Source organism: Malus domestica, chromosome 13 (genome assembly GCF_042453785.1).
Source record: "Malus domestica chromosome 13, GDT2T_hap1".
Lineage (NCBI taxonomy): Eukaryota > Viridiplantae > Streptophyta > Magnoliopsida > Rosales > Rosaceae > Malus > Malus domestica.
This window is the reverse complement of record NC_091673.1, coordinates 22,700,345-22,752,606: the sequence shown is the minus strand read 5'-3', so window position 1 is coordinate 22,752,606 and position 52,262 is coordinate 22,700,345. Positions and strand designations below refer to the sequence as shown.

The 52,262-nt window shown below is 38.2% G+C and overlaps 5 protein-coding genes across 11 annotated transcripts; 1 reads left to right on the top strand and 4 right to left on the bottom strand.

Moving 5' to 3' along the window:
- Positions 1-722: 722 nt before the first annotated feature.
- Positions 723-5,469, bottom strand: LOC103453705 (U-box domain-containing protein 35-like). 3 transcript variants are annotated; one of them, XM_070810845.1, is made up of 8 exons: positions 5,317-5,469; positions 4,477-4,753; positions 4,169-4,257; positions 3,807-3,931; positions 3,546-3,719; positions 2,999-3,281; positions 2,805-2,906; positions 723-1,154 (listed from the first exon to the last, which is right to left on the bottom strand). In XM_070810845.1, the coding sequence occupies exons 2-8, from the start codon at positions 4,676-4,678 to the stop codon at positions 807-809; spliced, it is 1,323 nt and encodes a 440-aa protein (XP_070666946.1). In that variant the 5' UTR covers positions 4,679-4,753; positions 5,317-5,469; the 3' UTR covers positions 723-806. The 3 variants fall into 3 exon arrangements, with proteins under 3 accessions (XP_070666946.1, XP_028946752.2, XP_070666947.1); XM_029090919.2 differs by having other exon boundaries at positions 4,477-4,750; XM_070810846.1 differs by lacking the exon at positions 723-1,154 and adding an exon at positions 2,459-2,657 and having other exon boundaries at positions 4,477-4,750.
- Positions 5,470-6,606: 1,137 nt separating this feature from the next.
- LOC103453646 (pollen receptor-like kinase 2) lies at positions 6,607-10,293 on the bottom strand. The gene is made up of 3 exons (XM_008393201.3): positions 9,449-10,293; positions 8,257-8,880; positions 6,607-7,424 (listed from the first exon to the last, which is right to left on the bottom strand). The coding sequence occupies exons 1-3, from the start codon at positions 10,149-10,151 to the stop codon at positions 6,784-6,786; spliced, it is 1,968 nt and encodes a 655-aa protein (XP_008391423.3). The 5' UTR covers positions 10,152-10,293; the 3' UTR covers positions 6,607-6,783.
- Positions 10,294-19,816: 9,523 nt separating this feature from the next.
- LOC139190689 (protein ANTAGONIST OF LIKE HETEROCHROMATIN PROTEIN 1-like) lies at positions 19,817-25,665 on the bottom strand. 5 transcript variants are annotated; one of them, XM_070811107.1, is made up of 7 exons: positions 25,318-25,649; positions 24,871-24,976; positions 24,241-24,306; positions 22,240-22,288; positions 21,247-21,758; positions 20,927-21,152; positions 20,224-20,832 (listed from the first exon to the last, which is right to left on the bottom strand). In XM_070811107.1, the coding sequence occupies exons 5-7, from the start codon at positions 21,754-21,756 to the stop codon at positions 20,375-20,377; spliced, it is 1,194 nt and encodes a 397-aa protein (XP_070667208.1). In that variant the 5' UTR covers positions 21,757-21,758; positions 22,240-22,288; positions 24,241-24,306; positions 24,871-24,976; positions 25,318-25,649; the 3' UTR covers positions 20,224-20,374. The 5 variants fall into 5 exon arrangements, 4 of the variants coding, with proteins under 4 accessions (XP_070667209.1, XP_070667212.1, XP_070667208.1 ...); XM_070811109.1 differs by lacking the exon at positions 25,318-25,649 and having other exon boundaries at positions 24,871-25,151; XM_070811108.1 differs by lacking the exons at positions 20,224-20,832; positions 20,927-21,152; positions 21,247-21,758; positions 25,318-25,649 and adding an exon at positions 19,817-20,139 and having other exon boundaries at positions 24,871-25,152.
- Positions 25,666-28,634: 2,969 nt separating this feature from the next.
- LOC103453647 (uncharacterized) lies at positions 28,635-33,967 on the bottom strand. Its single transcript, XM_008393202.4, has 8 exons — positions 33,677-33,967; positions 33,314-33,580; positions 32,710-32,855; positions 32,097-32,188; positions 31,551-31,891; positions 30,644-30,707; positions 29,297-29,359; positions 28,635-29,064 (listed from the first exon to the last, which is right to left on the bottom strand). Exons 1-8 carry the CDS (start codon positions 33,742-33,744, stop codon positions 28,873-28,875), a joined length of 1,233 nt encoding a protein of 410 aa, XP_008391424.3. The 5' UTR covers positions 33,745-33,967; the 3' UTR covers positions 28,635-28,872.
- Positions 33,968-44,958: 10,991 nt separating this feature from the next.
- On the top strand, positions 44,959-45,564 carry LOC103430887 (F-box protein At3g07870-like). The gene has a single exon (XM_008369030.3). It carries the CDS (start codon positions 44,959-44,961, stop codon positions 45,562-45,564), a length of 606 nt encoding a protein of 201 aa, XP_008367252.3.
- Positions 45,565-52,262: the final 6,698 nt, after the last annotated feature.

The window sequence follows — 52,262 nt, the reverse complement described above, 5'->3', positions numbered from 1 at the left end:
TCTAGCCCATGCACAAAGAAAGATCCATGCACATGTTAGAGAATTCTAGCAAAGTTCAAGTTGGTGGAAGAGTCTAGAAGAATGGTGAGGATTCCACCAACATACAAGATCAGTGTAGATAATTCTAGCATAGGAAGGTAGTGGAATTGTCTAGATATATCTAGCATGATGTTTCCATACTTCTCCAAGGTTCCATCCATGCCTATAAAAGGAGAAGGCATCCACACCATTTGCAACAACCAAGAGAGCCAAGTAGTGAGAAGTGAGAAGAAGCAACAAAGCTTCTAAGAGTGTTTGAGTGTTTCCTCTTGTACTAAGTTTGTGAGTGAATAAAAATCTTGTGTAATACATTGAGTGTTCTTTCTTTCTCTTGCCTATCAATTCCGCTGCATTACATTCTTCTTTGTGAGATAAACAATTCCAAAGCAGTGAAGTTTTTTTAAACCCCAACATCCTATCCCATGTTGCAATTGATTTATGGCAGCAGCAGGTCAGGGAGTTCAAGGAGGCTATGGTTGTGGAGATGGGGGAGAGGCAAAAGGGAGGTCCGGATCTCACCTCTGAGCTTCAGCGGTTGGGATGGATTCTAAAAAAAGAACGTAATGAATGGTTATATGATCTTTCGTGTGCTTTAATTACTTTGTTATTGGTTGTCATTTGACCCAATCTCTACTAGAATCCCAACTTAATTCTAAGATGCTATACAACTAGTACCTATCTAGTTTCCTTGAACATGAATATATTGAGAAAAACAAATCAGTTGAAATGCCATAGAAAGGCCACTTAAATCTGTGGAAACGAATTCACTAAAACAGTGAACAGTAAAAAGAAAATAACAATAAAACAACTAAGATATGAACTAAGCTTTGGTATTTGAAAACTAATTGGGACTGGCCTAAAGCATCCAAAACTCGTTTCTTCTCTTCATTGTCAGCCTCCCTTAAAGCTTTGAATATTTGATCGGCACTGATTGTTGTTTGCACTTCTTTCTCAGCAAACCTATGAGCTGCTTCGTGACGATGATCAGCTGCCAAAATTGCTGCTTTAGAATGTGCTTTTTCCTTCTCCATAGCTGCCCTAGTTGCTTCTAAGGCATGTCGTGCCTCTTCTAGTTTTTTCCCTTCTGTCAATTTCCACTCTTGTAGCTCAATTGTCTGTATTGGATATGAGAAAGATGAGAAGACTACACTCAGGATAGTTATTGAGACACTAAATTCAAATAATAAAATAGATGAATGTATACCGCATTACGATATAATATACTCTAAGTTTTCGACAAAAAAAAAAAAAAAAAAAAACTCAAAGTTTAGTTGATAACTGTACTCCAAGGATGCATGGATCAAATAACAAAATAGATATAAATCTTAATGCCATATACTTTTTCTCTCTCGTCGTATTGTTTGACTGTGAATATGAAATTATTGATCAGGTTGAGTGTTACCTATACATTATAGGAATGTGTAGTCTAAATATTTTACGGTACCAGGGCCAGTTTGGGATTGTTGTGTTTAAAAAAAAAAAAAAAAATTGCTTCTGATATGTTTTAAGAATAATCAGATGTAAAATAAAGCTGATGAGAGTTTGGTTAACTGAATTTTTAAAGTGTTGTGAGTATAAAAAGCAGCTCAAAAGTGTTTGTTAAAATTTAATAAAAGTGATATAATTGTATACAATAACAAATGGACATAGTAGTAGGAGGGGGGTTAACGACAGTAGTGGTGGTAATGGTGGTGGTGGTGGTGGTGGTGGTTGCGGGGAGGTGTGGTGGTGATGCTAATAGGGGGATGTGTTGGTTAGGGTGGAGAGGTAACAATGGTGGTAGGGCGGTGGTAGCACCAATAGTGACATTTGTGGTTGCGGTGGTAGTGGTGGTAGTTGTGGTTGTGGTTATGGTGGTAGTGGCGGTGGCGATAGCGGCAATGATGGTGGTAGTAGAAGTGGTAGTGGTGGTGGTTGTGGTTGTGGTTGTGGTGGTGGCGATGGCGGCAATGATGGTGGTAGTAGCGGTGGCGGTGGCGGCAATGATGGTGGTACGTAGTGGCAGTTATGGTTGTGGTGGCGGTTGATGTAATGATGGTGGTGGGGGCAATGGCGGCACCGATGGTGGTAACAATGGTGGCAGTGCTGGTGGCGGTGGAGGTAATGGCAGTGGTGACAACGGTGCAGGTAATGGTGACAATGGTGGAGGTTGTGGTTATGGCGGTGGTGGTGGCAAAAATGGTGGTTATAATGGCGGTGATGGTATAAGGTTAGTATTTATAGTGGTAGAACGTAGTGTTTCTTTTTTTCTCTAAAAGATAGAATGTGTGTGGAAAGCTAAATAATGTTACTTAAAAAAAATTAATGAAGGTATACAACAATTGAAAATATTTATTAAAGACCCAACTCTGCTTTTTGTTAAAGCAACTTGTAAAAGTAACCTACATGCTATTTTTACAAGTTGTTGTCTAGAGCCTGTTGCTTTTAAAATAAGCAGGGTATTTTTCTTTTATCAAACACTTTTTACTGCTTAACTTTAAAGTGAAGCAATTTTTAGTGAAAAAAAAAAAAGCAATACCAAACGGGGCCTCAGTCTAGCAAGAATGTTTAAACAAGTTACTATGATCACATTGCTAACCAAATCTGGAGCTCCGGCATATATATGCAAGTGGTCCTACCTTTATGAGAGAGATGGAAGAGCAAACAGATCAGTGAAATACATGCATGAAACCAAAAAACTTTAGATGGTAAGAGAAAATGCTATTAGCCAAAAATGCTAGCTCTAAGTAGCTAGGAAGATTTATGAGGGTTCAAATTAAGCTAACCTTCTGTTTTTCTGCCACTGCTTCTTTGCAGGCTGCGTGGTACATGTCCATTGTATGCTTCAGCTCCACTCTAAGCCTTTTCATCTCCTCTTCCATGTCATCCTGCAAGTACCAAAGATTTCGAATCAAAATGAACTTTCTTTCATGTTTAGTTGGTAATTAAGTTTTACTCGTATCCTTTTCAAACAACTTACCAATACTTTCTGCGACAAGAGTGGTGTTCCTCCACAACGTTGTACGGTTGATGACGGTTCATGTGGAGTGTAAAAATCAAAACTGTCAAAATCTTCGTCCAGTTTTGCAATACTCTCCATGTTTGATGATGATTCTAAAGGAAATCGGGTCAGTCCAGCTGGACCAAAACTTTGATAGAAGGATAAAATGCTGTCAGTACTAGGTCTTTCTGAGCTTTGAAACGAAACATCATTCTCAGCCACTGAGACCTCATCAGATGCTCTGTAGATCGGACCTCTACCTCTAGACAAGCATCAACCAAATCAGTTAATTAACAAATGAGTCAAATAAGTAACATATTCATATGCCAGTTCAAGTGCAGACATCAGCTCCAACATTCAAGCGTTCACTCAAAATCCACAATGCAGACGTCCACATTTCAAATAATTGTATGTTATTAGACTGAATCTGGACAATAGATTAGGTTGTTTGTTTCTTAATGTAATGTTTGGTAGAAATTGAGAGTTTGGCTAAATGATCCAATTTATTGAATATATAAATGCTTACATGTGATCGGACTGGTGATCCGCTGCCCTCTCCTCAACATGAATATTTGGAAGTGGACGAGATGCTTCACTCATTTCGCTCACCCTTCCTTGTTTGATGGTGTATACTGAGCAGAAACGCGGTGCCAACTTCAGGACTCTGCCTGGAATAGATTCAGATGCCTTGAATAGACGCCTACTTGAACAACATGTTTTGAAAATCGTATGAGTTTGGACAAATAAAAAACGCACATACACGCACAATCTTACATGTGTTGCATACCTAGTTAACCCACCAGTCCTGGATGTAGCACCAACAACAATACTCTCAATGCCATGGCGGAAAATGTACTCAGCTAATGCCTCAGCTACATCTTGATCCTCCAGTAGAACAGCCTCGCATTGTACCTGATAATATTAATTCCACAAATCAAGTACATCTACTTACAATTTGTCATAACTAAAAATATTTAGTCATCAGCAACTAGCTTCTTAATTGTAAAGTGTATATATATAGGTATATATGTTGATCATCAGATTAAAAAATGAATAAGGGGTAAGGTTTATGTCCCCAAACTAGGTGTAATCATTTATAACCGCAAAGGTTTCTTAAAAAGAAAAAGTTAAGAGTTGAATGAACCGTACTCGTTTGCGCGTACAGTAGCAACGAAATGGAAGTAAGAAATCTGTATTTGGAGCATCGTGAGCTTGCCCTTCATTTGATGGGTTGTTCGCTATAATCGCCATCAAAAATCAAACAAAATGTGTTAATTACTCACGCAAGAGTACCGCTACTTGTGTCATCTCAACACGCAGAAAACTTCTGTGTGTTTACATAGATGAGTCCTGCCTCTATTAGAAATATGATAATTAACACAATATTGATTGATGAACAAAACTAATTATCGGGCAATATATGGCATGTATATATGAAAGATACAGAGAGGAGGTACCTGTTGCATGAAGTGTATTATTGGAATTGGATGGGTGAATAACATGGACAAGCTTGATAGGAGCTTGGCTGGTAGATCGAGAGACGAGATGATCGATTGCCCATTTCAAAGCATTTTGGCTGGAGACGCCGTCGTCGATTGCTACTGCTATTATCCCCGCGCCTTGATTATTATTTCCATTATCAACATTGTTATACCACATTATTCTCTTTCGCCCTTCTTCTTTCTCAACTCTCAGATTGAACAACCTCTTGCTCAGACATGAATATGGCAACTTCTTGCTCAAACATGAATATGGGAACATAAGTAAATTTCGAGAAAAAAATAAAAAAAATTTAAAGATAACAAAGTAATGCAAAGCTTTATGTCTCCTTCCTTCTGTACTCTTAAACTTACCAAATGCTTAAGGGCCATAGAACTTAAATATTCAAAACCACTTAAAGTTAATTAAAACAAACATTAACTCGGTTATCAGAGCTAATTAACCCCCATATCTACAGCATCATTTTAGAAAGTTGTCGCTGGATTAGATATAGAGACGATTGATGCTGATGCATGCCAAAACGCGCACATCGGTTAGAATTTCTAATATTAACCAAGTCTCCCAACAAAGTTTTGAAATTCCGCATGTACGTACCATTAAATTAGAGATGACTCTATTACAATGAAGAAGTTGAAGAACGATATATAAGAAAAAAAAGGCAGTTAAGAAGTTTCAGTTTTTGGTCTTGTATTGATCTCTGAGAGGATTTCGCTTAACATATATACAAGAGATAAATATACTACAGGTAACAAAAGATAAATGATCGATGAAGCCTAGGCCCTAGACTTGGTTCTTACCCTTGGTTGTCGGGCGTATCGTTACAATATGAACATCTGCAGTTAGAATACGACAACTGTAATTGTTCAATCACTGTTAAAAGGAAATTCATTTTTATGTCAGGTAGTGGCGAGAGAGATGCAACTGGGTGCATACTCATGTATTTGTGTATCTTCTCACGAATCTCGCGTCACATCAGAAAAGAGACACACATATATATGGAAGGACGTACATGCACTTAATTGTTTTAGCTAGCCCTTGGTGACACTTGTAGGTTGTGGCCATGCTGCACAGTCCGAGTTTCTCCTATTTCTTAGGATCGATCATAGGACTTTTTTGGAAGTAAATTTTTCTCTATAATTAGTAAGAGAAAGAAAGAAAAAAAACCTCTTAAGTTTTTGAGTTAATATTGACAGAATTCATTTATTTATAGTTACTAAACTATTGGGAAATTCATCCTTTTTTTTAATTTTTTCTATTTGGTGCAGGTGGGAAGAGGGATGTTAGTGATCTTTTTTTGTCTGACTGGTTCTTTAATAATTTTTTTCCTCCTCCGATGATTTTGAAAAGACAAATATTGCCAAGTGATATATATTGAGTACGTAGGTGCAAGGTCGGTCCAGAGGATAGCTGAAGTAGGCATTTGTTTGCGGTCCCCACTTCAGAAGGATCCTTAATTTTTTTTAAAGAAAATGTGTGTGTGTGTATTTACAATTCAAATTGAATAAAAATATATAAAAAAAATGTAATCATAGGCAATTGAAAAAAAAAAGGGTTGAAAAATTAGATTATGCAAACTTAATTAACACATTTGTACACTTAATACTACGATCTAGTGGTATTCTCATCCTCCTCCCCTTTAGTGTAGATAATATCGTCGTGTAACATTTAAGTGATGTTAAATTTGTATACCTTTCTTCTTTTAATATTAATTTTTAATGATATGTGATATAGTAAGACTTTTTCATGTATTTAGCGGATTTTTATATATATATATATCAATGTACGATGGGTTGAGGGACAGAGAACTCTAGGATCTCACTTCAAAGGCTCGCTTAGTACAAAGAGTCGAGGGACAGAGAACTCTAGGGTCTTACTTCAAAGCCGCGCCCTGCGTAGGTGGAGAGCATATATATACATTGCTTTGAACCTGCAATTAATTTGAAACATGTGCAAATCCTATTCCATTTAGAAGTGGCGCGATCAAATGAACTTTTATAAACTCTTTGGCTATGATATTGTAATTAAGGATTATTAGATGAATAAATGGTTATACTCAGAATGAATTATGTTATGGAATATTGAAGTACTTTGTTTAAACCTAGCTTGCTTATAAAGCCAAATCTTATAGAAAAACAGTTCATTGTTGTATCTCATCCTGATGAGGGAATTGGGAAGGATGTGACAGATACAAATTTAGAGTTTTCTTGTCATCTCTGAATCAATGAACCATTGATCATGTCATGCAGAAAGAGAGAATCGTTTCATCAGCCAACGATCTTCATCATGTCGCCTTCGCTAGCACACGTAGAGAAAAAATCTGAATCTCCAGGGTTGTCCCTCTCCAACTCTTCAATCCTCTCCACAACCTCTTTCAGATCTAGTCTCTTCTCCACTTCACCTTCACAACATTCCAACCCAATCTTCAAGAGCTTCAGCATCTCTCCCTCACTACTCTTGCCTGCCCCCATTCCTGTATCAAACACCTGACTAAACCACTCCACCCGAGGCACCGAGTTCACCCAACTTGCCAAATCCTCCTCGCTTCCCTTACCTTGCTGCAAAAAGTTGGTGGGCAACTTCCCCGTTAAGATCTCTAAGATCAACACTCCGAAGCTCCACACGTCGGTCTTCTTTGTCACGCGCTTGCTTTGCATGTACTCTGGGGACTTGTAGGCCACCATGAGGGTGTGAGCATGTTCTTGGTTTACCACAGGGATTAGGCCGTAGTCGGTGATAAGGGGCTCGTAGGACTCGTTGAGAAGAACGTTTGAGGATTTGAGGTGGCCATGGGGTGCTACTAGGCTGGGAAGCTCAGTGTAGAGATAGCGTAAGCCATGGGCTACTCCTTTGACAATCTTCAAACGGGTCGGCCAGTCAAGGCTTGGATGGTCTAGGGTTTGGTTTCCTGATCATGAAAGTGCAGATAACACCAACTAATTAATTTGCCATTCATTGAAGTCTCTTCCTCAATCTAAAGGGGATACCGGGGAAGAGAAAAGGCTTGAAATACGTACAACTAAAACACGAAGTAAAATTGTCTATAATGACATTAAAGATTAATTTTGCATACTCATATGTACAAGCAATGCTACATGGACAACATTGTAAACCACATCTCTGATAAAGGTATTACCCGCCTATCTCTATTAGAGATGTGGTATACAAATAGTTTTTGTCACTTAAAGGTAGGATCTCGTCAATTAGTAGAACTAGATAATATTGTCATTCATGTTTAGGTAAAATGCAAATACACACACACACACACATATATATATATATATGTGTGTGTGTGTGTGTATAGATAGGCCCTTTAAATAAAGGGATCTCCATTTTTGGTAAAAATGGAGATTAGTTATGCAGCTCACACCACATTGAATTTCAATAATCCAAACAGTCTATTTTTCAAGTTGCACTTTATATATAGATCATCCTTACAAAATATTAGCCAAGTCAAAAATATTTGATGTATCTAATTGAGTTCAACAAAATTGACAAACACTAGGTTCTAAGAATCATTGAAATTTCATCATGACAATCTAATGAGTTAAGGGTTTCGAATTGAATTGAATTTTTGCAAGAATGATCTATGATTGAAGACTTAAAAAATAGACAGTCCGGATAGTTAAAGTTCGATGTATAATTGACCCACAACTAATCCTCATTTTTATCAAAAAATGAAAATCCCTTTGGATAAAGGCTTTGTATACATGTATATGTTTAAAGGAAAAGGAACTTACCATGAAGATGAGCAGCCAAGCTGCCGTTTAGAACATGGTCAGAAATCAAGAGCTTCTCTTCCTTCTTATAATAATAAGCAACAAGTGGAAGCAAATTAGGATGTCCCAATCTCCCAATCCTTCTCATGTGCTCTATGAACTCCTCTCTTCCTACATTATTCATCTGCTTATACCTCTTCACAACCATCACTGGTCCGGTCAACAAAGCAGCCTTGTAAGATGACCCAAAGCAACCGCTGCCTAACACCTCCGCCGAGGCTCTCAGCAAGTCTTGCATATCAAACCTCTCCCTGTCGTCTCTCACAAATGAAAGCTTTAAGCTCTGTTCACCCTTCTTTCCATTCCCTCCTTTAATCGAGTTTTCAGGTGAGCCTGGAGCACTTGCTTGGTGCTCAGGTTCTTTTTGAACTGCTCTGTTTTGGACAGTTGCTGTTGATGGTGGTGGAGCCTCTACCGATGATTCAGATGTTTTTTTGCGGCGTCCAAGGAGGAAGACCAGTAAAGCAATTATGGCGATGATTGCTACTATGACAGCGATCACAATCAGCACGATTATCCAGGTTGCGGGCTTCTTCGAGGGGGTACTGCATGCTTTTAATGGCCCTCCACATAGGTCTTCATTCCCTGCATGTCCAGGTGGAAAACTTTTAATTGCCTAAATCTTTTAAGAACAATACTTTTATTTCTCTAACTGTACTCTGTGCTTTTGATTTGCTTGAAACAAGACACTTATCACCTAATAAATTAACTTACATGTTTGAACCTATTTAAGCTGGGAGGAAATTTTTCTGTGGAGATTCTTGAGGATTATGCCTGACGCTTCTTTATTCCACGCATTCATAACTTAACCTACGTACGCATTACAAAAATTCGACTCTCGCTTTTTTCCTCCTTTGAAGAAGAAAGAACAGTACCATCTTCTTTTTATTTAGTTCTTGAATTTAAAAGAATTGCTTGAAAGATTTGTTTATAAAAATAAATGGCTGACTGAATATGTAAGACTTTAAGCTTTAATCGATTTTCGGTCTTCTCTATGGTTTCTCAACTATGCTTGTCAAAGTTCTCACAAGAAAAATCCTAATTGGAAGGTATATATTGTAATATATTAATAACAACTCAAATTCAGATTCTTAAACATGATTATTCTTCCCGGGATAATGAGAGAGAGAGAGAGAGAGAAGTTGAGGCTCACCTGCAAAGGAGCTTGCATCCAATTTTCTTAGGCTTTTCGGGATCTCACCCTCCAGTTTGTTGTTGGAGACGTTAAATATTGTCAACCTGGGCTGCCTAAAATTTGGTATCTTGCCTTCGAATTTGTTCTCTTCAATACTCAGCTCCAGCAGCTTATCCAACCCTGCCAACGACTTCGGAATCTCTCCCGTAAACTGATTATTCGCCATGTGGAGCTTCTTCAACGATGACATTCCTGCGAACCAATCTGAAGGAATCGTGCCAGAGAATTTATTACCCGTCAGGTAGACAGTTTTTAATCCGATAATTTTCCTCAAATCAGGCAATGGACCCTCAAAACTGTTATTCATAAAGCCTATGGTTCTTAAGTCAGGCAGGTCTTGGAGCAAGCCCACATTGATTTCACCCTTGAGCCCCATATTCTCAAGCTGCAAAGCCCAAACTCTCCCCCTTCGATCACAATGAATACCCATCCAGTTCGGCTTTTGGGCGGTGCAGGGACTGGTCAATGGTGTCCAAGTGGTTAATCCGTCGGTGTTTTGTAAGGAATCCTTAAGCTTGAGGAGAGTTTCGGATTCAGAAGCCCCCGCAGGAGAGGCAACACAAACATATAACAAAACGAAGAAGAAAGCAAGAGCACGAGGCGACATTAACGATGATGATTCGCACTGCTTCTTCATCATCATCATCATCATCTTCATCATCCTGTTACGTTGCTCCAAATAGTGGTGTAGGTACGTAGCATAAGAGGGTTGTACGTACACGCACAAGGGCAGCGTGTGCGCCCTTTTAGAGGGGGCTGCGCTACAAAATTGAGTCAGGGTGCGGGTGGAGAAGGATTCGAAGGTTGATAGTGGTTAGTTTTGATGGCATTGAGGAAAGGGAAGAGTGAGTGATGAGAGAGAAAGAGAGAGGGAGAGAGAAGGAGAGAGGCTAAGAATAGAAGTTGGAAAGGCTGTTTACAAAGGTCAAATGAGGAGGGATGGATCATTCGGAAATAGAGTTGTCCAAAAGTTGACAAAGTCATTCGGAAATGTGTGTATTTCTGCATGAGAATTATCCGGTCCACCTACGAATATTTTGATGCATGAGATTGATTTTTCTATAAACCCTAGCTCTTTCACCCTATTTTTATTTGTTGGCTTGGTTTTTCATTACTAAAATGGGAGGGACAGCCATGTACGCCTCATTCTAGTGTCCAATGTATCTGGCCTTTCTACCTATGAATTATTAACTTGATCCCAGCTTCTTATCAAAAGGCTTAGGTTTAGGGTTAGATTTCCTCCGATAACCAAAAAAATGCTTTGCACTTAGTTATAAGCCGATCAACCAATCAAGTACGAAGAAGTGTTAATTTTGGATTGAAAGGATACAATAGCAATAATCAAGGTACGATAAAGGCTGATTGATGTTGGTTGAGAAGGGAGTAAATTGGATTCGAAATTCTGATTCCGACTGATTGTGTTCGATAATTTCCAACTTTGTAAGACGCAAATCAAATCCAACCCCTGAAATTTTGCAGTTGGAAAATTCAAAAATATTTAGAATATTTTTCATAGATAGTAACGACATTTCATGGCATATGTGAGCTCTCGTCCACATCAATCAAAAGCAAAACTCTACTAATCATAAATAAATCATTTTTTATTGTATGTTATCATACGTTTCTTACATATTCTAGTATGGATTTTTTATTTTAACTTTTCAAATTGTTAGGAATATTCAAAATATGTTGTTAAAAAAATTCGGAAGTTTTAAAAAGTCCGAAGTTTTTCAAAATTGGAATGTGCGTTGAAAGGTCCGAAAATTGCTGGATTAAAGTTGAAACACAGTCCTTAATCAGAAAATTTTGGATTGGTATTAAAATCCCCTTAATCCCAATCTAATCTGTCTTGTGCCAATGATAATACAATGCCGTGTGGAGGGAAAGTTGAACATGAGATTAGGGTTGTAAATTGGCTCGAAACAGTTTGAGCTTGCATCATGTTTGGCTCGTAGAAGCTCAGCTCGTAAAACAATCAAGCCAATCCTAGTTCGGTTCGATTAAAAAACAAGTCAGGATTGAGCGTTGGTATGTTCGGCTCATAGAGCTCTTGAGCAGCTCATAAATTTTAACAAAACAGCTCAAGGTACGCTTAAACTTGGCTCGGTAGCTCAAGCTTGACAATTAATTCTAATTAAATTTGTTGTAAGAATAATAATAGTTTTTTTTCTTTTTCTACTTTTGTATAAACATATCTAGAGGCCCATAACCAACTAATTTAATAAAGAAAAACTAGAATTGATAGGGAGGGAGGTGCGGCACATAGAGAAAGAAGAAAGAGATGTGTAATTATGAGGTGTGTTTTATTCCACCCCATTGTGCGTTTATTTGTAGTAGTAGGGAAGATTAAATCCTTACCCTAATAGGATTACAACTCTAATAGGATAATATCTAGTCTAAGAGATATGGTATAATCTCATAAGGATATCCTAGATATGATAGGATTTACACAATCACATTCCTAATCCAACAGGACTGCAACACTCCCCCTTAAGTGTGTAAATACTCAAATAAATAGCGCATTAGGTCTTCGGTGATGAAGTACAATTGATGAAGTCATCGGCACAATGAGTGAATGCGAGTCTCAGATCAACGGAAGAATGCATAAAAAGGTAAAACTCAAAAAACCTCGCTATGGTAAAACCTAAGGTGGGAGAAAAACCCATAGACTAAAGAGAAAAGTGAGAAGTTGCATTAAGTCAAAACTATACGTCTTTTGGACGAAAGGAAAAAAGCTTATAAAGGTATGATCAGCCCAGGATTGGTGCCTCGTCAAAACCTAGTTAGGTAGCAAAAACCTAGTGGAAAAAATGCTCCTAATCGTAGGGAAAAATAGGGCATTAAGATCAAGTGAGTATACTTTTGGATACTGCCCCTGAGTTTGACAAAACTTCCAAAAGAGAACTACAAGCATTTCATATGAATAGTTAGGCATACCAATTCCTCGGACAAGCTTCTGGAAGGTTGACTTCGACAGTGACGTCGTGTAAAAGTCGGCAAGGTTGTCTGGGATCGGCTTGCATGACTTCAATCTCCTGATGCTTTACTGATGTGATGTAGACGCAATATGTCTTGGTTTGACTTCATTGATGTATCGTGGCTTAGTCGGGTGGATACATGCCACATAGTCTTCATGGATCATCGTGGGGACTCAGTGATGGATGAAAACAGTAAGTACTTCGAATATGCTCAACAAGAACTCCTAACCATGTCTCACTTGTGGCGTAGTGAAGTGAGGTGAGTCTTGAAACAGTTTGAAGATTTCGCAACTAAGGTCATATTGTGGACCTCCAAGATATTGCGATATCCTTAACGGTGAAGACATAACCATTTGGGGATTTTGCCTTGTGCAGGTTTGATAAGTAACCAACATCAGCATAACAACAAGGCAAGCATCATTCCGAGGATCAGAGGGGTTGGATTCGCTCAAGATGCGTTAGGATTTGCCCAAATTCGTAGTACCTTCAGGGTACGTCTTTAATACCAATTCAGTGGTTGTGTGTAGGCACGATGCTGCATCTTTACCAATAGATGAATAGTGAAGGAGATGTCATGTCTAATACAATGAGCTAAGTACAACAAAGTGCAAAGTTGAACTCAGATATGGAAATTCGGATTCTATAACCTCTTCAAGGGTCTCATTTGCATATAACGTATGAACGATCATAGGTATACTCAAAGATAACACATTCGGGATGTAGTTCGACTAGTAGACCAAGGTACCGTCAAAACAACGCTTGAACTTCAAGTCAAGGCATAAATGAGTTTTCGTAAGATCCTTCATCTCAAATTCTGTCTTCAGTTGCAAGGCAGTTTTCTCAAGCTCTTCTAGAGTCTTAGTGAGATTCGTGTCAACGACAGAAACTGTAACTCTAGCAATTCGGAATAAGACTTCATAGTTTAACACGCAAGGGCATTCATTCAATCCCTGACTGATCAAATAATCACTTAGACGGGTATACCACATTCGTCATATTGTTTCAATCTGTAAGTGAACGCCTCAAATAAGTTAAGAAAGTGTTCTGTGGTTTAGAACTATTTGAGTCAATCCATGTAATTCTTCGAGAATTTACATGTAAATCTCCGTATCTTTATCCCCATGGAGAAACACTAACCACATTTCATAATGCTGCATTCAATCACATGACGTTTGAGAGAAACTTTGGTCGTAAGGCGTGCATCATATCGCATTATTTCATTCATCTCAATACGCTTTCTTTCCCACTTGTAACACAACAGGGTTACCTTGGGCAGTGTAAGAACGATGGGTCTAAAACACACTTTGGTAAGGAATTTGACCTGGATTGTAATTTCGGTTGTCCAATCAGTTCTATGTTGTCACTAATCAACGGAACATGATTCAATATCGTCGCTTTTCATTTATGTTGGTAGCTACCATATAAGTGAAAACATCATCGATGATAATCTCATTTCAATTTCATTAACTCATCTAAACCAGTATATAGGACCAAGAACTTCAAGTCTCAAGAGTAATTCGGATTAATCTCATGAGATGGAAATGATTTGACACAACGATTGAGTATGGATTCATTGTTGTGCCGTGTCTTCCTCTTCTAGTGAAGTGAATCCTATGAACCGAGTGATTTGTCGTGCTTCAAGCCAAGACAGATTGATTAGTTTTCCGTCGGTGTACTGAACCGTCTAACAGGGGCATCCAAACCTTCCAATAGGAGCGATACACCCTCCAGAGATGTTGACTCGACATTCATTAAGTACATATATCCTTACAGATTAGAGGAATGCATCTTGAGCAACATTCTGAAAGCTAGAATTCATCGCACTTACTTATCACACTTGTGTGGTACGAGGATCGAGATGAGACATAGTGGGCAACATCCATGCAAATTCGTGTCGTTCTACATGAATGTTTACGTTCTTATCTCCCCTTAACGACAGGAAGACTATCTCATTAAAGTGACAACCCGTAAATGAGCGGTAAAAAGATCGTATGCAAGGGCTCTAAGAGAGTTAGTGTGAAGGAGAATCATAATTGACAAAGATTCACATCCTTCTTTGAGGACCCATATTAGTACGTTGCGGCGGTGCAACTTGGCACATGGAATGCACACCTCGCGTAAATACGAAGCGTTAGGTTCGTACCCAGTAAGTAACCAACTGTAACGTCGAATAGGTCAGGTGGAAATAGGCCTCAAGGCGGACCAACATAACTACGTACAAGATTGCATATCCTTGGGCAGAAACCAAAAACTTGGTACATTCACCAAAATTCGGGCAATCATATAAATTACGCTTTATGATCACTAGGTGAGGCTATTTGGGGTGAACATGAGAATTCAATGTCCAATTATAAACCCAATATACATGCAATACTTTATCGAAAACCATCAATAAAACTCTCCGGCATTATCCAGTCTCCTGAACTTTAAGGGATAAGTAGGATAGTGAACCCTTAATCGGCCAATGGGTTTAGCAGCAATGTGTATGGATAAACATGTGACCAATTTGTCGATTCATCAACCAAAACCATAAGTATTTATATAATCTGCATTTTGGTTGGATTAGTCCACATATATTCCCTTTAATCCACTATGAAAAAAGGTGATTTCGTATCTTTGCGAGGGATGATTTAAATAGTCAATTTTCCCAATGAGCAGGCTTGGAAAAGTGTGCTTGTAGGCATAAGATTCTTACTTCGGGTAGGGAGATGCGTTGTAGCATCATGTTCAACCTAAGTGTCCCTATGGTCATGCAAAAGCAAGTAAACTACTCAATCGCCAGGCTCCAAGCCGACCACATATGGTGTGTTTCCAGTTAGAAGACAACCCGTTGGCACCAAATCAAAGCTTTAGGCTCATTTTTAGAGGTGGTGCAATGATATTTCACTCTATTTTCTTCAGTGGTTTCATTGATGATCATTGTTCTCTCGAATATCCTTAAAACCCCAAAATGGTGAGAATATAAGGTCTCTTAAATGGTAATTCAGTATCATTCATACAACGAGGAGCGTGCCAATGCTCTTAATTAGGTTGGATAGACCTGAAGTCGTTGCTAGAGATGTGATTTAGGTGTAAAGTTAGTGTGCATAGTATCGCATTCATCTAGACAACTAACTTTCCCACATTCCTACCTAATCACGTGTTTAATTGAATTTGGTCACATGTATACAAGAAACATGATTCAATTAACTCATATTCGAGGATAATATCAATAAGATTATCCGTAACTAAAACATACACCAAATGTGAATCCAAGAACATAGAAAAATGTACACAAAGTAAATGGTTTACTAAGGGGATTCAGCCAACAAGGATATCCATGTCAAAATTCTGCTCTTCCAATGGTGTTTAGTGGAGCAAAATCAATCTCACATATTGACTATGAGAATGGTACTCCTCAACAACATTGGTGGAGGCACGAACAGGTGCATAACCAATGATCTATTCCATCGAGACGGAAGTAGATTCTGCAGGGTTAAGGTTCAGGAACAATATCCCTTATTCTTGAAGTTTTAGGTCTTAAGTGCCAAAGATCATGCTTCGGGCATGATGCCACACCTTGGCAGGCCCTGATTCTACCATATGTTGTAAAAACAAACTCGAAATTAGATTGTGAGAGAGAGACTCCAAATTGGGTTCGGTAGGCTCCAGCCGAAGCTGGAGGGGTCTATTCGGTAGGTCTCTACTGAAGCAAAGTAGTACAGTTCGGTGCACCTATGCCGAAGTAGGGCACCACTATTCAGTAAGCTTTGACCGAACTGGGTTAAGCCATTTGGTAGACTCCAGCCGAACTGGGTCTATACCGTTTGGTAATCTCCAGTCGAAACTAGGTATATACCTTTCTATCATGTTTGTGGTAGTAATCAGATCCAAGAATTTGGTAAACTTTTGTTTCTACATTGCTGCTTCATAAGCAAGTTAGAAACATGGAATGACGAGAAAAGTATTCTCCAATCAAAATTCGATCGGATTTATAAACTTCAAAATCATACTCATTCATGGATGTAATCATGGTGTGCTTTAGGCAATGTCTCTCATGATTAGACGGTCAATAGGAGTGAGCCAAAGAGCCATGGAATCCTCGTTCGGGAGGTATTTCCATTTGTATTGCTTGATGCATAAGTCTTCGAATGAAGATCATGACAAAGGCTTATTCAGCTCTTCCATGCCATTGTTGGCTTCAATGGTTTCTTAGCTTCTTTGATAGTTAATTGGGGATTCACGTCTTGTACCCCACATAAAGTGGTTTCTATTAGAAACATCCAAATTAGGAAAATCGAACTTGAGACGGTTCGACAATCCACTGAATTGGAAGGAATAAGATTGTGATTGGTGCTATGTGAATGAATCATCCATAAGCATTAAAGTTAGAACATTCGAGTTCTAAGACATGGTTTTCAAGAAAAACGTCGGGTTTTCATGGGTGTATTGTTTTATGAAAACTTCGGGTTTCAAAGGCACTAAATTTGAAACTACAGGTTCAATTTAGTTTATGAACGATTAGTTCATAAAAGAGATGTTCCTACAAGAATATAGAATGCAATATGCTGATTTAAGTGTAGTGAATTTGAGTTTCTTCGAGAACTCAAGTGTGAGAGCTTCGTTACTACGAAAGTATGTCAACAGTTCAAAGTATAAAAATAAATTATTGAATCGTTAATGTCCAAAAGTGGGCTTCAGGCCAATAATTTTGTATTCATTATCAGATTAATGGATTGCATGTCACTTTTAATTAATTCAATAGATCAGGACCAAACGGGGTCGATTGTAGAAGCAAAAATAATTATAACATTCGCGTTAAAATTATTTAAAATGCTAAATAATAGCATTGGATTCAAAAAACCATAGCCCAATGGTATTTGGGCTAGGTGTCGTAAGTAGGGCAAAGCCCTAAAGGCTTTTGGGCCTCAGGTTTGGTTGCTAAGCAGCCCACATGTGGCTGCAGGGCATGGGCCAAGGGACTGGGTAGCCCAACAACAAGCTGCTGACGTTTTTGGGCCAAATGGCGCACGAGATCAAGCCAAGTCGAAGCTGGCTCGTGGGTCAGCACATGCAAGGCCCAACTGAAGCTAGGGTCGGGTCTTTGGACCGTGGGACAAGCCCAACCTGCAAGGCTGGCTACGGTACATGCGGGCCGAGGAGGTGGTAAGCCCAACAAGCCAAAGGCTTGTGAGTTATGAGCTTGGGTTGGACCAGGGCTTCAGGCCCATAGGTTATGCAACTCAGGCCAAAGCCTGGTTGGTTTCCAATAAGGGCAGCGAGCCCAAAGGGTTGTGTGGGTTGTCAAGGTGTCAATACAACACCGTTTCCCCACACAGCTAGGCTTCAGGCCAGTGCAGTGGTCTGGCATGGTGTCATGGTGGTGCGGTGGTACCGCAAAAAATCCCAATTTTGTTTCTTTTCTTTTCTTTTTTTCTTTTTGGACAAATTTTAGGGTTTGGCAAAACCCAAAATGTGCTTCTAATTTATTTCGATGTTTTGACTCACAAATTCCACATAGCAAAATTGCATAGTGCATGAAACGTATGTGTGTGTGTGTGTGTGTGTGTGTGTGTGTGTGTGTGTGTGTGTGTGTGTGTGTATATATATATATCGGAAGGTAAATATAAATGTAGGGGGTTCATGCATCATGGGGAATGTTTTCATGCTTCATGGTTGTTTCAAATATCTTCCTTTATTTTAAGTGTACCTGATTGGTAGAAAACAACAAAAGCCTTTGAATTTGTAGAAAATCCTTCTCTGAAAGCTGGAATTGCATCTCCAATGCGTTGATCACGTTCAACAAAGAAAAAATAAATTGTATCAATAGCATGTAGATCAATTCAATAAAATAATAAATTAATCATAAAAATAATGATTAAAATGTAATATTCCCTTGATTGAAGATCAAACTCTCTTTAGCGTTGCGTCAAGAGCGTGCTGATAACGTGTTGTAGGCATAATTTACTGAACAATTATGGAGGCCAGAGAGAGAGGGATGTGCGGCACATAGAGAGAGAAGAGAGAGATGTGTAATTCTAAGGTATATTCTATTTCACCATATTGTGCCTTTATTTATAGTAGTACCTTAATAGGATTACAACTCTAAGGGTGCGTTTGTTGCGCCGGACTGTCTCGGACTGGACTAGCTGCCGGGACTAAGCTGGACTGGCTTAGACTGGACTAAGCTGGACTAACTTAGTGAAGCGTTTGGTGCAGTCTCGGACTAAGAAGCAGGATAAGAAAAACAGTACTGTTCACCAGATTTGTGTTTGCTTAGACTAGGACTACAAATTTTTGCCATTGTGTAATAGAGTAATGCTACAAATCTCATGATATGGGTTAATTGGAGCATATTTTTGCCATGTATATTATGAATCTTAAAAAAAATTGACAATTGTTTTGTTTCTATTACCTGCTAATAGAATTGGGTTTAATTTGCAAATGTAGCTTGATTTAAACTCTATCACCCAACAGAAGAAAAATAATAGTGCCCAATACATGCAACTTCAACAAATACAAGTACATAAGATCTCCATAATTTAGAAAATCCTAGTTAACATTAGTTAACATTAGCCAAAATAGATCTCCATAATTTACAAAATGGCTAGTTAACATAAGCCAAAATACTAGTGCAAAGCTAAGTTATAAGTCATAACATAAGATTGTATGATTAATAAAATACATCCATGTTAACGTTATTAAAATACATCCATGTTAACATTAGCTAAAATCCTCATCCGCTTGCGTTGTCGCTTAAAAGCCTTTGGACGAACACTTTCTTGAGTTCCGGTTTGATTGCCCTGAACACTCCCACATTTTTTTGTTTATCCAAAATAAGAGACAATGCATCAATTTGATCCATAGGAGAGAGACCCATTGCTTCAAGTTCATTAGCTATGTCAGTATGATCTGCAGTACCTTGAACTAAAGCTTCAATTACCATTTGCATCCTCTTCCCACTTTCAACATAAAAATCTTTCAGTCCACTGATAATTGCCTCGGTTCCATCATTTGAACTTCCCACAGCTCTTTTCCTCTTTCTTTGGCTATTTTCAGATGGGGTGCTTTGTTGGCTTTGTTGGTTCATTGAAGAAACAAAATTTTCACCTCCAATATCACTTTCACCAACATGATCATGACTTTGTTCCTCCATCATTTGAGCAGGGTTTCGGCTACATTACCCGTAGCCCGATCTTTTCCAAATATATATGCAAATCTATCAAACAGTGGAAAAGGTTTGCTTCTCCATCCATCGGCTTCTTTATTTCTCTAAGATTATATCAACATAGCAAAACTAAAATTTAGCATGCGTAACAAATATAGCAGCAAGAATATAACTAATGCATAAATAAAATAGGATATGAACCTGCACATAAGTTTGCCATGCGTCATCACTGTCAACTTCAACGCACTTTTTGACATCATTCCATGCAAATCCACTTGTGTTTATCATGTCAACGACCATACTATATGTTTTTTTCCATTTCTTCAACTTGGATTCAATATGTGGATTTGCCTTTATATTTGAATGAGGACATAAAACATTGACAGCTTTTGCTATTTCAACCAAAGTACCTTGTTTGAAAGCACCGGTGTCACACCGTTGCTTCCGAGCAACAAAATCCTCAAGAACTCCTAGTAATACTTCTTCCTCAAATGCTTCCCATTTACGCCTTCTTCCTTTTGGCTCTTGAGTAGCATTCAAAAAATTTTCGTTATCCATACCTAAACAAAAAATATTTTAATGAAGGAAAATACCATACAAATAATCAATTTGCATAATATCCAATCAACTTGCATAATATCCAATCAACTTGCATAACATCCAATTAATTTGCATACCATCCAATCATTGTGCTAATATCTAACAAATGCATGATAAAAAAGGAATACTAAAATAAAATGTTATCATTAACACATATAGCTAGTTCGGTTGCTGGTTCCTAATTGCTCTCCACTCATTATACATTTCCTGAGCCATATCATTCCTCATTGCAGTCCACTGGTCCGATGTTTGAACACTACCAACATATTCACCTTCTTCTGTATTTTGTCCATCTTCTATTATTGGCAAATTCTCCATTGGATCTACAGACATCTCTTGCCTAATAAGATTGTGTAGTAGGCAACAAGCGGTAATTATTCGACCTTGTGTCCTTATCGGATAGAAAGATGGACTCCTTAGTATCGACCACCTTCCTTTTAGCAGGCCAAAACAGCGTTCAATTACATTCCTTGCCTTAGAATGCTTCATGTTAAAATATTCTTCCTTATTAGAAGGTGTTCGTCCCTCCCATTCAGATAAATGATAAGGTATTCCTCTATAGGGTGCAAGGAATCCTTCACCATTTGTATAACCACCATCTACAAGGTAATAACAACCTAATGAAAAAAAAAATAGACCTTATTAGTGTTTTGTAGTTGACAAACAGAACTAAACCTAACTTACAAAGTTGAGACTAAGTAATAGTCTTACCCGCTGGTACCTTAAAACTATTAGGCCTACTAATTGCATCATGTAGCACTCTAGAGTCTGATGCGGAACCCTCCCACCCCGGAAACACATATATGAACTGCATATCTCCTGAACACACACCTAACACATTAGTTGCGACTCGACCCTTTCTTGTTCGGTATCTTGGTTTGTCAATTTCAGGTACATGCACATCAATGTGTGTTCCATCCAATGCTCCCAAGCAATTCTTAAAAATAAAAAATAAAAAAGTTTTTGTTAATTTATACAAAGGGAATGAAGAGTTAAAGCTTAGGGAAAATGAAAAAAAATTCTCATCATACCTTAAAACATCGCCACCTAGGATCTGTAGAATCAATAGGCACAGGCTGGGGGACTTTTAGTAGGATACCTTGTAATCGCAAAATTCCTTGCAATACGCTATTGAAATACCTACTTATAGTCTCTCCCGACCTATAAAATCTACCGCCAACACTACGATTCTTAGTATGATGTGCTAATATTTGTAAAGTCATACACACCTGTTCCTCTACAGACACCAAACCATCAGTTTTTACCCTCCCATCTTGACGAAGTAAGTCGCATAATATGCCAAAAGTCCTTCTATCCATTCTCAATTCGTTGACACATTCAGTATCAGTATTCCCTATTATACCATTCAGATAACACAAACTAATCTCTCGTCTAATAAGTGAACGGTTAGTCAATGTGGGTCGTTCAACATGTCTCTGTTTGCCACGTAGCATCATCACCACAAGAATCGTACAAATATAAATTGTCTCCAAATAAGACATCTCTAACAATAAGATCAATAAAAGCTTCCTTCGATCCATATCTATCCAAACAAAACAAAAAACAAAAAACAAATTAACTAGATCATTAACCCGAGGCAACAAATATACAGGTGGCGTTGAAAAAAAAAAAGTTTTCATTAACCCGAGGCAACAAATATACAGGTGGCGTTGAAAAAAAAAAAGTTTTCATTAACCCGAGGCAACAAATATACAGGTGGCGTTGAAAAAAAAAAGTTTTCATTAACCCGAGGCAACAAATATACAGGTGGCGTTGAAAAAAAAAAAGTTTTCATTAACCCGAGGCAACAAATATACAGGTGGCGTTGAAAAAAAAAAAGTTTTCATTAACCCGAGGCAACAAATATACAGGTGGCGTTGAAAAAAAAAAGTTTTCATTAACCCGAGGCATCATATTCAAAATGTTCTACTCTTATACATCTATAAACATGTGTCTAAGAACACTAGTATGAGGATTGCTATCATTGCTAGGCATTGCATGTGAAAAGGGAAATTAAAGGACACCTGTAATGCAGTAGCCTTAGCCTTAGCCTTCCGTTTATGCTCCTCTTCTCTGCAACCAACAACCACAAAAAATTGCAATTCAGCATCAACCCCACACAATACAAAACATTCACATTGTAATATCATGGTTATAAACCAAGTACACACACACACTGCATACATACATACACACACTGCATACATACATACACACACTGCATACAGTGCATACACACACTACATACACTACACACACACACTGCATACACTACATACACTACACACACACCCTGCAAGTACACACACACTGCATACACCCTGCATACATACACACTGCAAACACACTACACACACACACTGCATACATACACACTGCAAACACTACACATATACACACACTACATACACTACACACACACACTGCATACATACACACTGCATACACCCTGTACACACACACTGCAAACACACTACACACACACACTGCATACATACACACTGCAAACATACACTACACACACACCCTGCAAGTACACACACACTGCATACACCCTGCACACACACACTGCAAACACACTACACACACACACTGCATACATACACACTGCAAACACTACACATATACACACACTACATACACTACACACACTACATACACTACACACACACACTGCATACATACACACTGCATACACCCTGCACACACACACTGCAAACACACTACACACACACACTGCATCCATACACACTGCAAACATACACTGCAAACACACTACACACACACACTGCATACATACACACTGCAAACATACACTACACACACACCCTGCAAGTACACACACACTGCATACACCCTGCACACACACACTGCAAACACACTACACACACACACTGCATACATACACACTGCAAACACTACACATATACACACACTACATACACTACACACACACACTGCATACATACACACTGCAAACACTACACATATACACACACTACATACACTACACACACACACTGCATACATACACACTGCATACACCCTGCACACACACACTGCAAATACACTACACACACACACTGCATACATACACACTGCAAACATACACTGCAAACACACTACACACACACACTGCATACATACACACTGCAAACATACACTACACACACACCCTACAAGTACACACACACTGCATACACCATGCACACACACACTGCAAACACACTACACACACACACTGCATACATACACACTGCAAACACTACACATATACACACACTACATACACTACACACACTACATACACTACACACACACACTGCATACATACACACTGCATACACCCTGCACACACACACTGCAAACACACTACACACACACACTGCATACATACACACTGCAAACATACACTGCAAACACACTACACACACACACTGCATACATACACACTGCAAACATACACTACACACACACCCTGCAAGTACACACACACTGCATACACCCTGCACACACACACTGCAAACACACTACACACACACACTGCATACATACACACTGCAAACACTACACATATACACACACTACATACACTACACACACTACATACACTACACACACACACTGCATACATACACACTGCATACACCCTGCACACACACACTGCAAACACACTACACACACACTGCATACATACACACTGCAAACACAGTACATACATACACACACTACATACACTACACACACACACTACATACACTACACACACACACTGCATACATACACACTGGCAGTGTAACAACTTCTCAGGACCATGACAAAATAAAATGATATAACTACACTACACACACACACTGCATACATACACACTGCATACATACACTCTAGTCAATTTGTTTATGCATAACGCATAGCAAAATGATATAACTACACTTCATCACAAAAAATCAGATAAGCTTCGAACTGCATCAGCAAGCAGATTGATTGAAAACTAAAATCAAATTCATTGAAGGCCCGTGAATTACCTGTTCAAAGAGTCCTTTCGGCAAAAATGTAATGAAGTTGTACTTTGTAGTCGATATAGAATTCCCCTGGAACAATTGAACGCATAATAATTAAAACCGAATACAAACAAAATGAAGTAAGATTTAAAGTGGCAGATAACAGAACATAGATTACATATCCTACACGTTTATACTAATAAACTTGTTGATGGCACATGGTGGAGGTAAAACAAAATCCTGAAAACATCCACTGTGCTAGAAACATATTCTAGATTCTGAGAAGGCCATATCCTAATATTCTGTTCTACGATCCAGATGAAAGAAAGGCAGGGCACTCAAGAACTAAAGAGAAATTATTCATTATTTAAGTTGGGTTAGTTCTAAACATTGAAAGGCAGCCAATATTTGAAGAACCTAATAACTTGTACCAATTTATATATACAAAACCGGGGTATATATAAAAATCACTCACAGAATCCAAAGAGTAGTAACATAATTCAATGTAATTCCTCTTGCAAAGACACCAACTTTTCGCAACAATGAGATTAAAAACCAAATCAACCAACTATCAAAATCCAATGAGTGGTAAACAAGCTATACATTATGCAAAATAGGCAATCAAACGGCAAAAAAACAGCCACAAAATCCAACCTTTTTGCACAGCTTGAGACGTTTCCGCCGCAATGCCTCTCCTTGCTTCTGCTCAGCTTCCCTTCTCCTCTTCTTCTTCCTCTTGTGAAACCCAGACACGAAATTGCTTCACAAAATCCAAACAAGCAAAGCATCAAAACCCGAAAAATCAAAAAACCCAATTCAGAAAACGCGAAAAGAAACAAAATTTCAGGGCTTAGATTTCATCACTGAGCAAATTTTGTGATGGCGGTTTTTACTACCTGAGGATTTGAAAGAAAAGTTGAAATATGAAAACCCCAAATTCTAATCTTAATTTGACCTAAAAATCAAAACCCTAATTTGTTCAAGTGCAGAGGTCTATCATTGAAAATTTCTCAAACCCAAAACAACAAAATCAAATGAAGCTCAGTAATACCACGATCTGCAAAACAAATTGACGAAATAAAGCGAAGATGCGAAGTTTACCAGACAAGTCGGAGCAGATGAGGGCGAGCAGATGCAGATGAGGGAAGGCGCAGAGATCAGAATGAGGAAGATGACTATGAGGGAGCAGGGCAAGGACGACGATGAGGGAAGACGCAGCGATGAGGACGAGCGACGTAGGTTCTTGGATGAGTGACTCTCTCGCGGCTTTCTCTCAGGGCTTACGAGTCCTCCCCGAAACTGGGGTTCCTCGTTAAGAACGCGTAAGGAGGTGAATAATCCGAGCGAGTCCGACCTAAGGTCATTAAAACTAATCCTGCTACAAACCAAACAAGGGACTATAGTCTAGTCCAGTCCAGTCCTCCCTAGTCCTGTCAAACAAACGGCCCCTAATAGGATAATATCTAGTCTAAGAGATACGGTAGAATCCCATGAGGATAACCCAAATATGATAGGACTTACACAATCACATTCCTAATCCAATAGAACTGCAACATGATCTAGTTTCTTCTTTTATGTGACTAAGTGGGAATAAGGCTTCAAGTTGCCGCTCAATGAACCCTAATTATCGAATTGTTAATTGTTCCCACTGCTATAGTATCTACTTCAAAACTTTTTAGAAGTAAGGTATTGTTATAAATTTAACACTTTTTTTAGTAGAGCGATTAGAGCTAGTGGGTTAAATAGTTAGATGTTAGGAAGAATGGGAATAGGTGGGAAAAAGGTGGAGATCGAACTCATACCAAAGGTGGCGAAAAGGTAGGGATCGAACTCGTACCAATGAGCATAGGTATAATTAGTATAGTAATGTATACTAATTTACTAAATACTACATTAGTCGACTAAACACTATATATGTGAATATTTAAAAAATTAGGAAATACCCATAAATAGGACAGTATCTTAATCTTAGTAAAGAAATAGGACATTTCAAATATGCACACGCCATGCACAAAAATCGAACAGAAATAGGATTTTCCTACACCTTGAAATGACTTAATTGCCCTTCTATATAAATGGGTTATTTGCTCCCATTTTCTTATTTCTCTCTCTCTCCCTCCCTCTCTCTCTTCTCTCACTTTCTCCCCCACGCACTCTCTCTCCCATTCTCACTGTGCACACACGGTGCACTGTCATCCCAACCAACAATGTCCAAATGAAAGTCACCACCAATATCAACTCATCCTCACGAGTCCAAAACACCTAGCCTTGTCACGAATCTCATCCCCGATCGTTGGGATCGAAACTCAAGCAGGCCGTGAGTTTTCCGGCCATTTTTTGGCAACACAGCAGACAACCGAGGCTCGAGACCACCACCACTGGACTCACATCGAGGGTGGGAACAAAGCCCAGTCATTAAATGTTGGTGTTTTGTTTGATGAATTTTTCAGGATTTGTTTGTTGTATGTACAGGACATGCACATGATATGCTCATAGATCTGAGCCAACCCAAAAACCTAGATGAATTAATACTTAGAAGTTAAATTAGGGTTTGTGTTTCATGTTGGGGCCAATGGGTTGTGGAATAAATTTCAAGTTTTGACATGCTACAAAACTAGGATGGAACAATTTATGGTTCAAGTGTCCAATTACAGAAATTTGTGAATTTTTTTTCATAATGTGCATGTGGTGTGCATATGGTGTGCATGGCTACATCTTAATATGAGAAGCGGGAATGTTCACTAGTTATGATGCACGTATGTTGTGCCCCAGAATTTAGGGAGAATGACCACAACCTAGTTGGCCTCGGTGGAAAAAAATTAAGAAAAAGCTTAGATGATGTTAAGGATCATGCGTGTCCATGAAATAACGACAACGAGTATCATGTTTTCCACGTGCATGGTTAACCGGTAATTGATATACGTAAAAGACTTTTCAAACTACCACTGTAACCTTATATACGTAAAAATTATGTTTTAATTGTATTCATTATACCAAAAGGTTGCCGTTAAAGTTTCTTGTTAATGAGAAAAATAGCTCATTGCTCGATCTCCAGTTTTGTGCATATGATGTGCATGTGGTGTGCATATAGTGTACCTGGTGGTGACATCGCAGGTGATGACATCATTTTTCTGATTTCAAAAAGAGAGAGCTCTGGGTGTTTGGAGTTAGAATATTACTATGAAATTAGCCATGCACACCACATGCACATTACAGAAAAAATTTCACAAATTTCTGCAATTTGACCCTTGAACCAGAAATTGTTCCATCCCAGTTTTTGTAGCAATTCAAAACTTGAAATTTATTCCACAACCCATAGGCCCCAACATGAAACACAAACCCTAATTTAACTTCTAAGTATTAATTCATCTGGATTTTTGGGTTGGCTCAAATCTGTGAGCATACCATGTGCATGTCGTGTACATACAATGGGCAAATCCTGAAAAATTCATCCAACAAAACACCAACATTTAATGACTGGGCTTTGTTCCCACACTCGATACGAATCTAATGGTGGTGGTCTTGAGCCTCAGTTGTTTGCCATGTTGCCGAAAAATGGTTGGAAAACTCGCGGCCTGCTTGAATTTTGATCCCAACGATCGGGGATGAGATTCGTGACAAGGCTAGGTGTTTTGGACTCGTGAGGACAAGATGAAATTGGTGGTGACTTCGATTTGGACAGTGTTGGTCGAGATGACAGTGCACCGTGTGTGCAGTGCGTGAGGAAGAAAGTGAGAGAAGGGAGAGAGAGAGAGAGAGAGAAATCAGAAAATGGGAGCAAATAATCCATTTATATGTGGGTATTTTAGTAATTTCGGTTTTGTCCTATTTTTGTCCCAAGATTAAGAAATTGTCCCATTTTGGGGTATTTCTCTAAAAAAATTGATATGTTAGCCAACGCTTAAGCCTAAAACCTATCATGAGAGTGCAAAGTTTTGTACATAATTGAACCAATTTACTATACTCGAAACAACTTGAGCTCAATATCTAGCTCGAATTTTTTAAGTGAGCTCGAGCTCAACTCGTGTAAAAACTAAGCCAAACCTATCTCGAGCTTGGAAAAAATTATACGAACCAAACTTGTGCACAATGATATTCAGTTCAGTTCAACTCATTCAAAGTCCTACATGTGAGAATAAAATTAGCATGAGATGTCATAGAGATGATGTACACGTGCCATGGAAGTCCTCCGCTTTCAACTTGTTGAAAACGACATGAGAGTTTAGACACGTGGAATTTGTTATAAAGATTTATAACTTTCAACTTGAGTATAATGCAAGAACCCCCAACACATGTTACGAGTACAAGGGCAAACTTAACAATAACCCATTATATCATGTCTCTCGCCAAACGCAACTTTGTTTCAGTTCAGAGTTCAGACAATATCACAACAATAAATCTGGGATAACCCACAAAAGTCACAGCCAAATTTGACATTTCTGTATAAAATTCTGCATCAAGGGTTTACATGTGACAATTGAAGCATTAGTACAAAGTGAGCGTATTTGATCCGAAGTTTGAAGTCCTCTGAATAATTTGCATTTCCATCGAATATATATTCATCAAAAGCCATGGAGCTCTTTCTTAACCTATTTGCTTCTCATATTCAATTTTACGAGATCGGTAAGTTGCATCTGCATGAACTTCATAGTGAATTCACTCCTTCGAGATAAGGCAATCTTGAGGATTAAATTCTTCATAACCCACATCAACAAGACATAAACCATCAGGGGGTGCCGGTGGAGCAGTGGCGCGTCTGCATGTAGCATCCATCAGCTTTAGCAATGCATCCTCATCTGCACCTGCAGCTGCTTCCCTTATTGCAGTTGCCACAAGAACCCGAACCATCTGCAGAAATAGGTACCAAATTTTTTTATTTGTTAATTTTGGCAACGAAGTACTCATAGAAGTTAGCATCAATACAATATCAAAGAGATCACTAGAGCACCAGCAGAATTAGCAAAATATGGCAATGATATCAAGTTGACTTTAAAGGAAGCCCAAGGACATCACTGTTGCTAATATTGCAAGACACTAGTTCAAAATAATAAATACAAAAACATTGTGCATCAAGTATTACCCTCCGTAAGAATCGATTAGCAACCAGTTCAATACACATCACCCTGCTTCCTCTTTCATGCTCCTACACAACCGCAGTGCTATTAGTAATTAATTATCAGAATGCACATTAATAAGTAAAAGTGTGTAAGTATGCTTTTCTCTGGATCACTACATTCGCAATACAATATGTAATACTCAAGTCTGGAACTAATAGAATCACTCAAAGTAATCATATTTCTACAAATTAAACATCAAATCCAATGCAGGGCACGCCCAGCATTTTGAGCTCACCTAAACAAGAGTTTGAAACAACTTCACATCCTTTAATGTTTAATTAGGTACCAATTTAAAAGGAAAAGAAAAGTGACCGCGTACATTCTGATTAATCAATCACGTTCTAATAGTTCATCATACACAAGTGCACGTATTCAGATCAATCCTGCAATCTAACTGTATATTATAAATAGACACTTGGGAATACAAGCATTCATGCCTCAGCGTAGAAGAAATGTTTGATTTAAGGCAACAAGTGGTTGGGATGCATTCAAAGCCAGCCCACATGCTTAAGCTAGGTAGAAAGTTTTGAGGGCTAGAAAGTACCAGATGTATCAATCGATACTGAAAATTTTCCGAAACTTTTCTTTTCTAATATGTAATGCAACACCTACAACCCCACCATTTACTTCCAGAGGCATGGCCCTCATAAGTGAAATTTCTTCAATCATTAAACAAATATTCTGATTTCCAGTTTGTCACACGAACCTGGAATTTTCCAGAACTTCGGAAGGTTTTGACTTGAAAATGATGATTCTTATTTGGTTCGCAGTACCATGTTTTTTTCCTTTTTCTTTCTGTCTAATCCTAGTTTCCTATATGTTTTGTCCATCCAAATTCCCATCTATATTATTGAGAGAGAGAGAGGCAATTCAGGTCAAAAAAATTGGCATCCGTTATTCCTATGAGTGAACGTGACTTTGGAAAGATATCATTAAGTCATCTCATAGTCCCATGTTTGTTTGCTAACATACGCGCACACATATATATGTGGGTGCAGAAACTAAACAAATGATTTTCATCCTACAGCACAGATGAGAGCTTAAGTGATTTAAATTGAAGAAAAAAAAAAGGTCGTACCCAGTGCACAAGGCTCCCGCTTTACGCAGGGTCTGGGAGAGGTGAATGTCGGCTAGCCTTACCCCCATTTTATGGAGAGGCTGCTCCCAAGTCTCGAACCCGAGACCTACCGCTCATGGGCGAAGGCACTTGCCATCGCACCAAGTGCGACCTCTAAACATGGTAATTTGGAGAAGAAAATATAAAATGAAGAAAAAGTTTCAAAAGACTAGTAATAGCAGTAAACACATACTAAACATGGTAATTTGGATTCTTTAGCTCGAGCATGGAAGACAAAACACTCTGTTGGAGGACCCCTGAAAAAACAAACAAATACCATTAGTACATGGAAGCGCAACTTCCCTCTGCTAAGGTAAGTCAGTGTTAAAGGCATATTTCTTTGAGAGAATATATTAAGGGGATATTCAGCTAGCGAAGATATCTTCGTATGTATCAAACTACAGTTGAGTCAAAAGAACCTAGACAGAAAGTCAGTGACAACAGCATTTGAAGCTCTTCCATCACTACATTTCTGCATAAGATCAGTCATTCCAATGCACCTATATATCAGGTTGGGAAGTTGGATTTGGATGATTATAGAAGATATATCTACTCATGAGAATTATTATATGCATATGGTAATCTGCAGTGCAACCCAAGAAAAAAATATTTAGCGTTCTCTAGGTACATAAAGAAAGGAAAAAAGGATATTACCCGTCATTTAAAAGTAAATGTCGCTTTCTTTGCATTACGAATAAAATATTATGTTGGAGAAAGAACACATGTGCAATATGCAGTCAATGAATTGAAAATATATGCACTCAATGAAGCAAATGAACTTAGGTTGTGCACTGGACATGTGGCATGAAAATGAAAAAAGGGAACGAACAACGTATTTTTGAATAACTACAGCTTACTGGTGCATGACGAGTGCATGACGAGATGGGAGATTGACAATTAATATGGCTTGACCTTGAAGAAGTGAATGAAGTGGTTACAAAATAAAATAAACTACGTGAACTGATAGAACAAGACCAAGATGATGCAAATTGGAATTACGAAGCAACAGTCAAAGCTATAATCTGAAAAAAAAAAAAAAAAAAGGAAGATAAGCATCCAAGTATTAATGGCAAATAAAGCCTCAGTTCTTAATTTCTTACACATTTCTGGATGGTTTGGTATCACGTGCAAACATCTTATATGATAATAACTTTCCTTCTAGTTTCTGTAAAAGTTGGTTCACCCTGCTTACGCTGAATTTCCAAGGTTTCTTCTCGATTCCAATGTCTTCATTATCATTGATAATTAAATTTCCAGCATTTGTCTCACTGCATTGATAACACCCATTTTCATTCTCATGATGATTTTGTGTACTCTTAAAGTTTTGAGCATTCTCTCCACTCTGATTACTTTGCTCCATGTCCTCTTCATCATTAAATGGAAATATATATACATAGCGTCTCCATTTGGCAGTAAAATTTGGATGGAAGGTCCGTGATACCTACACTAAGATTGACTAACTCTCAGAGTATTGAAATTAAAAGAAAACATAAACATGGGCAGCATGCACAGATGAAGACCCAAACCAGCTATGATAACAAAGATCAACTTCAAGATGCAAAAATAATTGAAGTAACCAAAATATGATTAGTGAATTTAAATTTCAGCGTAGCAAGATAAACAGACAAATTTGAACAAAACATCACCTCCGTAACCGATACAACCCTGAGTTTTCCTGGTACTGCACTATTAATGGCATTTGTAATATCTTGAGATTTAACATCCTTATTCCAAGTATCTAAAAAGACAAATGAGTAATGTCAGTGAAATAGCAAACTCACAGATGTATGGGTTGGTAGAATAGAAAAAGCATTATACATGATCACTTGAAACACTGGAGAAGACTATCCTGTATTAGAAACAGTGAAAAGTGCAATGCATGGCTTCAGGGAAAGTGGAAGAAAATTATGAGCATGTATTATTGCAAACAATGTAAAACATAAATGAGTTATTTAATTGATGTGGACTCGTTTTCGAAAGATGCAAAACAATGGAAGCTCCTATTTAGAAAAGAATATTCCAGGAAAAAAAGCATAAAGGGCAGTGCAATAGTTAACCTTATACATTCCTGGGTCATATCAGAATCAGGAAAGTACCAACTCTGTTTAAGCAAGGGAGCAGGTGGTTCGTTCTCATGCTTTTCTATATCATTTTGGCAAGTAATTTTTTTTTCATACAACCGCTATTAAAGGGTCTAAGTAGACATTCTTTTAAAAAGTAAACTAAACCAAATTAGAAACAAATGAGGATGTCACATACAAAAAGAACAAACTTGATGAAGGGCAGTCACTCCTTTGTCAGTGCGCCCAGCAACAACAGCAGCCGCTTCTAATGGTAAACCTTTATCTCTCAGCTGCTTGGCTTTCCTCTCATCAACAAATTTCCCCAGAGATTTTTCCACCAAACTGTCAAGTGGCAACACAATAGAAACCATCTTAAACATTTCATTACAGATCAAAACCAAAGTGCACTTCTAAAATATATGAAACAAGATCACAGATCATCAAAGCTATGAAAAGCAGACATCTTAAATGCGTCAATGAAGAACAAAACCACAGTTTACTCAACTTGGGCATTTCTTAAATATACAAAACATCACAGATTATCAAAGCTGCCAATAGACAATACCTTGGGAGATTGGAAAAAATGATCAGAACCCAGTTGCTGAACTGATCAAATCAAATATATTAGGTATCATACTAAAAAACCGACCATTTTAGCAATTTGGTTTTTACAAAATGATCACTTCGGTCAATTTCCCAAACATCTTAAACACTTGAACAACCAACAAATTCACATTTAACACAACTTGGGCATTTCCAAAACACATAAAAACACCACCACATATCATCAAAGCTACCACCTTTGAACAGTATTGAGTCCCGGCTGCCTCTGCCACCCATCAAACGAACCGCCATGGTACGAAACAACAATCTTGAATGTCAGTCGAGCCCACCTCCCACCCTTATCTTGAGACAGCGGAACACTCTCCAACCTATTGCATAAATTACTCCTAGTCAAACAAGCATTGCCCAACAAGGCGGACAGGGGCTTCCGGCCCGTGACCACGTCGGAGTAAAAATCGATGACCTGTTGCCATGGCCGGGCGGCCATGAACTGGAAGCTTTCTCTGCAAAAACCCAGTATTTAACAAACAAATTATTGAAATTTGAGGACACAAGTGAAGAGAAAGAAGAAGGGAGGACAAATGGATGGAGGTGATTACTTGGTAGTCCAGCGTGCAAATGCGCAGGGATCGGTGTGGTTGTAGTGAACCAAAACCTTCTTCTCCATTTGAATTTTTTGCGGTTTTGTCTCTCTGCTTCAGTATCTGCTAGCGACTGCGAGAGAGGCAATTCTCAATTTCTGCCCGATAAAATATGTTTCCGTCCCACTATACCCCTGGGGAGTCCTACTTTGCTTTAGACCTCCATTAATAAGGAAGACTGAATGACAACAACTAAAAACCGAAACCTTCTTTTCGACCGGGTTAAAAGCTCCCACAAAGTTTTTATCGATCGTCATGTATATCTTCCTATTTGTACGCTTCATTCTATTTAATGAATATCATACAGCCTAATCGGATAAATGGTCTCTGTGGTCATAAGGTATTCGGATGATAGCCCCTGTGGTCTAAATTTGTTAGGATTTATGCCCTTCTGTTAATAATGCTGACGTGGCTGCCACATATATGCCATGTGGCTGCCAAATGTCTGCCACGTGGCAAAAATAATAATTTTTAATTTTTTTAAAAAAAAACCTGAATTTTTACAAAAAAAAAAAAAAAAACCCAGATCTGCAAGAAGAAGAAGAAGAAGAAGGAAAAGGGAGAGGGAGGGAGGGAGGGAGGAGGGTCGCGCGGGGAGAGGGCTCCGGCGAGGGGGGGAGCTGGTCTCCGGCGGGAGGAAGAAGAAGAAGAAAAAGAAGAAGAAGAAGAAGAAGAAGGAAGAGGGAGAGGGAGGAGTCGCGCGGGGAGACCGGCGGGAAGAAGAAGAAGGAAGAAGGAGAGGGAGGAGGGTCGCGCGGGGAGAGGGCTCCGGGGGGGGGAGCTGGTCTCCGACGGGAAGAAGAAGAAGAAGAAGTCCGGCCGGAGGGGGGGAACGGGCGGAGGGCGGGGGGAGCTTCTGGGTTTTTTTTTTTTTTTTTGTAAAAATTCAGGTTTTTAAAAAAAAAATTAAAAATTATTATTTTTGCCACGTGGCAGACATTTGGCAGCCACGTGGCATATATGTGGCAGCCACGTCAACATTATTTAACAGAAGGGCATAAATCCTAATAGACTTAGACCACAGGGGTTTAAATCCTACCAGACTTAGACCACAGGGGTTTAAATTCGAATTTTTTTACCACAAGGGCTATCATCCGAATACCTTATGACCACGGGGAGCATTTATCCTATTAGGCATTTTCCTAAAGAAATAGTTTTTTATTTTAGTTTTCATTTTGTATGCACAAACTCCATGCACTCTTTTTCATTCCTCTTTTGCATTCCCCTTATTTCAATCATAAAAAAAGAAAAATAAAAAATGAAATAGTTATCGTCACTTTGTACTACGGTCTAGTGATATTGTTCTTCACTTGTAAGTGAAAAGTCTTAAATCCGATTCTCGCCAAAAGCAAATTTGAACTACATTATTACTAGCCCATTATGAGGTTAAGCCCACCTCATTTCCTTAATGTAGATAATATCGTTTGTTCCAAAAAGAAAAAAAAACGAAAATGATTATTAAATGAACCCTTAGCTGGGATGAACTTATAACCATCGTGACGTTTTTGGAGCTAGTAATACAATATTATTTGTAAGACGCTCTCTACACAACCTTATATTATATAATAAACCGCAACTTCATAATAGTGGTAGTAAACACTTTTTTATGCCAAATGTTTTCGTGTCACATTACTTGTCCGTGCAAGACACGTACGAAAGACCCCTACATTCAAGTCGCACATAAACCCATATTGTTATAATAGAATGTAGGAGGTCCCCATGGAACGCCAACGAAAGCTCCTACGCAAGAATTTTTCATTAGAAACCACTTATTTATGTGGCTACTTTAGTAAGTATCAATTCCAACAGTTGAATTTTTTTCATACAAACGATATTACTACTTTAATTTATATTACAAAAAAAAGAGTGGAATATAGAGAGCTTGAATCCAGTAGACAATAAATAAGGACAAGGCCCTAACCACCCAGCACGCAGAGCGGTGGAAGTTTTAAAAGGTAAAATAAGTTGTCTGAAAAGTTTTTCTGCGGGTTGCAAGTTGCTAGGTTTGTGTTTTGCTTTTTGTTTTGTTTTTTGTGTGTTTTAGGCTCTATTTTGTTTCGTTTTAAGGGTTTTGTTTTGTTTTGTTTTGTTTTAAGGGTTCATTTCTTCGTGTTGTGCTTATCTTGTGATTGAGTCTCTACTTGTGTACGTTTGTTCGGTAAGAAAATTGTAACAATGGTCCCTCAATTTTAATGAAATTAGAACAATAACCGTCAACTGAAAGAGGGAAATGATCTCTTAACTTTAATCTAATTGGAGAAATGATTCCTTAACTTTAACAACTATAGCAATGGTTCTTCCACCATGACTTATTTTGACAAAGGTTCTGACGGAGTTGACGAAAATGACCATGATTGCACGTTTTGATAAGTTAAGAGACCAATGGTCACAAATTTTTAGTTGAGAGATCAACGCTTAAAGGGACCATTGCTAAAATTTTCTCTTATTTTGTTGGTAATGAATTTTAGGAAGGTAATCGGCTAAAATTAAAGTTTAGGAAAAAATTAACAACTCTATACAATTTATGTTAGAATAAATCAAATATCAATTATATAATATGTAATAATTGTACAAATTATTTCAAATTATAATTTCACTATATATATTCATTATACGAGAATATGAATACTAAATAGATTTGTATATAAATTCACAACAAAAATCACTAACTTGATTTTGGAAGATAGAGGCTTACAGCCTCACAGTAGCAATCTCCTAAGACATAAATACGCCCATACACCAGTGCAGTAGTTCACGGACATCTATCTTGCAGGATACAACTATCTAATCCAAGTTCTTGCACTCGAACTTGGATTCTTGACGAATTTACTATGTGTTTCTCTATGAAAGCGAAAATGGAAGAGCGATTGAAATTGTGTGGTTTTTTGTTTCTGATATCACAACCATTTATAACGGTGTTTTTGCAATAGTTGTGCCCATTCAATATTATCCTTTCAGAAAGGACGTAACTGTTTTCTTAAACAGTTTTATCCTTTTGGAAAAACTAAATTGCAAAATCAAAAACGTAAAATCGTACTTGTGTTTTTCGTCCGTCCGAGCCCAAGATGACACACCCTGTCCCAAAGGAGGGCATGCTGGCCGTCACGTGAGTGTGACGTAACCATTTACACAGTTCGGAAGCTTTAAAGATACAATTACTAAGATGAAACACCCGAGGGTGAGTCCTACTTTTGTGAATTCTGTCAGAACACCATTGGATTCCTCGTGGCCACCAAAGCTCTGCTATCTAGAACCTGAAGGGGCGCAAAACAAAGTTGAGTGGGTCAGTAAAACAAAGTTTTTCGAAAACATTTCAATTAACAACATTTCTAACCCCTCTCTGTAAAACCTGTATACTTTCCCAGAAAATAGTATATATATATAACCATAATTAATCTCAAAACTCAATTCACAAATCTTTAACACTTTTCAAGAAAAATATGTCATGCTATGCATCAAAACATAATAAGGATGCAACATTATAACAGGTGAAATAAGGAATCAACCGGAGACCCTGCAGTTGGTCCTGTACGGTTAATTCTATAGCTCAATATCCAATCTAACCGGAGTCACCACTGTGACCTGTACGGCACTACTCTGCACATAAATCGGAACTACCTAAAGTAGTTTGTACGATAAGAATGGTGTAAGAATATGCTCTAGTGCTTCTCTCATCAATCATCTGTGCACATAATCTAAGGTCACCTACTAGTCGGAACCACCTATAGTGGTCTGTACGACTAGCATGTCGGAACACTCTCATGGTCTGTACGACATGCACCTACTTGGATCTAAGGTGAGCGTGCGGTGCGGTGAATAATATAAGCACTAACACCAGGGGTGCAGGTTATGAGCTCTCAACACAATTCACATCATCAATGATTCACAGGAATAACATAAAACTCACCTGATACTCACATGTGCATCCACAGCACCAATTCACATATATATATGCATCAATTATCAATTCATATATCTCATAATATGCATGCATGGCATTTTAAAACGTACTTTCAATTAAACTCAATTTCTGGGGAAAATATCAATAGTATATAGGTATAAACAGAAATACTGCCCACTCACCTGGAGTTCGCCCAACAACTCCCTAGCACAACACATCAAGGTGTCATGACGATCAGCGCCTAGAACAATAATCAAATCCAACCTCAGAAATCATATCGATAGAATATATAACTTATATAAAACACGTCACTACGCAGTTCGATCCGGAAGATCTGCAACTCAGATTTCCATACTTCCAGAGGTCCACAATATACCTCTAGGACAACATCCTAAAATTTCATTACCATCCAACGGTCGGATCTCCGTCAATTGTCGAAACCGAGTGATAGTTAACATTCTATTTTATGAACTTACAACTCCAATTCCGGAAGATCCGTAAATCGGATTCCCAATCCATAAGTTCCTATAATCCTAAAATATTATGTATTACAATGTATCAAAGTTTGGTGACAATCCAACGGTCGGATCGTCAATTCACATTTTCACCTAACCACGAATCGTAACGAACTTAAGTTCAATTACTCAATTTACGTCCATCAATTATCAAAACTGAATCTAGAACCTTAAACACATGCTAAGAATGACATTGGCGGGCCATTGGCCACGCGCCGCCGCACGGGCCGCCGCGGGTGGCGGTTGGCCGCCCCGGCTCGCCGGAAAATCCAACTATTTCCAAAAGTTCTCAAAAAATACAGAATTGAAGATCTCAATGAGTAGAGTAAACTTTATACCTGAGGCCAAGGCCAATTTGGCCTGGAAAGGCTCCAATTTGCTCAAACCGGTGCGAAACCCTAGAATTGGGTGAGTTCCAATTCGTCCTCAAATCAACTCTGATGCTCCAACTAATGCTTGGGCTTTGTTTTAGGCCTCAAGAGGAAGCTATGGGTGGTGGCAATTGAAAGAAATTGCTTCGGAATTGGGTGATTCGAAGCCAAAGCCGATGCACCCCTCATTGCGGTTTTCTCCATTTTCAAAGCCAAATCTCTCCAATTTTGAGATGGAATGGATAGAGGAAGGCTCCTAGAGTGTTTCCCATGAGGTTTCTTGAAGAAATTCGCAGGAAAAATGGGTGAAAATCGTCAAAAATAGGCATGGATGCCAACCGGGTCAAAAACGGGCCAAGGGAATCTGGCCGATCCCCTGCGCCACTCTCTCCCTCCTTTCCTCTGTTCCGATTGGCCATCCTCTCCTTCTCTCTTCTCCTGATTCGTCAGCTCTCTCTCCTTTCTCTCCCGGAGCTCCTGCTCTCTCTTCCTCTGGTTGGGCAGTTTCTGCCCAATCTCTTCTTCTTCTTCTTCCTCACACGCACACACACACACAAAACCTTCCTTCACTTATATTTATTTATTTTTGTTTTCCTTTACATCCAAGCCATCCATTTAATTCTTCAATAAATCTAGGCCATCCATTTTCATAAAAGAAATTCTAGATTTTACTAAAATTATAATTCCTTAAAATCCCAAATTTCAAACGTTAATAACTTCTTCGATATAACTCCAAATCACGAACCTTCAGCGCCCACACGTCCATAGTGACGAATACTATGAGGATATGTCAAGAAAATAAATCTTAGATGGCACGACACAACGATTAACCTTGAATAATGCGTGTGCCTCAAAGGGCATTTTTGTAAAATCCTTTATTAAAACTTTAGAAACTCTTAAAATTAGGGACGGGCTGTCACACAAGAGCCCCAAGGCCCATGTTTGACATTTACTATATACACCCAAACCCTCCAAGTCCAAAACCCAAGGTCCATGGCTTTGGCTCAATTCTTTTCAAATAATAAGTGAGGGAACTCACTTATATAGAGGAATTGGAAAGTGTGTATGAGCAATGTGGGACAAAAGTCCCTCACAAGTTCTAACAATTTCAGGGGACAAACGGACAAATACCTGTGACAGCTCGTCCCGAAATATAATTTTCAATGGTGTGAATTGCCTAAAATACCCCTAGACGTTTGTAGTGTTGTGTGGTTTAAGTTGTGTTGTGGACCAATTATTTTCTTCCTAACCTTTTGGACCCAATTAGAACTAAAGGTTCTAATTGTTTTGGTTGGTTGTAAGAGGATCAGGACCACACACACTCACACACACTCTCTCTAGTTGACCCTCTCTTTCTCTCTCTTCCTTCTCGGTTTTTCTCCATTTTCATACCATACGTACGGACGAACCTCAACCAAACCATTTCTTCATGGATTGAGGTTATGGAGACCATTTTCAAGTTCCTTGCGAGCCCAAGAACCCATTGATACTATTATTTGGACATGAAACCTTGAAAAACCCGAGAAACCATAATATCTGATTTGAGCACTGTTCATGCACATGTAAATGTGGAGTTTTTGGAAGGTTCTAAGATTATAGGAAGCTTTAGATCATCTTCACGAAGCTCAGAGAAGAAAAATGAAGTGATTTGGACGTCGGGAAGTTGAGTTTCAACGAGTTACAGGTTTAGCCGGATTATCAAGGGATTTTCCAACAAGTTCCGTCGATTTTAGGATTTTTGAAAGGTAAGGTTTTGTTCTACTTGTCTTAAGCTTCATTTTGGTATAAAATTCGTGAAATTTGGTTGAGAAATGAAGAAGATATTAAGGTTTTTTGAATTTCCAGTTTCCAACGATGGCGACCGGCGATTTGTCGAAGAAGAAATGAGAATATTTCATCGATATTGATGGAATCTTGCTAACGGCAGCTAATGGTGTCAGGTTAGTTTTAACGAAATATTCTAATTTTTAGCGGAATATTCCCTAACGGCGGTTAAGGATTCCGTCAGGGTTGGCTGTCTGTGGGGGCGCGTCTGGCCATGCCTTGGCCCGCGCGTGATGGAGTGTGGAACGTCGGAAAAATTTTCTAAAAATATAAAGATGTTCGTGAGGTTGAGTAGATCATGGTGGTATACTCAAATACCCCAACATTGTATGAGAAGTTATTTTCTAATTTTGTGTATGTGCTTTAAATAACGTTTATTCAGTTATTTCGCATATAGGTGAGACCTATCCTGAGGACGAGCGCTATCAATCAAGACTCGGGGGCTACGACCCTTCGACATACCAGTGAGTGGGCTTTTGGTTTTCCGTATATACCTATATACTTGAGATTTTTCCCTGAAAATGAATTTAAATGAATATATGTTTTGGAAATGCCATGCAGGTATCTATCTATTTTAATTATGCATTAGTAGTTACATACATTCATGATTGGTGTTACGGACGCACGGGTAAGTGCCAGATAAGTTCATAAATCAAAGGTATGAGATTGTTTCGGTTATGTGATGTATGGTGTGATGTATTGAGAGCTCATAAACCTGCACCCCAGTGTTAGTGCTCCCGCTCAGAGTTAGGGCACAATCCTTCACATAATGTTCACCTCCCGCACCATATGCTTACCTTGGATTCAAGTTAGGTGCACAGGCTTGTCGTATATACCATTTTAGGTGGTTTCGACTCGTAGGTGACCCGCGATCATTCGCACAGCCTTCATGTGATCGTAGCACTAGAGCATATTTACTTTACACCTAGTATTGTCGTACATGCCACTTGAGGTGGTTCCGACTCGTGTGCAGGATTTGATTTGATTTGATATGATTGAGATTGGTTATGAGCTATATACTCAGTAGTGTAGTTTGAGTTAGAGAGATTTGGCTGATGCGATATTTGATATTTATATATTTTGCTTGGTTTACCTATAACATTGCATTGAGATACTTTGACATGGCATACTTATGAATATCGTTTTCTGAGCATGGTTTTGAGATATGTATATATGTTCTATTTTTCTAGGAAAACTGTATGGGTTTTACGGCGAGGGGTTAGAATTTTTGAGAAATGAAACGATTTTGAAAAGCTTTGTTTTTACCCACTTACACTTTCTGTTGTGCGCCCCTCCAGGTTTTAAGTAGAAGTGCTTGGTGGATCACGAGGATTCTGACGGGGGTTCTGACAGAACATATCACCCTCGGGTGTTGTATAATTAGTACTTGTCCTGCTTGACTGCACTTAGGATATTTATACTCTAGTTGTGTATTTCACACTTAATCTCGCACTTGCACATTATCTTAGCTAGTACTCTAGTTGATTTGATTTTTGTTTATTCGTAATTCCTTATATCTCTAGTGCTTCTACACTGTGCACATGGTTACATCACTCTCACATGATGGCCAGCATGCTTTGATTTAAGTCGGAGTGTGTCATACCTCTTTTGCTTTAGAGCTCCAATAATAAGGAAGAAGGAATGACAACAAAAACTCAAAAGTGAAAACTACTTAAATGGTTTTTGGTTTATTTATAGTGTACGCACCAAACTCCATACTCTTTTTCATTTCTCATTTACATTCCCCCTTATTTCAATCATTAATAAAAAAACTGAAATAGTTATTAAATGAGTCCTTAGTTAGGATGAACTTACAACTATCATGGCGTTTTGAGACCAATAATACCAAAATTATTTGTAAGACGCTCTCTACGTAACCTTATATTAGATATTAAACAGCAACTCGATGGTGATGGTAAACACCTTTTTATGGCAGAGGCTTTCCGGTCACACTACTTATTCGTACAAGACACATACGAAAGGACCCCTACATTCAAGTCGCACATAAACCCATATTGTTATAATAGAGAGCAGGAGGTCCCCCTAGAACATCAACGGAAGCTCCTACGCAAGAATTTTTCAATTGAAACCACTTTTTTACTTAGGCACATGGCCAGTTTGATAAGCATCAACAGCAACGGTTGAATTTTTTAAAAATACAAATGATCTTACTATTTTAATTTATATTATAAAATAGAGCGTAAGATAGAGAGTTTGAATCAAGAAGATAATAAATAAGGACAAGACCCTAATCCCCAATGACGCAATGCGGTGAAAGTTTTTAATGGTAAAATAAGTTTTTCTGAAAGAGGGAAATGATCTCTCAATTTTAATCTAATTAGAGAAATGATCTGTCAACTCTAACTCCAACTGTAGCAATAGTTCTTGCACCATGATTCATTTTGACGAAAGTTCTGATGGAGTTGATGAAAATGACCATGACTGCACATTTTGATAAATTAAGAGATCAATGGTCACAAATTTTTAGTTGAGAGATCAACGCTTAAAGTAAGGACCATTGCTACAATTTTCTCTTATTTTGTTGGTAATAAAATTTTACCCTCGTCCAAAAAAATTTCTTCACGGGTTTAACATTAAAATTCAAGGAGTATAATTCTTTTCCCTCCCCTCCTCTCACATTTTATTTTTTTATCTTTTTGTCACTATTAAAAAAAATCAATATAAAAATATTTACGTAACTTAACCGTAAACGTTCAAATATAAGGGAGAAAATCCTCCACCAAAATTCAAAACACTAAATAGCGAGTGAAGTAGAGCTTGTTTAAATGTGCTTTTAAAATAACTGAAAGCGTTTTTGGTGAAAATATTTTTGGAACCAATCCTTAGTAAAAATGCAAGTAAATCCTAGAAAAGCACTTAAAGTGCTTCCTGGAATAAACATATAACTGGTGCTTCTTGCAAAAAGCATTTAAAGTGCCTTTGGAACCCAAAAATATTTTCTCTAAAAGCACTTTCAACATTTTTAAAAGCACTTCCAAACATTTTTCAAACCCCTCCCCACCCCTCTTCTCCCTCCTGAGCCGAGCCTCCCAACAACCTCCCTTTTCTCCAACTACCTCCCATCCACCAAAATCACTCAGATCTAGTCATCGGGGACGACATCTACATCACCAGGGATGACTACACGTCGTCAGGTCTATGAACCTCATTGGAAAAAGGCGAATCGCACTGCTGCCGCGTCAGAGAGATCTAGAAAGACGATGTCGGCCTTGTATTTTGAGAATTGGCACTACTAGCGTTGTATTTTGGGTATTGGGTTCGACCAATTTTTGAAAAAAAAGGTCAGAACAATCAAATTGGAAGCTTTGACTACAACGCCAACACACCCAGAAGCATCGACATCCTCACCGACTTGTGGTGGTCCAGAACCGCCCACACCATACACCATAGCCATCTTCACCGACTCTGGATGCGTCAACAGTGGTGGTTGTGTCCGTGTAGGGGTTTGAAATTGGGGGAAGGGCAGCGAAGCCTATGTGGATTCGGTGAGATGAGATAGAGTGAGGAGAGATGATAGGTTTTGGGTTGGTTGGGGGATGGGGTTGGGTTGGCGGCAGAGAGAAGAGAGAGCTTTACAGCGAGGGATTTGGATTTGGATTTTTTTTTTTTGTTGAGATTTGAAATTGATTTAGTTGTTGGTTTGGGTCACAAGAAGGGCATCCTGCAATTTCCTTAGATTGGGCACGATTGCAAGGTTGAGGTTGTGGTAGGAGCGGATGAAGGCTTGAAGGAGGTCGATGGAATTGGGGCGGGGTGTGGAGTTTGGATGGGAGGGGAATTGAAGAGGGCGTCGCGGGGGTGGAGCTAGAGGGAGAAGGCATTGGAGTTGAGGGGTTGGGATTCCTGGGATTGGGTCTAGCGGTTAGAGGGACTCTAGGTCGAAGGAGGGGAGGTGAAGAGAGTGGAGGAGATGGAGGTGGTTGGGAGGCTCGAGAGGAAGAAGAGGGGTGGGGCGGGGTTGCAGGGAAGGTGGGGTGGGTTCTGATTTTTTCAGTTTTTTTTTTTTTTTTTTTTTTTTAAGAAGATTTAGGTTTTTTAAAAAAAATTTTAAATTCTTTTTTTTGCCACGTGGTACAAATGTAGTAGCCACGTCACCTCTTAATGGATCAATGGACGGAAAATCTAACAGATGTATTATTTTGAAATAAAATAGTAATTGAGGTATAAAAGTGAAATGGTTTAAAGATGTATGAGATTATAATAGATATCAAAGTTGAGGGGTTACTATGTAATTTACCCTAAAGTTATTTTCTTTTTCATGGGTTTCTTTGTAACTGCTGGGTAATTTCTCATAATAAAAGGGGAGGTTTTGATTTAAGGGTTTGTTCTACTGAGTACCACTGACGATTTAGCATTTTTCCAAGGGTTTTTGTTGTCCCTTCACGGTTGGATTCTTTACCATTTTTTCCCTCTTTTTTTGGTATGAATTTTCACTCTCTTGCAAGAACAGCTCCCTTTATTTATTTAATTTTTCAATTATAGCTGATTTTTCTGTGTATTTTTTTCTTGGTTCGTACGGTATTTGGATTTTTACTCTCCTGTAGTAGTGTGTGTATAAATTAGTGTCCTCTGTGCAACTTGCAGCAAGAAAATTGGAAATTTGAAGCAATGTTACCCTCCCTTTTTAGATCACCCATTAGAAATTTGACAAAAAGGACATCAGTTTGCAAAGCATGGAGATTAAGCCCCCTCTTCCTAGTCTATAGGGTTTCTGGTCAAGCCAGCTCCACCCTCCTCCACAAATCCATCGTTGACGATGTAACGAACGAGGTTTACTCTCTGCATTATGATAATCGGACTTTCGACGAGTACTCCAAGGTAGAATTTCCAATTTCTCACATGGGAAAACTGTCCAATTCACATCTTCGCGTGGTCGGCACTTGCAACGGACTGATCGGTCTTGCGGATGATATCTTCAGATATGGTTACAACTTTTTCTTATGGAACCCAGCCATTACAAAGTTACTGAAACTTCCTATGCCTGGTTTTACATATAGGACGCATGGTGGGTACAATGCTAGTATTGGATTCAGTTTTGATGCTATGACCAATGACTATAAGGTTGTGAGAATTGTCACTCTTTTGGATGATGATGAGAAGTTAACTGTAGCTGAGGTATATTCACTAGCCACTGGCTCATGGACCAATCTTGGTTCTCTTGCTCAATGTCAACTACGTGGAGCTGCATCCCAGGCTTTTGTTAATGGGGTTTGATGGTGCTGAGTACTTTATACTGACATTTGACGTGGGCAGTCAGTTGTTCGGTTAGATATCAGTCCCTAAGAGTTTAACATATAATTTTGATTTGGGATTACGATTATCTGTTTATGGAGATGGAAATTCTATTGCTCTGTTCACGACGGATAACAGGTATACAGATTCTTTTCTTGGGATATGGGCGATGCTCGAGTATGGCAAAAAAGAGTCGTGGGCCAAATTGATTACTCTTGGTACACAAGGTCCCGAAAGACTTTTACCTAGGGCGTTATGTTTTTGTTAGCCTTATAAGGTTATACAATTAAAACACAAATGAACGAGTGACTGATCTGATTCCAATGACAGCCATGAAAATTGGACACAAAAGTAGTAGAGCACAGCAACACCAAGATCTTCTATAAACACCTAGTCGGATACAACTACTCTATGGGAAGCATTATGTTGTGTGTTCTAGGGCTTATAGGGACCGGTGTTTATATATATAGGCTAAAAGTTAGGATTTCCATCCATAAAGGAAACCTAAACTTGCTTTATTAGCCTCCAAGTCAAGTATCATAATCATATTCAATTAAGGATTCCATCAATCCTATTTCCTATATAAGACACCTTATAAAGGATTGATATCTTTAAGAGATCAAATCACAATCAACTTTATTTTCCAATATTACATTCCTATTACATGTAGTAGACCACTTAAAGGTTGATTTATATTGGATAAATCCAACATTCTCCCACTTGGTCTACAAAATGTAATATTCATGTTTATACTTGAGATTGGAGATTAATGTCACTTTAGTGGCCATGTAATAGTGATTACATCTCGTCCTTAATGCAGCTTCTATCAAATGCATTTCTTAACATGGAACTAACAAAGTTGTAGGATTGACACAACCCAAAACCTTCATAATCACACATGCTAAGATCCTCATTCACATGAAACACATATTATGATCAAGAGATGAAACTTTAAATTAAACTTTAAATTAATCAAAATGTCTTACTTTATATCATCTCAGGTCCACCTTATTGTAACTCACAAGTTACACTTTATGCTTCTTCGAAGCCTTAAATCTACCAATGCAGATATCCTTCATCTAATGAAACCACCATAACCTGCAGGTGTGAATACATCTCCAAAACAATCATGCATCAGTTTCATTAGACCAATAACAATACAAACAATGTTTGTAACCAACGGACACAACTGAAAATGCCAAATAGGCACATGTCCAAGTAAAATATCCCAAAACTTCATAAAACAAATTAATTCTACACTTGTGAGCAAGATGAATTAATATGTTTTTTACACTGATTTATGCACCATACCAGTTACTTTCATAGTGATTTCCAACACCTGCGGGCAAGATGGAAATCCTCACAATTGAGCCAGTGCACAAACCATGCCATGCCATTTAATATGCAATTTGATAACAACTTGATATCTGATATATATTTCATCAGATGATTGACTAGCACACGAAAAATGTGACTTAATAAATCCAACTGGAGATTAAAATGAATACATGGATTCTATACATACCTTATAGGTCATCTGCAACTGTAAGGCATTACTAACACGAAACTCAAACTCCCACTGATCTGCAACATCGTTACTGAATTTGCAAATCAATACTTAAATCATACTTTTGAAAATATGCCTTTGGGAATAGCCTTACTTAGTCAATGAATGCATATTACCTCAATGAAAGGTACAACTGAGCTTGACAGCATTCACTGTTGTTACACAAAACATGTATCCAACAACCATCTTATATGTATTAATAAGTCCACATTTATGCTAAGTCCTTATGAGCCCCAAAATAAATGATCAACCGAGAAATCCAAATGATTGCAGGTAACAGAAAAATGTACGCATATACCAAGTATCCATTCATGCAACTTAAACATATTATAGACATTGGAGTAGCACATGGGAGATAGAATAACACTTTAATAGATTCATGCAAGTCCACTTAATGCTCAAAAAATTTAGAACAACTTCCACTAAATTTTCAGAGTTTATACTTGCAAATAAGTTAATGAGTGTGAAGCCTAATTTTCGTTCTCTAATTCTCCCACTTGGGCAAACACTTGTGAATATATTCTTTCAAAAATGTACCTAAAGAAAATTGCTCTATATTTTAGACATAATAAAATAGACTTCTCAACCAACATAATGTTGTCAAACAGAATTTCAACAACGAGTTACACTTACTTTAGAATTTATCATAATTAATTTACAAGCTTGATTGCTACCAAATTTATACTGATCAAAATAGACATACTAATCTTCATAAATTAAAAATACAGAGCCATTTTGGGTCAAAATAGTAGTCTAAAGTCACGTCTCAAAAAGACCAACATAATCTGCCAGTAAAAACTGTCTATACGAGCATGGGTTACTAGTAAATTGACCATAATTAACATACATGGCAGAAAATTACGAAAATTTTCAGACACATATTAGACATCTATATGTTAAACATATCCAAAATTCAGGTCATTTGGTGATCATTAGACATGTCATTCACCCGATACTTTGCATCAACAAGTCTCATGATGCAACCGATTTCCATGCCTTAAAACCACAACCTATTATGGGGCTCATAGTGGAAATATTTGTAACTAATGGCATGGAACTTTATCCCAATAAACTTCATGAAACTAAATTAATTTACACATGTAGGCAAGAAAATTAACTAGTTTCTAGTACTAGATTTTATGTCACAAAAGTTCCTTCATGAAAAACTTCAACACCTATAGGCAAGATGAAGATTTTCACAACTTTTGTAAAATAAAACCCATACTATGCCATCTTAATTAAACTAAAAGAATTAATCGACACCTGTAGGCAAGAAGACTATCCCTTTTATTCTAATTAAGATGCAAAGTTGACCGAAGTAACTCAAAAACACAGTCTCATCATCAACTAAGCCGTTGCGGCTTGCTTTAGTTGAAAAGACAGTTATCAACTCCGCCCTGAAACAATACAAAAAGTCACATGGATTAATTAACTGTAAGTGACAAAATTATGATAACCTGATTTGAGCGTCGAGTCTTGCCAACAAATGGCACTAATTCCTTCATGACTCCATCTACTGAAACTTATGCAATTATTTCTTGTTAAATTGGAGTATCACCTCAAGCCATTTTGTAGAGAACAAATCAGTGAATGTGTAATAGAATTTATGGCAACCAAATTATATCATAACGGTACCTTTACTGGAGTAATAATTCAGATAAATTCCAAAACCTTAAATCTATCATTGCTCTTCCTTATCGAAATGAAGTATATTGACATATACCAGATTAAAAATTGATAATCTCAATTCTTAGTCAAACACATAAATCATGTGCCTATTTTTATACAATTGCCAAACATAAAATAATTTGATCCATATTCATGACATACTTAACTGAAACATGGTATTCAATCTATGTACATGCTCTACAATGATTAGCACCTCACTCATGCAAGTATATCTTTATCTTATTACCAATTTAAGCTTTTAGGGATCAACCCAAATTATATATCAACCAAAATACCATAAACCATCATGAAAATCAGAGTCAATGAAACAAACCATTTTGCTTTGGTGGATGACTTTGTTCTGCTTGCTAATCGGAGGGGACTCTTCAGTAACGTATCAGAACAAATATAGCATGCTTACAAAAATTGAGATCATCAGTGGCACATGGTAAATCATTCTAACCAAAACATTGGCATGAAAATTGAAATAGAACGAAACTGTTATTCTTCTCAGTGCCTTGTTCGTGGTTTTATACTTGTGACTTCATGTGTTCCTAACGCAAGCTATTTTTGATGGCTTAATATGGCTGGTCAAAAGGAATCACTTTGAACTAGACTTGAAATAGAAAAACCTCCCATGATTTCCATTGTAAAATAGTTATGATACCATGATTTATATATAAGAATTGATGCCACGATTTGCTGCTATATCCTTGATTAATTTTGTTTTTGGATTCGTGCCATAAAATTATTAAAAATTCTTGACGAAAACCGAATGTTTATATAACCTATTAACAATCATCAATTGTACTGATTGAAACAACATGGTGGTGTTGCCAAGTATATGCAATTATATGCGGAAACATATTGATCCCGTTTCAAAGGAGGTCCGGCATGTTGGTGTTGCCAAATGCAATCACAATTTGGATTTAAGATCAAAACCGCAGTCCAAAAAGAAAAATATTTTATAATCAAACTTCAAACCTAATAGGTTTAAATCATATAACTAGTGGCTCTGATACCAATTGTCACGTCCCGGTCCGGGTCCACCACATCCCGGGCATGCTTTACTACCGTAGCACGATATTGTTCGCTTTGGGTTTACCATTCCCTCACAGTTTTGTTTTTGAGAACTCACGAGCAACTTCTTAGTGGGTCACCCATCCTGGGAGTGCTCTGGCCTCCTTCTCGCTTAACTTCGAAGTTCCTACGGAACCCGAAGCTAGTGATCTCCCAAAAGGCCTCGTTCTATGTAGGGATGAGAATATACATTTAAGGATCACTTCCCTGGGCGACTTGGGATGTCACAATCCACCCCCCTTAGGGGTCCGACGTCCTCGTCGGTACACTTCCGGCCAAGAATTGGCTCTAATACCAATTGTTAGCCTTATAAGGTTATACAATTAAAACACAAACGAACGAGTGATTGACCTGATTCCAATGGCGGCCATGAAAGTTGAATACAAAAGTAGTAAAGCAGGACAACACCAAGATCTTCTATAAACACCTAGCCGGATACAACTACTCTATGGGAAGCATTATGTTGTGTGTTCTAGGGCTTATAGGGACCGATGTTTATATATATATATATATATATATATATATATATATATAGGCTAAAAGCTAGGGTTTCCATCCATAAAGGAAACCTAAACTTACTTTATTAGCCTCCAAGTCAAGTATCATAATTATATTCAATTAAAGATTCCATCAATACTATTTCCAATATAAGACACCTTATAAAGGATTGATATCTTTAAGAGATCAAATCACAATCAACATTATTCTCCAATATTACATTCCTATTACATGTAGTAGACCACTTAAAGGTTGATTTATATTGGATAAATCCAACAGCTTTAGGAAGAGCATGGAAGTACTATTGAAGCTTTGTGGAGCTAGGGAACAATTTTTCTTTCAAGATATTTTTGCTTGTGACCATGTAAAATCAAAGCATGAGTTAGTGTCGCTGGGCCTTGTGACTAAACAAATTAAAAATCTTGGGATTTCTGGAGATGGATATCAATATTGCACCGTTGATTCTTATAAAGAGAGCCTCGCCTTACTTGACAAGACGGACGCAGTTTCTTACTAAAGAGGAAGAACTGGTAATGTGATTATAATGCTTAGTGCTAAGCAATATTGCATCTCAAGAACAGTTCTGATCCTTGCTAGATTTTTGTGTTCACTAAGAGCCTGATAGATGATTAAATTGTTGTGGATTTTCTTATGCTTATTAGGAACCTGTCAAGAACATTGTTGAACTATAAGTATTTGAGCTGAAAAGTTTTAGAATAAGTTTGTTTAAATTGGTGTATCCACTTGTGCAGAATGAGGCAAAGTGTAAATGTCTAGTTTTGTAAAAAAGGCCATGAGTGCCATGTGTTGATAGATCCATGAAATTAGAAAGATGTGTGTCTAGGATGAAATGTAGTGGTTTATGTGGTCCCAAGTTAAGGACCTTCAGTTAATGTAAAGCAAGTTAGTGCTCCTTTTCTGAAGTAAGAAGAAATATTCCTCTGTAAAGTTTCTGCAGAGAAAAGAACAAGAAACCATTCGTTTTCTCCAGCCTTTTGTTCATCGTTTTGTTTTTCTGTACAGCTCCATCTACATCAAAACACTCATTGATTCAAGTTACACTAACATGGCCTCAGAGCCAGGTTGGATTTAACAATCTGGGCGTAAATCTGTGAAGTTAACGAGCTCAATCGAAGCTCTCTTGAAACTCTGTGAAGGTTGTCGATTCAGATCAAAATCATGTCTGGATCGGGAGGCTCGGAAGTGAGGACTCCAATCTTCTCCGGTGAGAACTACGAGTTCTGGAGAATCAAGATGGTGACAATCTTCAAATCACATGGGTTGTGGAATCTGGTGGAGAAAGGAGTTAAAACGTCTGATTCGAAGAAGAAGAAGTCTGAAGGATCGTCGGAGGATGTTGGAGATGAAGAAATGTCAGCTGTGTTGATGCAAGACGCAGAGGCTTTGGGAATCATTCAGAATGCAGTCTCAGATCAAATCTTCCCTCGAATCGCCAATGCCGAGTCAGCGAAGATGGCATGGGATTTGTTGTATGGAGAGTATCATGGTGGTGATCAGGTTCGATCTGTGAAATTGCAGAATCTTAGAAGAGAATTTGAATATGCTAGGATGCGAGATGATTAGTCTTTGTCTAGCTATCTTACACGGTTGAATGATCTAATTAATCAGATGAGAACATTTGGTGAATCTTTGTCGAATGAGAGACTAGTGCAGAAAGTCCTGATTAGTCTTAGTAAACCTTATGATTCTATCTGTTTGGTTATAGAAAATACAAAGTGTTTAGAGACTGTAGAATTGCAGGAAGTAGTTGCAATCTTAAAGAGTCAAGAACAACGGTTTGATTTGCATATGGTTGATGCAAATGAGAGAGCATTCTCTTCATTTTTTGTGAATCCAAAGGAGCAGA

What these genes read in the sequence shown, in the direction of transcription:
- LOC103453647 (XM_008393202.4), bottom strand. Translation starts at nt 33,744, where the DNA reads ATGGAGAAGAAGGTTTTGGTTCACTACAACCACACCGATCCCTGCGCA. An exon ending in GGACTCAATACTGTTCAAAG is followed by an intron (nt 32,856 to 33,313) that starts GTGGTAGCTTTG and finishes GCCACTTGACAG; the next exon opens with TTTGGTGGAAAAATCTCTGG. An exon ending in GGGTTGTATCGGTTACGGAG is followed by an intron (nt 31,892 to 32,096) that starts GTGATGTTTTGT and finishes ATCTTAGTGTAG; the next exon opens with GTATCACGGACCTTCCATCC.
- LOC139190689 (XM_070811107.1), bottom strand. Translation starts at nt 21,756, where the DNA reads ATGGATCGAAGGAAGCTTTTATTGATCTTATTGTTAGAGATGTCTTAT. An exon ending in CTAGGTGGCGATGTTTTAAG is followed by an intron (nt 21,153 to 21,246) that starts GTATGATGAGAA and finishes TTTATTTTTAAG; the next exon opens with AATTGCTTGGGAGCATTGGA. An exon ending in TAGTTTTAAGGTACCAGCGG is followed by an intron (nt 20,833 to 20,926) that starts GTAAGACTATTA and finishes TTTTTTCATTAG; the next exon opens with GTTGTTATTACCTTGTAGAT.
- LOC103430887 (XM_008369030.3), top strand. Translation starts at nt 44,959, where the DNA reads ATGTTACCCTCCCTTTTTAGATCACCCATTAGAAATTTGACAAAAAGG.
- LOC103453705 (XM_070810845.1), bottom strand. Translation starts at nt 4,678, where the DNA reads ATGTGGTATAACAATGTTGATAATGGAAATAATAATCAAGGCGCGGGG. An exon ending in GCTACTGTACGCGCAAACGA is followed by an intron (nt 3,932 to 4,168) that starts GTACGGTTCATT and finishes TAATATTATCAG; the next exon opens with GTACAATGCGAGGCTGTTCT. An exon ending in CAGTGGCAGAAAAACAGAAG is followed by an intron (nt 1,155 to 2,804) that starts GTTAGCTTAATT and finishes TATCCAATACAG; the next exon opens with ACAATTGAGCTACAAGAGTG.
- LOC103453646 (XM_008393201.3), bottom strand. Translation starts at nt 10,151, where the DNA reads ATGATGAAGATGATGATGATGATGATGAAGAAGCAGTGCGAATCATCA. An exon ending in GGATGCAAGCTCCTTTGCAG is followed by an intron (nt 8,881 to 9,448) that starts GTGAGCCTCAAC and finishes CTGGACATGCAG; the next exon opens with GGAATGAAGACCTATGTGGA. An exon ending in CTTGGCTGCTCATCTTCATG is followed by an intron (nt 7,425 to 8,256) that starts GTAAGTTCCTTT and finishes TTTCATGATCAG; the next exon opens with GAAACCAAACCCTAGACCAT.